Here is a 72089-nt window from a genome sequence, read left to right as displayed (position 1 = left end):
AAGTATAACACATTTAAGTGATAGTGTGGTGCAAGACACAAGGGTTTGAGACTGGTGCACATGATAGTAACCCGGTCAAATCCCCTCCAATTCAATTGGAGGTTCCCACCATAAGTGGAGAACAACAACTTGTCATAACCATAGTGCCTACTGTGAGTCAAACTGTGACTTCTGTCACAGGTGGTTCTGATACTATATCACCTTCTCACCCAACAAACCAACCATCAACCTCCCAACCTCACATAATCTCCCAGTGGCTCCAAGAAACTGCAGATCAACCTTCAACCATTGAAGATCTTATAGTTGATCAGCTTGGAGGCCTTGCATAAAAATCACAATAGCTGCTCACATCCAACATGTCAAACCAGGACTACCAAGCCATCATGCTCACCTACCAGGCTGATGTTGAAGAAAATCAAGCTAAAATTGTTGATGAAGCTGATCAGGATGCAAACTGTGATGCTTGGATGGATAAAGAATTCTCTATTGAAATGGATGCTGTGTTAGCCAAATTCAGGGAGGAGTATATCACTATTATGGGAAGTAATGCTAGATCCCTAACTCCTCAGGAAGTATATGATGCCATCAATGATGTGTACAAAGCTCAAATTAAGGCTTTCCATAACTTTGGAAAAGCACTTCAAATCTTATTGACTGGACATCAAGAAAAAGTAATGAAGATGGCGAGATAAAAGATGGATCAAATCAATCCTTCTCAAACTGAAATCAAAAACAAATTCATAAATTTTGCTGACCAAATGTCAAGATATGATCTCAGTGGAATGGAAACTCAAATTAAGAACCTCAAGACTTCATTTGTGGCTCTGAATGAACAAGTCCAAAATCACATCATTCACTCTAATGACACAAGACTGAATCTCGATCAAATGCATTCAAACAGATACACTCCTTCAGCCTTGCTCATGGATGAAATAAAGAAGGCTGTTCATGACACTTTTGGAGTTTCTACCTATTCTACATCTCAATCCTCATCCACACTACAAGTTTAAGAACTGTAACACCAAGTCTCTTCTCTCAAATCATCAAATGACTCACTAAGTGCACATGTTCAAGATCTTACATTCTTGGTGCAGAGTCAACATACAGATATCAAAACCCTGGTGGACTCTCACAAGTATCTTCAAATGTAGAATATTGTTGATTTGGGAGCCATCATGGGGAAACACAACATTACACTTCCCTCACTACCTGAAGAAATAAGACCTGAAATTCCAACTCCCCTATACATGCCTGTCACCAAGACTAAGGGGGAGATTGAGGCTAGGATACAATAATCTAGGGATGCTAAAGCTAAGTCTAAAGGGCCTATTCAGGTTGGTCAAATCTCTTCAAGTGCTCAAGTTGATGTTGGAAAAAGAGACTTCTAAAGGCTGCAGAAGTACCCAATTAAGACCAGGAATTCAGTGAACTTCTTGCAGTACTAAGAATGTCTCTTCAAAACAATTATATGACCTACAAGAAAGCTTTGGCCAAAAACATCAACTTCATCAGGGCAGTGGTTATGAGAATTGATAACTTCTTGAAAAAGAGAATTATTGTGATTATCAATGATGGTGGTGTGGACATGTGTCTTCAGGTGTCTCTTCCAAATCTTAAAATCCTAAGAGCATCTAAACTGGATATAATGATTGACAAAGTAAATCCAGTTATTCAAGAAGACACCCAACTTGGGGTGGTGTACATCTGTCCAACAACCAAACAATACAAACATCTCCTTATTCCTAAACACTGTGTCAGATCAAATATGAGGTTGATCATGACTTTGCAGTCTGATCTAAAGTACAAAAGGAGCAAGAAGCATGAGGATGAGTAGATGATACAAATCTTAGACAGATATCTTGTAAATGCTGACATCATGTTGCCAAATACTCAATACAACTTAAGAAATGACAAGGATGATGATGAGCAGAAGGATGATAAAAAACCTTCTGGTTCAAATCCTAATCAATCATCAAAAGTAACTAGCAGCAAGGATAAGAAGCAAAAGGAGAAGAAGGTTGATGAAAAGAAGAAAGGGGATGAGAGAAGAAGGAAGAAAAAGGAAGATGGCTCAAGACCACAATAACAAACCCTAAAAAGCCAAATTAACCAAGCTCAACTCTCTGTGCCAACAAACTCAAACATCAAACCACCTCAAACCTCTAAGCCCAAATTCCTATACAAACAAACTGCTAACACCTTTCTGAATATACCAATCACCACAAGCCAAACATTTTTCAAGAAAGTCACAAACCTACCTTCTGTCAAACCATCACTCAAACTCACTTCAAATCTGTTGGGAGGAAACCTAAGAAAGCCAAGCATACTGAAAAAGTACAAGTTATTGAGAGGGCCATCTGGAATTGTTTCAAGCAAAGTGATTTTCTACCTCTAAACTGGTGCAGCTCAGATGAAGACTACTTTCAACAACTAGCTGAGGAGATAGTCAGAGTTTGGGTTATAACACTAAGGGAAGTAAAAATCTACTATGAAGATGGGTCTTTCACATTTCTTAGCTACAGCTTAATGGACTCTCTCTCTCCCACAGAAATAAAAAGAGTGATAAGTTTACAGAAGGATAAGGATACTGCTATAAGAGCATGGAGATTTGTTTTGGCTGAGTGGTTGATTATAAGGGAGGAAATAAGAGCAAGGAATGAAGTTGAATATAAGGAGATAATAAGGAAGTATGATGAGGAGAATGAATTGTATATTAAAAGATCAGAAGAACTCAAGGCAAAAGAAATGCGCAGAATTTCTAAGAATGGAAAATTTCTAAATGTAAAAGCTGGAAAATTCACAAAATTTAGGATTGATTTGCTAAATGGTTATCCAAAGCCAAACAGATTCAAACTTGTGGAAGCTCTAGAAAGGACACCAATAATAAAAGAACTTGAAATTCTTGTTTACTTAAAGGACCTTATTAGAGAAGAAACAGAAGCAAAAACAGTCTTCACCTAATGAATAAATATTGTAATTGTGTCAATTTTTATGTATTAGTCTTATTTTCCATTGTAGCTTGGGGTTAGTCTTGTTAACAGGCATAAATTTGTGTTAAGCAATCTTCTCACAAATTGGGGGAGATTATTATGCAAGACATGCCTGTACAATCACAAGACTAAGTTAATATGACAACCCTAAGTAAGTTGTATGATAATCTATATTTGCATTATGTATTGTAATTATTAAGTCTGTAAAAATGTTCAAGGGCATACTGGAGTCTTTTTCTGTAAACGGTATCAATCCTAAGAATTCTATCTGGAAGAAGATCAAGAAGATCATGCCTCAGAAGAATTATGAAGAAGCTTGGAGTTGAATAAATATATTTTGGGAAAAATATTCTAAGTCAAGATCTTTACAAGTCACAGATTAAGTAGTATAGAAAAGTCATTCGAGAACTCCAGAATGACTTATCAACAAGTCAGGAAAAGCTACTAGAGAACTCAGAGATATCGACAAGCCAAATTGAAGACATGAAGATTGGAGATATCGACAGGTCATTTCTTCACTTGAGAACTCTGAGATATCGATAAGTCTATTTGTCACTAGAGAACTCAGAGTTATCGATAAGTCAAAGTGAAGACATGAAAATGTGAGATCTCAACAAGCCAAATTCTCTTATAGAGAACTCAGAGACTTTGATAAGTCACAACATCTATAGAGTGATTAAAGATCTCGATAAGCCAATATACTTATGAAGATGTCAATTTCTCTATATGTCAAACTGGAGATCTCGAGGTAAAACTCAAAGTACGAAGTGCAGACCAGTTCAATATCCAAGATTATCAATCAACAAACAATCTAATCAGTTGGATTGACAAGTCTACAAAAGCATCTTGAAGAGTACAAGATCAAAGACCAAGATTAACTGGCAAAGTAAAGTCACAGGCGTGCAAGATTAGCAAAGATACACTAAGCCATAAATAGAAAGATTTGATTATCTAAAAATAGGGATTAGTACATGTTGTTGCATGCTGTGTAATAACTAGTATTTACTGTTCTATAAAGTAAACACTAGATGCCTTGTTTAGATGTAACAATTCAGATTAGAAAGATCTTGTATTCTCTCAAGATATCAACTAAGCTCTTTATCAACAAAAAGCCTAGAAATTTTGTAGCAAAATATTCTTAATTTTTAATATAAAATTAAGTGAGTTTTGAAAGATCCGTGTCCACTGTTCTTACTTGCTTAATTTCAGTATTAACACATTTCACTACAAGATTTAATTTACTTTGTTCACCACCTTAAACAATTCAAGAAAAGCATAAAAACACCAAAACACATTCCCCCCCTCTGTGTGTGATTCATTATCTAACACTTCTAAAAAGAATGAATCTGATGATGCTTTGATATTTAAGCTAAATGTTGATGACTTGGGATATGAGGAGAAAGATGGTGAACAAAATAATGCTGCCCCATCTGTGTATGCTGGTTCTGATGATGAGAGGATGGTGGTCAACTCAAGTGATGAAGATTCCCTTAGTTACCCTATTTTCAATGAGAAGGTGGACATGATAAGGCCCACATTCAAATGGGGCCTTTTATTTAGAGATTAAATAATTGAAAGAAGGCCCATAAGTAATGTGAAGGGCTTTGGGAAGAAAGTGAAGTATGTTTGCCAACCACCCTGTCAGTGGAAGGTCTATGATTCTTCATACCAATGGACCCCTACTTTTCAGATAAAGACACTTTACAATAAACACACCTTCTTGCCTACCTTCAAACAAAAGCAAATCAATTCCAAGTGGATTGCAGATTACTATGAGACATAGATAAGGATGAATCCTAGTTGGCCTGTGGCTGCCTTCGAGAAAAAAATTGTCAATGACCTAAAATGAGATGTCAACAAGCAATGTGTTTATAAAGCAAAAAAGAGAGCTCTAATCAAGATTGCTGGTACACATAAGGAGCAGTATAGTATGGTTTGGGGGTATGCACATAAATTGAAGAAGGTGCTTCCACAATCAACAGTCAAGGTGCTTACTGAGAACCCAGATGCAGGTGCATAGAGGGGTAGATTTCTGAGATTTTATGTGTGCTTGCAACCACTAAAAAATGCTTTTATAAAGAATTGTAGGAAGCTTGTAGGTTTAGATGGCTGTCACTTAAAAGGACCTCATGGAGGTCAACTTCATTAGGACATATCAAAAGATTTAGGGCAAATGCATCTTTCATTCATTCACAAACATCACAAATACATTATAGCATCTTCAACACATTTGCTTTCATTACATACCTAATTACCTATAAACACAATCATAAATACCTAAAAAACACAACACAAACTACATCCAAGCCAACAAAAGCTAGGCCAACAGAGAATATCACTCTCATTTGCTCTCTTCCTTCCTACCAGAGCTGAACCAAATGTGGTAGATGGACAAAAACAAGAAAATACATAGTGCTTTCCATTTCCAAATTTTATTCTTTAGCTGCTTTATCTCCTCAGTATATTCCTTTCTCTGGGGGGGTAAATCTCAAAGTGGTCATTGCAGTAAAGTGCATGTATCAAAAAATTGATTCCAGTTATCAGAGACTCATTTGTACCACTTTAGTTGCAAGTAATGACAACTCCGTTAAATGAGCTTGAAAGGCATATGTCATAGCCTATTTGTATATTCGAGGATTTAACTCAACTCAAATAAGAATGTAATAAGTAAATAGTGGATCTATCTTCAAAGAGATCTCGCAAAGTAATATTTGTCAAAGGATTCAGAAACAAGGTTCATCTACAGACTTGAGGAATTAATTCACTGGAAGAAGTTCAAGAAATTGTTCAAGCCTCAGTGATATAAATCAAGATTGTGGATTTAATCAAGTGACAGAGATCTCGTCAGGGTATCAATTAATTACAGGGATTTAATCTGAAATCAAAGTCAAGACATGAAGAAATATCACGGAAGTTAGTCACTCATAAACCAGACAGTACATCGACTGTCAACAGTGAAGTGGTGGAATTGATTCATAATTGACTGTGATTATCAGAAGATTTTCAGAAGAATGGTTGCTGCTCAAGATTAGTATTAATTCTCTATTAATTAATTAAGTCATATAATTTAATTAAGAAAATAAATTATATCTGCAAAGATTAATTTATTGATTAATTGATTAATTAATTCAGAATTAATATTAAGAATTTTCAGAAGTTTAATTGGATTAAAAACAGTCTTAAATCAACAAGACAATTGAAAATGAACTATCATGACAATCTGGATTGTCATGCCGATTGTCATGCCAAGTCATTTCAATAGTCATACCGAAAGTTCTACTGGGAAGGAGATTGTCTTGCTAGTTCAACTGATTGTCATACCGAAAGTCATTGTAGTTCAATCAGATTGTCTTGCTAGTTCAATCCATTGTCCTACCGAAAGTCTTGCCAGCTATGGGATTGTCATTCCAGTTCATTCCATTTTGTTGATTGATTAAAAAGACAGAAGCAGCCATTCAACAAAAAAAACACACAGAACACAAGTAAAAAAACAAGAACACAGCAGCCGCAGCAAATATATCATCTCTTCTCTGCTAAATTCAAGATCACATTTCTAGTTTGTAAAGTTAAATCCAATCAACTGGAAATCGTTCTCTTGTTCTTGTGTAACTATCTAGCGGATCAAAATCCCTAGAACTTAATCTCAAATCGCGTTTAGCATTTGAATCTTTTTATTACAAAAATAGAAAAAGTTCATGTCGAATTTATTCTAGATTTGTGATAATTAATTTGAGATTAATTCCTTGTAATCGATACAGTTGTTGTAACACCTTTCAAGTTTAATAATATTCTTATTTAACTTGAATTTTGTTTCACATTTTTATTCCGCATTTAATTTAATTATTTGGTATTGTTTGTATTCAACCCCCCTTCTACAAACACATTGGGACCTAACAGAGCTTCTTGACTTAACGGAAGAATGAAAGTGGCATTGTTGACTTGGCCAGGCTGGACGAGGTGGATAGGGTTGCCACAGATCTAATATTTTAAAGTATAAAATGCATGTATATCAATTAGGGTTCATGCGGATAAAAATCACTCCCTTTCAAAATCTAGTGAGAAATAGTTTAATTCGTTTCATATATTGGCTCTTAACTTCATGACATCTTAAAGCTCTGTAGCCACGACAAAGTTCTCAGTGTTCTTCTGATGCATTGTGTACTTTAGACGCCTGCAAGATGTTAGTCCCTAACAATGCAACAAGAATTACAGAAGGGGGGTTGAATGAAATTTTTGAAACTTTTTCTTGGTTTAAAAGTGTTCAAACTTAAAATATATATGTGTGAATTGATTTGCAAAGTGCGGAATAATAACTTGGAATGAATCAAAGCACAAGTAATTAAAAACACAAGTCTTTAAAAACTTTCTGGTGGATTTGAATGTATCCACCAGAGATATATATTATATCAAGAGAACTCTGTGTAGCAAGATTTGCTCACAGTTGCTTACAAATGTGAACAACTAAGTTTACAGAGAAATGCTAAAAATACATCTTACAAATATTTCTCTCAGAATATTTTGCTTAGTGTTCTTGTTGTTCTTGAAAGGAATATGTCCTAAGTCCAATCATGTATTAGGATTTAGGAATAACTTTTATGTAATCTGTTTTGATTTCATTTATATTAATAAAAGACTTATTTTGTTTTTATTACGGGCTCTATCTATTTAAGTGTTTAAATAAGATATACCATAGTTTAGAGTAAAGCTTTTTATGGATTATGATGAGATCATAATAGTGAGACCTAAAAAGATGATAACTCTAAACTTAAATAGTTCCTGGTCATAGGATTACTAACTGGTAATTAATAATCCGCAAAGATCGGTACATACTATGCTTGCTTCATTATGAAGGATGTCTGTTCTCATAGACATTTGTGTGGTGACACTATAGCTAGTATGTAGGTGCTTATTATAGAATAAGTTCACTGAACATGACTCGCACAGCTGAACAACTGATGGAGTTCACTCACGTGTCAGCAGTTGTTCACATAGTGATAGTTGTACAAGTATCCTTAGACTTGAGGTCATCATAGTCATCTTGTGCACACTGAACTATGCTTTGGTTTAGTTCTTAGTCTCCAGGGACAATTATTAGGGCTCTTCTGGGTATAGGAATTTGTACACGAAGATAGTGTATGATCAATAAAGGATCTACCCCTTCCAGTGAAGGAAGCGAATGTTCAAGACTGATCCACTTATGCTAGTTCAGGAATCTCTGGCCAGAGTGAATGAAATTAGAAAGGAGTTTCTAATTTGCATAGAACTATGCATAGTAAATGGTAAGCAAGTGATTGAATTAGATAGGCTTGACACGAGATCCATGCCTTGTATTTTATCGGGACATTGTAGGGTAGAAGAAGTTTATTGTACGGTAACTATTCACTGACAGGTTCTTGGTATTCTAAGCAGTGAATTCATATTATCCGGATAGTCGTGATATGTTGAGAAGCATCACTCACGATGTAGAATAAATGTGATTAATTAATTAATCATATTTAATAAATTAGAGAATTTATATAAATAATGATAAAATAGTTTTATTATTATTTATTTCTACTACTGGCTTAATATTGAACCTATAGGGTCACACCATAAAAAGAGAATAATTTTATGGTGGAGGAATTAATTAATAATGGCTAATAATTATTTATTTATGAAATAAATAATTAATTGGCAAATTTAATAATTGATTAAATGAGATTTAATTGATTATAAATTAATTAAGAAAAATACTTAATATTATTAATTAAGGATTTAATTTTTGGAAATTAAATCAAGAGAGAGAATTATTTCTAAAGTGTTTAGAAAAAGGATTAATAATTAAAAGGTGTTTTAATTATTAATGAGAATAATAAATGGGATAATAATAATAATATTTATGGGAAAATTTCAGCTGAAAATTTTGCCTATAAATACACTATTATAGACCCTATTTTTATTCTAACCCAAGAAATCCAAAAGTTTTATAAAACCAAATTCTCTCCACCTCCTCCTCCTCCTAAAAGTCGTTTTCTTGGTGGATACCGGTAGAGTGCTTCACACTTGAGGAGCAACTGCTAAGGATCTCTGATCGTTGTCTCCGAATTATTTTTAAAAGTTAGATTCGATCCCTCGAATTTTTATTCACGATTTATATGCTTTTATTTGGATTTTGTGTGTGTAAAAGTGTTTTTTCACGCCCCGCTGCGTTTAAAAATCCAACAATGGTATCAGAGCATAGGTTGTATGCATATAGATCTGTGGTAAAAATTTCAGAATTTTATGTGCTTGTATGAATTAATTATGATTTTTACAAGTTATATTATGGATTAATTTTGCCTGATGAGAAATCGTTTCTCATAATAATTTTGAATGTTGATCTAGGTTCTTTAAGTGTTGTAGATCGTCTGGGTATTTTTTTCATAATTTTATGATGTATAGATTTTTTATTATGAATTTTTGAAGTTGTATCAATTAAATTTGTAATTAAATAAAGTTATATATATATATATGAATTGTTTGTATGTATATATCTGTTCTGCTGTATTCTGCATCTGTTGTCTGTCTACTGCTGTAAAGAGAAGGTCAGATGTCAGGCGGTGCGGATTCCAAGAAACCAGGCGGCGGCTGAGAAAAAAAAAATAGGGGTGTAACGCATTCCGGGAATGCGTTACACACCTGTAACACATTCAGGGAATGCGTTACACCTTTTAAATGGCTTAAAAGGCTGTAACGCATCACCGGAATGCGTTACAGGGCTTGTAACGCGTTCCTGTGATATGTTACAGCCCAACTGTTTACATTAAAATTGATTTTCTGGGAGTTTCGTAACTCCGTTTTGGGCGTGCAATATACCGTTGGATTCGTTTTTCCGAGACAGATCTAATGGAGTGATTAATTTTAGTTTATATAAAATTTTTTAACTGTTTATATTTCCATGAAGTGTTTTAAAGTTGTTTTTGACTGTTTTAATTGCTTTTAAATGCTTCATGTGATACATAGAGATGTATAATGCTTAGATTAATGTGCTAGATGATATAACATGCCTACCTTGATGTTTATTCATGTTTATATATGTGATATATACTTAGTTTATCATGCGATGATAGATTTAGGTGAACTTAAATGAACATAAGGCGTTTGTTAGACAACCTAGTATAGTGAAATTGTTTCATAACCTTAATAATAATATTATGAATACAATTATGAGATTCTTGTGTTTATGAAACACGTAATTGAATATGAATTTTCGATATGAGAGAAAGGATGATTCTGTCAACAACAGATTTCTATCTGTAAGAAAGGGTTATTAAGTGACGCCTCTTGACAATGCTCCACCCGATCTGAGAATCATCTGATTATTGATTATTGATTTGAAATATTTAATTTAAAAGGAAGAATCTCTTTATAATATGATTATGATGGTAACGTAATATAATCCCTCTAAAATTAAATAATATCAAGTAGTAATTGGCCAATGATACAACGGGCTTGTGTCGGTCATAGCCTTCCAACATGGTAGAAAGTAGTTCTTATTTTTGAATCATTGTCGTTTCGTGCCACAGCCGAGGGCTTTGATTTCGAAATAAGAAATACTTGTCTATTACATAGAGATGTGTACATTGAATAAGAATCTAAAGGTCGTTATGTGCCACAGCCGTTGGCCTTTGGGGACTGATTCAATTGTACGGAATGTTGGGTTAGACTTGACTTAGAATATTGAGTTTGTCGTGCCACAGCCGTGACTCAATTATTCAAGAGGCTAAAGTTTGATTAGGGAATAACATGAGATGTAATTGACAAGAGTTGTCTGCCTATTGAACATTACATGGCGGTTCGTGCTACAGCCGGGGTCGTGTAATGAAATGTAGGATCCCTATTCCCACTAGCATTATGAATGCTTAATTTTTCACGTAGGGGGTTGAATAAATTAGGAAAACTAGTGGGAGCCACTTATGAATAAAGACCCGATTCATATAGTGTTTTAAAATGAAATCGAATATTTGCTGAGTGTTGTTATGTGTTTATCATTTACAGATTTACTATATTATGTCTTCTGCACTATCACTCAGGAGCATACTAGATGCTCACAAGTTGACTGATCCTAATTTTGCTGTATGCTTTCACTGTAACAAGTTAGGGCACTGGAAGAGTAACTGCAAGGTTTACCTTGCAGAATTGAAGAAGAGGAAGGGTAGTAAGACTACCGCTTCTGATTCAGGCATGTTCATGATCGAAGTTAATATGTCACTAGGTCAAATTTCTACTTGGGTATTAGATACCGCCTGTGGTTCTCATATTTGCAATTCGTTGCGAGGACTAAAGGGAAGTAGGAATCTTGAAAAAGATGAGGTGATTCTACGTATGGGCAATGGAGCAAGGGTTGCGGCCATAGCTATAGGATCATTTAGTTTACATATGCCTACGGGCAAGACTATTATTTTGAATAATTGTTATTACGTTCCCTTTATTGTGAGGAATATTGTTTCTATCCCTATGTTGGGTTTGGATGGTTTTTCATTTATTATTAAGAATAATGAATGTTCTATCCTTAGAGATAATGTTCTTTATGGACGTGGAATTTTAAATAATGGTCTGTATGTATGTGACGTAGAGCATGATTTACTTCAGATTGAACAAACTAATAAAAGAAAACGAGATGATGAAAATCTGACCTATTTATGGCACTGTAGGCTAGTTCATATAAGTGAAAATAGACTTCGGACATTGCATAAGGAAGGGTTACTAGACCCCTTTGATTTTGAATCATATCCTACATGCGAGTCTTGTCTATTGGGTAAATGACCAAATCTCCATTTAGTGGACATGGAGAGAGGGCTACAGATTTGCTAGGATTGGTACACACAGATGTATGTGGACCAATGTCTACGCAAGCCATGGGAGGATTTTCGTACTTCATTACTTTCATAGATGATAGATCTAGATTCGGATATGTGTATTTGATGAAACACAAGTCTGAAGCCTTTGAAAAGTTCAAGGAATATAAACATGAAGTGGAGAAACAAACCAAACACAGTATTATAACTCTTCGATCAAATCGAGGTGGTGAATACTTGAATGGAGAGTTTCTAGATTATCTCAAAGAAAATGGTATAGTCTCCCAGTGGACTCCTCCATATACTCCACAGTTGAATGGGGTATCTGCAAGGAGAAATCGAAGTCTGTTAGACATGGTTCGATCCATGATGAGCTATGCAAATCTTCCAGTATTCCTATGGGGTTACGCATTGGAAACCTCAGCATATTTATTGAATAAGGTACCTTCCAAATCTGTTCCTCAAACTCCGTATGAGATATGGAAAGAAAGGAAACCGAGTCTTAAATACGTTAAGATTTGGGGATGTCCAGCTTATGTCAAGAAAGTTGACCCAGATAAGCTGGAATCTCGATCCGTAAAAAAAAGTTTTGTGGGATATCCCAAAGAGACTTTAGGGTATTACTTTTACACCGATCATCGGGTGTTTGTCTCCAGACATGCTACCTTCTTGGAAAAGCAGTTTATCCTTGAAGGAAACAGTGGGAGCAAAATTGAACTTGATGAAGTTCGTGAAGCACAAACTACTACGGTTCAAGTGGAAACACCTGTTCAGACTGAACAACCTTCTGTGGAACAGCCCATTCGTAGGTCAGAGAGAGTGTCTCACCAACCTGAGAGGTATTATGGCCTTGTCATTGAGAATGACAATGAGTTGTCAATCATTGATGAAGACGACCCTAAGACCTATAATGAGGCTATGAGTAGTGTTGACTCAGAGAAATGGCATAGTGCCATGAAATCCGAAATGGAATCTATGTATACCAACCAAGTATGGACTCTGGTTGAAGCGCCTGAAGGTGTTAAGCCTATTGGGTGCAAGTGGGTATATAAGAGAAAGATTGGAGCAGATGGCCAGGTGGAGACCTATAAGGCTAGGCTAGTGGCAAAAGGATTTAATCAAAGACAAGGGATTGACTTTGATGAAATCTATTCGCCTGTAGCCCTGTTAAAATCAATTCAGATTTTGCTTGCGATTGCTGCTTACTACGACTATGAGATCTGGCAAATGGACGTGAAAACGGCCTTCCTCAATGGGGAACTTGAGGAGGAAGTGTATATGACACAGCCGGAAGGTTTTCTTTCCGAGGGAAATGAACACCTAGTGTGTAAGCTGCTGCGAACCATATATGGTTTAAGGCAAGTTTCTCGTAGATGGAACACCCGTTTTGATGAGACAATCAAAGAGTTTGATTTTATCAAAAACATGGATGAACCATGTGTCTACAAGAAGGTTAGTGGGAGCGCGGTAACATTTCTTGTATTATATGTGGATGACATACTTCTTATAGGAAATGATATACCGATGCTGCAATCAGTCAAAGTATGGCTATCAAAGAACTTCACCATGAAGGACTTGGGAGAAGCATCCTACATTCTCGGTATGAAGATCTATAGAGATAGATCTAGAAGAATGATAGGTCTTACCCAGGGTACATACATCCAGAAAGTGCTTAAAAGGTTTAGCATGGAAAACTCCAAAAGAGGTCTCATACCGATGAGTCATGGAGTGTCCCTTTCTGAAAAAATGTCTCCTAAGACACCTGAGGAAAGAGAGCGTATGAGTAAGATTCCTTATGCTTCAGCAATAGGATCTATCATGTACGCGATGTTGTGTACAAGGCCTGATGTTGCTTATTCAATTACTGTGACGAGCAGATATCAGTCCAATCCAGGTGAAGACCACTGGAAAGCAGTGAAAAACATCCTTAAGTACTTGCGAAGGACTCGTGACATTTTTCTTGTTTTTGGCGGTGAATCTGAGTTGAAAATAGAGGGTTATACTGACTCTAGTTTTCAATCAGAGAGTGATAGCAAATCCATGTCAGGGTACGTGTTTACTCTAAACGGTGGTGCGATAAGTTGGAAAAGTTCCAAACAGTCGACAACGGCTGACTCCACAGCAGAAGCAGAATATATAGCTGCAAGTGAAGCTGCAAAAGAAGCTGTTTGGATGAGGAAATTTGTTTCTGAGTTGGGAGTTATTCCTAGCGTCGAAGAGCCTATTGTGTTGTATTGTGATAACAACGCAGCAATAGCACAAGCCAAGGAACCTAGGTCTCATAAAAATTCCAAACATGTCCTGCGGCGCTTTCATCTGATTAGGGAGATTGTTGAAAGAGGAGATGTCAACGTCGAGAGAGTTGACACACATAACAATATAGCAGACCCACTCACAAAGCCACTTTCTCAGAGTCACTTTGATCGTCATAAAGACAAGATGGGTATTAGATACCAGAGTGATTGGCTTTAGTACAAGTGGGAGATTGAAAGGAATATGTCCTAAGTCCAATCATGTATTATGATTTAGGAATAACTTTTATGTAATCTGTTTTGATTTCATTTATATTAATAAAAGACTTATTTTGTTTTTATTACGGGCTCTATCTATTTAAGTGTTTAAATAAGATATACCATAGTTTAGAGTAAAGCTTTTTATGGATTATGATGAGATCATAATAGTGAGACCTAAAAAGATGATAACTCTAAACTTAAATAGTTCCTGGTCATAGGATTACTAACTGGTAATTAATAATCCGCAAAGATCGGTACATACTATGCTTGCTTCATTATGAAGGATGTCTGTTCTCATAGACATTTGTGTGGTGACACTATAGCTAGTATGTAGGTGCTTATTATAGAATAAGTTCACTGAACATGACTCGCACAGCTGAACAACTGATGGAGTTCACTCACGTGTCAGCAGTTGTTCACATAGTGATAGTTGTACAAGTATCCTTAGACTTGAGGTCATCATAGTCATCTTGTGCACACTGAACTATGCTTTGGTTTAGTTCTTAGTCTCCAGGGACAATTATTAGGGCTCTTCTGGGTATAGGAATTTGTACACGAAGATAGTGTATGATCAATAAAGGATCTACCCCTTCCAGTGAAGGAAGCGAATGTTCAAGGCTGATCCACTTATGCTAGTTCAGGAATCTCTGGCCAGAGTGAATGAAATTAGAAAGGAGTTTCTAATTTGCATAGAACTATGCATAGTAAATGGTAAACAAGTGATTGAATTAGATAGGCTTGACACGAGATCCATGTCTTGTGTTTAATCGGGACATTGTAGGGTAGAATGAGTTTATTATACGGTAACTATTCACTGACAGGTTCTTGGTATTCTAAGCAGTGAATTCATATTATCCGGATAGTCGCGATATGTTGAGAAGCATCACTCACGATGTAGAATAAATGTGATTAATTAATTAATCATATTTAATAAATTAGAGAATTTATATAAATAATGATAAAATAGTTTTATTATTATTTATTTCTACTACCGGCTTAATATTGAACCTACAGGGTCACACCATAAAAAGAGAATGATTTTATGGTGGAGGAATTAATTAATAATGGCTAATAATTATTTATTTGTGAAATAAATAATTAATTGGCAAATTTAATAATTGATTAAATGAGATTTAATTGATTATAAATTAATTAAGAAAAGTTCTTAATATTATTAATTAAGGATTTAATTTTTGGAAATTAAATCAAGAGAGAGAATTATTTCTAAAGTATTTAGAAAAAGGATTAATAATTAAAAGGTGTTTTAATTATTAATGAGAATAATAAATGGGATAATAATAATAATATTTATGGGAAAATTTCAGCTGAAAATTTTGCCTATAAATACACTATTATAGACCCTATTTTTATTCTAACCCAAGAAACCCAAAAGTTTTAGAAAACCAAATTCTCTCCACCTCCTCCTCCTCCTAAAAGTCGTTTTCTTGGTGGATATCGGTGGAGTGCTTCACACTTGAGGAGCAACTGCTAAGGATCTCTGATCGTTGTCTCCGAATTATTTTTAAAGGTTAGATTCGATCCCTCGAATTTTTATTCACGATTTATATGCTTTTATTTGGATTTTGTGTGTGTAAAAGTGTTTTTCCACGCCCCGCTGCGTTTAAAAATCCAACAGTTCTATTGCTCTTTCTTGGTTTATATATCACCAATATTACAAAGTAATAAGACAAGATAATAAAACAAAACCTATCAAGTCTAATAATATGCTGCTTCATTACTCTATTCCAGCATCTTTGAATATCTTCATAATAGCATGGAAATGGCAATGCATCTTTGTTCTCTAAAACCCAGTTGAATAGGCTTCCACATTCCTTTTGCATACACTCGACGCATGTGACTGTGTTGTCACTGTCAACTGATATTTGAATTGATTATCCGTCGGGTACATGATCATCCATCGGGTTACTTTATTGATCATCCGTCGAGTGCCATTGTTGATTATCCGTCGGGTAGCTAACTGGCACTTTGACTTCATTTCATTTATGCAGAATTACAAGACATCATCTATGTACAATTAATCAACTTATTCTGCATATCTAATTAAAGTCAACATGACTTGAGTGCTACTATAGAAACTAAACAAGGTGTATGCAGAAATGTGCTACAGACTCATTATCACACAAGCTACTCACTCGATGGATAATTGATCATCATCCGTCGGGACTATATTGAGTCATCCGTCGGGACTATATTATTTATCCGTCGAGTACTACATTTTTCACTAAGTAAAATCTAATAAGGTGTTTTGTTAATGAAATCATGAAGCTCACAACATATCCACGACACAAGATCTTTATGTTTGGGTGATCCCTGGTATATACACCTTCAGGAGTCCAGTGATATAAAAACCTACTGTTGAACTTCAACTATGAATTATTAAGCAAAGCTAAACTGGTGTGCATCATGATTGTAAATAAAAACCTCAGCATTAAAATTAATGTCAAGCATATTTTATTTATAACATGTAACTCATTTCTATATTTATAAAATTCATGATCACGACGAGTTTATATTTTCTTTAATATTTGTGAAATTACTAATAATATCCCTTCATTAAAAAATGGTCATTTCACTTATATGAAGTGTCAGTAATATAAAATTTGATTTATAAATTATTAAAAAATGAAAACTTTTATTTTCAGTTTCTATATTGTGTTACTTTAATTAAATTGTACTTTTTTAATTTTATATTTAGAACACTACATAAAGTTTACATTTAAAAACTAAAAAAAATTATATAAAAAAAGAAGAAAAACTCATTAATTTTTTTAATAAAAATTACATGTACTAGTTTAAATTCCGTGCCATGCACAGGTTCCCGGGAATATTCAATTTTTTTTTATTTTGTCATATTATAATTTTAAAATATTTATATAAATATATAATAATTATACATTTATAATTAAATTTATAAGATAACATGTGGTCGTAGATAAGTAGACTATGTATAGTAGTTTAACAATTTAGTAATTTAGCGGATATATAACATCATTTATTTATTTTTTAATAATAAGATAAATTATGATCGTAGTTTCGTAGAATAAGTGAACTATGTCTAGTATTTTAACAATTTAGTAATTTAACGGATATATAACACTATTTATTTATTATTTTAGTAACCAAAATTAAGGAATAACCGTTGAACCAAATTATAACTCATTCTGATTATTATAGTATAGTATAGATTATTAAAAGAAATGAGGGGGTTGTTCATGTATGTATATAATTTTCTTTTATTTTATTTTTAAACTTAGTAGTGCAGTTCAAACTGGAAGAGGTTCACCGGTCTATATTTTGGCGGCACTAGCTCTACAAAAGAAGGTAATGGTTTGCATCAAAAAAAATTAATTAACAAAGGATGGTACTGATAATGCATGGACACTTCACTGAGGGCAGATAACATAAAATCAAAGCAACATTATGTTAATATTCATAAAGGATGTGGATGTGACTTGTGAGAGGTACATGACGTACATAAGGCTGGATGGTGATAGCACCAAGGTGGACTGAGAAAGCAGGTGGTTATATTCCATCCTTAAAGATCATGTAGAGCAACTGGTAGCACTTGATATTAATCGAGAACGTATAATGGATGTTTAAATGGGTTATATATGCTGGATTATTTATCTGCTGGGTTATATATGTATTATATGTGATTATATGGCTTGTTTTGTACATTAGACATGCTTAGTTGGACTCCAGCTGTTACTTTGTTAATTCAAAACATTTTTCGTTAAGTCAACCACATTGACTAACGGCGCTATCATTATTAGCAATTAAAGTGGTACAAATGAGTTCCCGATAAGTAAAATCATTTTTTTGATACATGCCCTTCACTGCAATAACCACTTTAAGATTTAACCCTTTCTCTGGCCAACCAACTCCAGTATAATTTCATCATCCTTCCTACCCATTCGATGTTTCAACCCGTTGATCACAGCCTTGCTTTTAACATCAAATTCAGGTTCTGACCACTTGAAGAAGTCACAAGATTGAGTAGCACAAGTCAGAAACTTACGACCCGGATTATAATCCGTCCATAAAGTATTCCGAACAACCCAATTCTTGCAGTAACACTTCTCATTCATTGTTCTGAGACAGAGTCTTGCAAATTCGGTTTTAGGTTTAGTTTGGTTAGAAAATGGAGAAGAGAAGAGGAAAGTATTGTATACGGCTGAGAGAGGTAATTGTACGTATATATAACCCAAATAGAGCCGTTTAGTTATATTTTGACGTTTTTACCCCAGCTCCGTTAACGTCATTAACGGCCTAAGTGTGGAGCCCTTCATCTGCTAAAATATTATTTGTTCAGTAAATCATTTGTTGAGACCAATAAATTAGCCACTAGAGTGCAAAAAGTGAAATGTTTCAGACACCCAAGTGCAATTTAAGTCCTTTTAAAAGCTCAGGCCCGAAAATGTAACAGTAACAAGAACATCTTCAATAAATTTTTCGTCTAGGCTTTTAAATTGAAAAATAAAAACTGATGCTTAAATTCTAATTAAGAGACTCTTAAAATCTGTTTAAAAACTTAAAAACCTCCTATCTCTTCTAAATTCTAAGAATCTCTACCTAGTTTTTAAGTAATATTTTATTATAAATTAGTACGATACGCTCTCTTTTTTCACTTTATTTTGTATTTTTAATACTTAAAGTTAATTTTAATAATATAAAACTGAACGAGGAGTGTATAAATATTATTGAAGATGAATATACTCTAAATTGCTAAAAATTAATAATTTAGATTATATTTAAGAGTGATCTAAAATTCTGCATTAAGGAGGTGCATGAATAATTTGCTATATAATTTGATGGACAGCAAGACAAACAACTTTTGAGGATAACAAGAGGCGGCCCCAAAACTCAGAAACTGCATTCATCTTTAGCAGCTTTTCACAAGTTCCCCTGTTGCTTCCGGGGAACCCCTGCACCCGATGAGATAAATTTTACTATTACTTTTGTGACCGAGTAAACATGATACTGAATAATTCGGGGCTGAAATTTAAAGGACACAAATTGATAATAATTATAGGACTCGATTTGATTATTTTTTTATGACATTTCCAGTTCTCGAATCCGAGCTTCAACCTAAGTTAGCCCCTCCATGCTCACTCAAGTGCTTGCTTTTGTGTAGTCATAACAATTGTTTGTGTACTCAAGTCTTTAACTAGTAAATCTCTTATTCTCTTTGTTGTCATGTTTTTACAAGAATTTTCCTTTCTCCCTCAACACCACAAAAAACACAACACATACACAGAAAGAGATTTAGATAGTTACCCTACAAATATGGGGCATGTCGATGTTTTGATCTTGGACTACATTTAGCGCCTGTCCCAAATGGAAAGGGAATCTCAAAGACTTGTTTCAAATAATCAACATAATTAATAAAAGCCACATATGTTTATGTTATGTTTGTATCACAATGTTAAACAGGAACACTTGGGTACCATATGGGGAGGTTTTGGATCACAAAGAAGGGGGACATTATTGAGGATGTTACTTCACAAACCATCCAAATCAAAAGGTTAAATATAGTGTTATAGATCTGAGGAACCAACCAAAGACAACAAACCATTCTCCTCAAGCTGGCAATGATAAAGACAACACACTTGAAACTGATTAATTAATCGTGTTAATGTTTAATACATTTTATCAACATGAATTTGTGATGTACTTTGTTAGAAATAATTTGAAGTAATACAAATTTGGTTGTAATTGTACAAGATATGGTAAACATGACAAACTTGATCCAATCAAGAATTTACAAATTGATTAAATGATGTATTTGACTAGATCTCATTCAAAGATGGTAGATTGTGAGCAGCAGAAAGGATTAAACTATCTACAAATTACAATAACACAATAGAAGATAAGAATCATTACTAATAAACAAAATGAAGTTGTTGATTTTTCTTGAGATTATATGCCAAGGAATCTTGCTTATGCCAATTTCCTTCTGACAAGGCCTTTGAACAAGTCAAAACTGTAGCAAATTTGTAAACATACTACATCACATTCATACAAAGAGCTGATGTTTAATCCACTTCTTTCGAGCAAGACTGGTAAGAAAAGTCAAGCTTGTAGATTCATCGAAGATGTTTGGAGTTGGCTTTCTAACACGATAGCCACTAGCCAGAATCATAACTGCTAGATGATAGTAATTAGTAGTTTTTAAGACAGGACAATAATAGAATGCTACAGATTTACTGGAAAAATATATATCATGGAAGAAGAAGAAGAAGAAGAAGCTATAGAAGGAACACTGAAATAGATAAATTTACATGTACACTACGTTAATGAACAAATATAACAATTAATCTGGACGCTATTCTCGTGCTGTAGTTTTTTATTGTTTCCCGGTAAATGTGTACAGAAGCAAATTGTGTTGAAATACCAATGATAGAGCTAAATATGTACAGCACTGATCACGAAGCACAAAGACGACAGTATGCAGCAGGAAGAACAGAGATGAGATGACAAGCTAAGGGTGGCGAGAGCACCAGTAAGGGGGTTATTGAACATGTCAAACTGTTAATGATATTAAGAGCTTAATACCCTATTTAAGCAGACAAGAAAAATGCATTAATCAATCATGGATCATATGGAAACTTTAGAAACCAGATGGTTGGCCAGAATTTTGAGGAGGTCAGGCAGTTACGCTGCCTAGGGTTAATTATAGTGGTTTACATCAGTCTAGATAGAAAAAAATGCATCGCCAACTCGTGTAAGAAGGACACTTGTCCATGAGGTTGGTTAAAACTTGAGTGACCAAAGAGTTGCATTACAAGCAGTAGTGATTGTTAAAGGATACACAAGCTTCTTTGAAAGAACGTTTATAGCTCTATGTAAATTAAATATGTGGGTATTCACTTGGCATAAAAAATAAATAAAATGTGTTTAGATAATGAAGGTCTATTCATCCTCCTTTTAACAATGAGAGCGAGTAATAAATAATTGTTAATATTTAACCAGTTAAGTTTAATTTATTACTAATGAATCACGTACTAGAAGGTACGATGTTACTTGTTACTGCACATCAGTAGTGATACAGCACTAAACAGCTGCCACACAGGCCAAGACATATACAGGGGAAATTAGAAGAGCAACAGAGAAGCATAAAACAAAATTTACAGAAGAAAGGCTGAGGATGGAAGAAAGGTGGGTGAATTAATCTCTACATATTGCACCGCACAAGGCATAATGAGGGTATCTTCCCTACTATTCTTCCTACCTGGTCGGTCCATATAAGGCGATCATTGTTAATGTCGAATAGACAGCATTGATATATTACCAACAGACCAGAACAGCAATTTTGCAAATCATGTCTCTAAAAGAAATTAAGTTACCTGTTGCCATCTTGGTGAAGTTTATAGGTTTATTTATAATCACCAGCAGGCAACACTGTTACGTACCCTGATGATATCAGACCTTGAAACACATAGAATCGGTTAGATTCTTATCACCCTACTCCATGTTCTAACTCCTAAGTATCAAATCGGTTAGATTCTTATAACCCTACTTCATGTTCCAACACATGTATATGTCAAGGAACCAGTTACTCTAAAACCTTTAGAGCGGCCCTTTCCAGGATCTTATATTCTAACAGAAATTGAAAGGAAACATGGTTAAACTGTGTGCACTTCCATTTGCCGTCAGAGTAATCTCATCAAGGAAAAAACACTCACAACTTACAGAACTCAAATTCTGATTATGCTCAACTTTATGATACATATATGTTTGTAAAAAGATAAAGCATCAACTGAAAAATTAACCATGAAGCCACAAGTTCAGATTGCACTTCCTACTTGGAAGTAACATTTCTCTGTGTCAGCAAAAGAACGTAATACTCACAATGCTACTGTTTTCTAAGTATATTTGCAAATAATCTACGATTTAGTGTAACTAACTTCCTGAACAGTAACTACGCCCTGGACCTAATCGTCTTTAACTTCTTTTCCTCAGTAATGACAATCTGTCTATTGCATTCATCACCCAAAATATTATTATTATGAACCTACACTAAAAATCTGAAAACTAATTCTTAGCATTTATCTCTTATTATTATTATTATTATTAATTCCTGTAAGCTGCCTGATTAGTTTTTCACAACAACTTAAATATATGTAGTATTGTAATACTCTTGGGACAAGAAAAAATATTCATTTATAAGACCCTAAGCTCTTTTTGCAAATTGCAACATGTTTTGGATTTTCCGGTTAAGAAGACCCTAGCTCTAATCTGATGAGTATGAGTAACATCACATTAACCTGAACATTCTTTGCCTTTGGTAGACTTTTCACCAAGTAGGAGATTATCTTTAGTTGTTTTCGGATCACTTAGAGTGGAGAGACGCTGATCCACTAAACAGTTAAGTTACCTAACTTCCAACTACTTGCTAGCAGTGGAGCTTGAGGTCTTGGATGCAACTGGTAACTGATCAGCCAGCTTCAATGGACAATGTGATGAAGGCGACTTATCTGTTTGGGTGACATGCTTAGCATTCACATCCACCCTTTCTGTTAAAGACCCCACATACAAATGGTAACTTTTCTTTTGTTGAGGATCCAAACAGCAAGTAGTAGGATTATGGAAAGGAGCCTAAGCTGCTAAATTCTACCAACGTTGTCGTAGGGCATGATGACCCTCTCCCAACAGCTGAAGATAGCTAGGGTCATATTTTGGTTCAATTAACCTCTCAGAAAGTTTGATGCAGTTGATCCTAACTCCTCCTTTGCTAACATTTACAAAACCTCAACACCGGACCTCTTATTAATTGAAGATTCCATCCGGTTGCTTGTATCGATCTCATTCTATTCTTATCAAAGCATCTGGTCACCGGCTCCTGATAGAAACTCGCAACCAGTGCTACAGACTGTAAATCTAAATCAAGTTGCATAATGTATTACTTGCATATTCACACCTTAATGAATTGCATTTAAATTACTAGATTTGTGACATCGAAATCACCACACTCTGTAAATTTTTGGTTGAAGATCATTAATATCCAATGTTGATATGTGTTTTACATATTTAGTCAACTCAGACATACCGTATTCAAACTTCTGCCAATAGTAATTAAGTTGAAGCGCAACTCGAGTTTAAAATCAAGTCGAATTTGAAGTTGATTGCGCCTAGACTCGATGAACACCCAAGCTTCAAAGAGCAGTGTCAACTCAACAACCATGCTACATTGCTACCAACTGATACTCCTCATAAAATTTGAATTTCTCAACTTTTTTCTATTGGCTCATTTGGGTGGAGAAATTCGACCATCACCCACCAAATTCATGTGCAAGTCCCTGCAACCATTCATCAAACACTCAGTCTCAGCTCACACCCATCCAGCACAATACAATTTTTTTTTCTGGTCAAGTACATAGCCTTTCTTGTGCCCGAGCTTGACTCAAAGTCGTAAAGTTCAGGCAGACTACTTTAATGATCACCTTCTTTAATTCTACCTAATTATATACATACAATTAGTAGAAAACAGAAACAATCTCAAACGAAAATACAAGCTACAAAAGTATATATTTACATCACTGTTCTTATATTGTACATAGGTTACACATACCTCGAACGAATCATCATCAAGGTGGTTCCAATAACTAAATTTACAATACAGCTACACTTCAACTAAGATAAAAACCAAACAAAAACAAAAGAGCCAATAAAACTTAAGCCAGCCAAAAGGATCTCCAAACACAAAGATGAAACCAAAATCAACCAACTTACGATGAACTCCATACCCCAATACTTTCAGCAATAAGCAACTTATCAACACTAATTTTTTCTCCAAACCTGAAGGAAAACTTGAGCAATCCTTGTGAATTTACGCAACCTTTCTGAACCGGATAATTGACTATAGCACTGCCTCCTAATGGATATGCATACTCATAAAGCTCCTTCATAGACAAGTGCACTTCACCGATATATCTGTCTCCAAGCTTTCTTTTGCAGTACAACTTTATAACAAGCATACTACTGTGATGTTCCACTACACACTCACTTATGGTATAGTTCATTGTAAAGTTCCATGCAGGATTTGTCTTACTATGCCTATCCACCGGAGTTCTCTTCTCCGAATTAGGCTGATTTCCAATCGAAACTCTTGCGTAGACTTTCATCTTGCATATTCTTCGAACATTTTCGAGATCGATTGCTGAGATTATATTTATCTCAAACTTTCTGCACTCCATAATGTATGTGCCTGAATTAGACGGCACAGCTTGAATTTACTTATAAATACCAAGTATGAAGATGTTAAGTGTGAGAAAATTATACTAAAAAAAACGTTGACCATAACAATAGTTATCTTCCTGCAAGGAAGCTTTCTGGTAGTTTCTCCATTGGATAACTTGTATTAAAATTGACAAGTGCTAGTATAGGACTTTTCAAAAATACAAGTTGTAATACAATAAAAAAAAAATGTAACTGTTGAGAAAGTTAAATAATGATCATATCTGTGTTGGAATCAAATGCATGCATGTAGAATTTAAAGTAGTACAAATTGGGTGGAGGCCCAAAATGAGGAATGCAAGAAGAGTGCGACTTGTATGATTATGTAAATGACGATGCAGATGACGAATGCTTGGAGACAGAAATTAATCAGTTCATTAACCCAGCCCAACCCAACCATCTCGAAATGAATATTTGGATACAAAAATTAATGAATTCTTTATCCCAACCGCCAACCATCATGTAATTAAAAATATGTTTTCTGAAAAGGATACGAACAAGAATGTTACTGCTATAAATTTAGAATAATGGGTCAGTACATTAAAGACAAAAGAAGTTGACTGACAAATAGGAGTAAACTAGGGTTCATGGATGCATCTAAAACATCCAATTAAGACTTCAATAATTTTTTACAAGCTACCACTTGACTCATCTCTCCGGACCAACAAAACTGAAAAGACTAAGCAAGAGATCGGATTTGTTGGATTTTTTTCTTTTTGTTGTATATACGAATATACGCCCCGTTATCCAAATTGTCTAAACACATAGTTGACATGTATCTTGGAGAAAAATTAATATGCTTGGAGATCATAAATATTCCATTTACAACAATTATGTGTTTGATTTTTTGTTTCCCAGAACTTTATTCTAAAATATTTTTATATTATACTTTAAACCATTGACCTATATATATATATATATATATTGTAACTGTATTTCTGGTAGTATGTCTTCTTGCAACTTTAGCCTTTCAATTTCATGAAAAAAGAAGAAAGATATGTAGTTTGACAATATTTACGATAGCATAGCTTTACATGGGATCTCAATTGATGAGCATGTGTTATTTGGGATTTGTCTACATGTACTTGTTAATGTACTTGTGTGATGTTTAATTGGATAACACCCAAACATATAATATGAAATTTACTTAAACAACTAGGAATATAAAATATAAAATATGAAATTTACTTTATATTTCATGTACATAAAATATAAATTATTAGATAACAAGGAATAAAGATGACAAATACCTGATTATTATATAATTATTAATTAAAATTTTATTTTAAAAGATTTTTCTTATTTTAATCACTTAAAATTTTATTTTTCTATTTAAATTTGGTTTTTGTTCTTTTTTTAATTGGAACTAATTTCTAATTTTATTTGCGGGATGAAAACAGATATCGGGTAATATTAATTTTTTCTTGAATTTCTGTTGAATTTAAGTTAATAAATATCCATCTTATGTAAGACATATATAATTATAAATAATATAAAACTTTTGTTTTGAGATAAATTATGAGTAATTTCTTTTCTCTAAACTTTAAATACTGGATTGTTTTGAAAATTATATTCAAATTACTTAACTTCTAGATTAATTTAAGCACTTTGAAATTCAAAGTTTATGTTTTCTTTTAAAATACCCACGGTAAAAAGAAATATAAGAGTTCTCAAATCGTTGCTCAAACTGTTCCCAATTTGTCAATTAATGATTGGTCATTCTCTTGTAAATTAACTAAACCGTGCTTGTAGTAGGACGAACTCTACCAATTAAAACATATCAAGTATAATCCAAAACTAATTTGTTATTTATTTTGAGACCCCTGATGCTCTTCCCATGAAAGCACTAACTACTCATAGATATGGGATAATATGAATCTAAACCATAAATAAATATATGCATGTAAGAGCAGACTAGACACAAAATTGTGCCTGAGTATTTAGATTTTTCAATTGATCATTCCGAAAAATAAAAATTGAACGCACCCAAAAAGAATTTCTGGCCTATAAATAACATAAGATGAACCACCCTTGAAACTATACAAAACTTTCTCTGTCTCGACCAAAACTCTTTCTGGCCTATCTTTTTTTTTTTTTGCTAAATAAAAGCCCATTACTTCTATCATACAAACAAGAGCATCTTTGAACAGATGCAGTCAAAAGTCAAAGAGAAGCTAAGGCAACTGTGTGTTACAAGACCCTACACTTTCTAAATATTCACTCTTTAATCGGGACTAAATCACAAGAATACGGAGAAGAAGAAAGAATAATGATGAATGAAAACTGAAATATTAAGCTAGAAACAAGAGTTGCAGCTTCATGTAATCCACTTGTCCTATTCATGCACCACGTGAAACACATATATCTTGATAAAGAGCCGCAAATATTTGTTCCCCGAGAATGACGTGTTTGACATCTGACTGATATCATAACTGAAGAGAACCTGACTATTCCAGTGCCTTATAATGCTGAACAAGAAAACCTTTACCTCATTTATACAATTTTGTATCTAGCTTCCATGGTAGTTGCAGCGGTAAGCAGCAACTAAGAAAAATCAACAAAGCTTCTGGAAAATATATAACTTGGCGACTGCACAAGCGAGAGGATCAACTGCAGAGTGAGCAACATTCTTGCAAATGCTATAAATTAGTGATCTTGTATAAGAACATTATGAGTCAATTTAAGGGTTGAATTTTGGGCTTCCCAGAGACACCGACACTCTGGCAAAGGGTTTGAATATAGAGAATTCCTTCTATTACTCTTTCGGGGTCTAGGTACCATTATACCCTTGCGGTCACTTTCTGCTAGCATTAACTTCATTTCATCCTTGAAAGTGCTCCAACTGCAATCAGATAGTAGATTCTTAATTGTATAAATGATCACGCCAGCAGTCTCCAAATTGATTGGAACATGAATGAACAATACTTGTGATCTTCTCAAACATCAAAGTGTTTCTTAAACAGATCAATATAACTTTAATTTCAAACTAGTATCATAACTTTTTCTACAGAATATTTTCTTTATAACTGTCTCTGGATGTTACATGTGCAAAAAGTTCCGCAAAACTTGAAAAGTACACAAGCGTCATGGAACTGATCCCGGCACAAGGTAAAGCAAAGTTTCTTTCATCTAGTGTGTCAAATTTAGAAAGTAGCAAGCAGCAACAATAGAGCTTATTCTTCAACCCTTTTATTTGAAATGATATAGGAGTATTATACAACCTAATACATATTGCATTGCCCTAGAGCAAATATGTCGAAAAAAGTTGATGACTGCATACATTTTTACCATATATATTTTTCCACCGTTTTAAATGCTTCTAGCAGAGATTTAGATGACTCCTATGTGATTAATTAAATTTCATGTTCTATCTATATAGTTCTGCAGTGCACACACATATTTAAAATTTATCTGACACGTCTTTAAACAAGTGGTAGACACATCCAGAAAAGGAGAAAACTAATATTGAGTTCAGAATTGAGAAGTGAAAATATTTTGACACTAACTTTATGTGCAAGGACTATAATCCGAAAATTATGTACAATTTACACTCAGGTCAGCTACTTCATTCCTTAAAACAATACTATGGATTGTTTGCCCATCACCTTCTGGTCATTCCTGTGAACGATATAAACCCACCATCTCCCTAGATAATATAATTCCCCAATAAATCAAGTAAAAGTGATCAGAATTTAGTCCTATAGGATAGAAGGTCGGTACGTAGTCTGGGGATTGTTAATCCCAAAAACATACATAGCCTTGGTGCTTTCTTAAGGTTGAGTTTACAAGGCCAAGCCCTCTATATTTTCCTCAGAACACTAGGCTCTTGGCAATTGTATATCATTATATCTTATCCTAAGTGTTATAATATATATTAATTACCAGGCAATTATATATCATAAACAAGAAAACCACAAATATGCCTTAGCCAAAAAGCACCAAAAGACTTAAATACCTGATGCTAGTATTATGCAGTAAAACTGCAAGCTTGGTTTTATCTGGCTTAATGGTCTTAGCATGACCATTATACAAAAATCGCCGATGACCCATCAAAAAATGTGGAAAATTTCCACCTTGAGTGGTAACAAATACTTCACTAAACATGCAGACCATGTAGTCCAGAGCTGCCAACCTCGAAGCATATCCCTAAGCAAATCAAAGAGAGAGACTACGGTGTCAGTTAAAAACATAATAATAATAATAATAATAATAATAATAATAATAATAATAATAATAATAATAATAATAATAATAATAATAATAATAATAAAATTACTGTATCACAAGCTGGTAATTAAATTTTGTAATTACAATGAGATTACTCAATAATGCCCAGATCCAATCAACATTGAATCGGGTTGACTGAAATTTCACAGAGGACAACGGTTGACTTGGAAAAAATGGTACCATCTCCATTTACACACGGAACAGTGATGCAGTTGCTGACCAATTCTAAGTAATACTAAATCACATAACATTACAGTAAGTAGTCAAGCCAACTAAAGCATGATGGTTCATGGTGGGAGAAAGCATACATGCAAATATGGATTTTTTGGTTCTATCTATTTCCTCCCAAGAAAGTGTGATGTATTCAAGCTACATGGCATGCTATGAAGAATACTATCTTGCTGATTTGAAGGCACAAGCAATCAATCATAGATTCTTATTTTATTGCTGCTACAACAGCTGATTTTTTTTTTAATTGTATGGTCAATAACACTACACACATTGCTTTCTAATCAAGAACTAACGATACGTAAAACCATCAATGTAAATTATCAAAAAAAATCCATCACTGTACATGAATAATTTTTTTTACCTGAAACGAAGCAAGCTCATCTGGTTTTGCAAGTGATTCTTTGGTCTCTAAAAGAGGAAACATCTTCCTCAGAGGTGCTAAGTTTCTTTCAGCCTGGTAAAGTTTCCCAGATGCCAAATAAATTGGGGTGTTGTTTGTAAATCCCATACCCCTTAGCATCATTCCGACCTATGCTGACAAAGAAAAGATATACAATGGAGATTTATTATCTTCTTAACAATAGATTGTGCTAGAATTTAGAATGTACTTATATGTATTCAAATACCTGAATCAAGCGATGAAACTAACACTAACAAGATGACTCACATAGAAGGCAACAAATTTATCTGTAAAGACTAATATCCAAAATATGCTTCACCCGGATTTTTCTTTTTTTGGATAATGATAATTAATCTCTTGTTTTTCAGTTACCCGAAGGAGAGACTGAAATATATCCTGCTATAGTGCTATGAATGTTCTTTTCGATGCACATGATTTATAGATAGTGTACACACAACTTCATACTAAAAAACTTTTCAGGACAATAATGAAGAAAAGAACATGAAAGATGGATGATGAATTTTTATATGAATAGTTGAAACCAATCCACTGATGTTAAAGTTAAGGTTATACATTGTTAGGCAACTTATAGTTTCAAGTATGATTCACTAATTCCAATGTTTCCCGAACCTTGGTGCGGCTTATTAATTGATAAAAATTACTGTCCTCTATTTTCTTCTCATTAGCAACTTCTATAATACTGGGCCTTGTTCCACATTAATCTAGTCAGAGAGTTTTCTTTTTGAAGTGCCAGTATAAGCAATTACAGATCGAAATTTACCTAAAAATGGAGGTGCACCGGCGTTGTTTAACAAGATATTACAATTTTTATTTCTTATTTACATATAAATTACTATTACAATAATATTTGAGGAGCTTATTTATCAATTCCCTATATATAGAGCAAGTACCCCCAACATCAGAAAAGGTGAGAACGAAGAAACATAGCTCAGAAGTAATCTAGTAGATTGCATCGGCAATACACATATTTGCCATTACATTTGTGAAACAGTTGGAAATAGATACACATAGGAACAAAGTATGAAGCTTAAACATGTGATATGACAACTTTTTCATAAAGAAATGAGTAGGGCTGAGCAAAACCGAACCGAAACCGAAAAACCGAACCGTGCTAATTCGGTTCGGTTCGGTCCTAAATTTTTCAGAAATTCGGTATATTCGGTCTGGACGGAATAGACCGAAATAAAATTCGGTTCGGTTCGGTTCTTTTCACAAATATTTCGGTCCGGACCGAATAGACCGGATAGACCAAATTATAAATACTATAATTTTGTATTATATATATTTTACATATATCTTAAAAATTATAATCAAAATTTTTAATTTGTAATTATATTTATGGAGTATTAGAACTCTACATATCACATTACTTTAATTATATTTTAAAATTTATAATTTGTAATTTAATTTTTAATGCAATTTTATTTTTGAAAAAAATTTCGGTCTATTCTGTCCAAAACCGGACCGAACCGAATCGGTTCCGTCCGGTCCATAATATAACTTCGGTCCGGTCCGGTTGTCCGGTCCATAATATAACTTCGGTCCGGTCCGGTTCAAGAAAAAATGACTATTCGGTTTTTCGGTCTATTCGGTTCGGTCCGGTTTTGGACCGAACCGACCGAATGCTCAGCCCTAGAAAAGAGGCAAAGGGATGAGAAAAAAATTAGGGAAATGATGCCAAAAAACTAACCTCCAAAGGGGTCATAGGACACTTTCCATTAATTCGATTCAGACCAGGTTCAATCACACGATCTTTACGTTTGAACTTATCTCCCCAACCCTTTTCACGTATTGAGTCCATCTTTAATCTTTCGGCTACTCCTCCATCGTACACACAACATGAGAAGGCCACCATGTCCTAAAGTAGAAATGTAAAATTAAAGATATTACACCAAGTTAAAATTACATCAAACATGCAATAAAGCCCATTATAAATACATCAGATGTTGAATTCTACCTCCTCGAAACGAAGGTGAACTGAAACGAAATTACCATCAGAGATGGAGCTATTTTCTGTCATTCGACTGACCAATTGTTTTGCGAGTTCTAAGATTGGAACTGAGAATCTCAATGCTTCATAGTTCGCCAAGCATCTTAGAGTTTGAATTTGCGGCGGAAGATTCATTGCCAGTCTGTTCGCGAATGGAGCAATACGGATAACCCTATATAATCAAGTAAATGTTTGAACAAAATTTAGTTCTAAACCTGTTCTAAAATAAGAAATATGATCAAAGAATATTTTAGACATCAGGTCAACAGGTCCACAAGAGTAAAATTGTTGAGTTACTAGTTAATTTACAATGGGTTAGATAAACCAAAACTCTTCCATTTGAAATCATATTGAAGCAGTAAAACTCTTAACCCAACTGTCCAGCATGCAAGTGTTTCTTTCTTAAATTTTTACCCATGCACCAGTATGCTGATTATACCAAAAGATGGATAATATTTGGGAACTCCATTATCAATTTTACACGGATCTTCCAAAATTGATTTTAAATGCTCTAATTCAGTTGCGTTTTCTCCTTGACTCAAAGGACACAAACATCGTGTCCTCCAGTAGCTAGCATAAACCAACACTTAAATTTTCGTTATTGGAAACATCTTTTGTTTACAGAAAACATCTGTTGTTTATATTAGAGGTTCATACAGCACACTGTCTGTCTTTGATAGCAATCTTTAAAACAAAACTTAAGTGCCCGATTGAGGTTTGCATTTCATATGCACACTCAGCATGCACATCCCCTTAGAGCAAGTCCAAAAGATGCCTTATATGATGTCCTAAGTTATAATTTAGAGCATTTGACAAGAAAAATTATTATAAACACTCTCTTTCTCTCTCTACTATATATTGTCCTTAAATGATGAAAGGAAACTAACAAATTATTAAATATACAGCGGGGATAAGGCACATTGTTGGAGCTGAAGTAAGTTAAATATGTCCTAAATTACTAGGACATAATTCTTTATATTTTATTTAAGGTTGAACTAGGACATTATAGGACTTGCTCTTATGTTATATTAAGTACTTACTACTAGACAAGTCAGCAACTCGCTTTCAGTTTAATCAAATATGAATTTAATGGAAGTGTTCTGCCATACACTAGTACATGAAACAGATTGTGAGTAATCATGAATCACGTACCTGTGCATTTCTAGGACAGGCTGCACTTCCTCCAAGTAATAATTAGCAGAAGCCCAAGCTGGAACTTTTAGGAATGTTATATTGCTGATGTTATCATACTTTTCCATCAACTCCTCTGGGAGCTCTCTTATAACTTTCACATGTCCTTTAAGGGTGTTTACAAAATGTTCCTCATCATAGATATCCGAAAATCCACTGTAAAGCATCAAACCAGCAAACCATAAAGTGTTATATTAATATATGAGGAAAAGGATGGCTATATAATGGATACTCATTGTGGTTAAAGAAACTATGTCTATGAATTTTAGATTGACATGTTACATTTCAATTCTATGGTACTTCAGTAAGAACAGAACTGAGCACTGATATTGCAGGGACCACTAATGTCAAATCTGAGTTCAAACATGTAAAACCTTATTATCACATTATGCCTAGGTGTCCAAGCAATTGACTGATGATAGGCTTCCTCTGACAATATCTATGTTCCTTTTAGTTGCTACATGGCTCCTATTGCCCGTTCGAGTAACCGTTCCTCTCGTGTCTAAAATCTTTCCCTACATTTTTTCAAATTCTAGTAATAAAATAAGTAGAAACTTCTTTCATAGCCATTTCTTGTGTTTCAAATATTTTCCTTCTTATTTTTGAATTCTAGTAATGATTAATAAGATATGTAGAAACTTGTTTAACTAGCCATAGACAGAGGAGAGGACCCATGGTTGAATGGACCTAAAGAAGATCAATTTCTTTTAACTTTCTAAAGAGGCGGGCTTTTATGCTTAAGCCAATTGTGTTACAAAATTTTGTAGAAGCACTGCATTATGCTTTTACCTTTTGGATTCAGAAATGATAGTTTTGACAGTTGGATAGGGACAAATCATTTACCAAATTTTGTTTGCTATCAATTAAGTTCATAGGAAAGAAACAAGGGTAGAAATTTCCTAGAGAAAAAAGTACAGATTACAGAACAGGGTACTTAGGTTACTTACCTCGGATCCCTCCAAACATTGTGAAGTTCGAATCTGGGAATAATTAATGTAGCACCCAGTAGTCCAGCAACAGCCACTGCATTGCAAATCTGTGGAAAGAGTTGCAATTTAGAATAGTCTTCAATTTTAGGTAAAAATGTCAAGTTGGTTATCTACATTATTTTACATGTAAGTATGCAACTACAGGATTAATAAGACATTAAAACGACACAGGATCTTCCACACAGTGACACAAAATGAGGATAAACCAAATCTTTTATTATCCTAACAATTTAGGCTTTTTGAAATCTTAGACCCTGAAGTTTACACAAATGCACACATAAACTTCAGTGTTCATTACATTGAACCTCGATGTATAACAATATTGTAGCAGACAAACCTTCTTCTAAGAATATTGGCTGGAATGAAAATTGTTTGGTGTTTAACAATACTATTATCGTATATGGTGGTAAAATATCTATCATTATAAGATGCTTAATCCATTACAAGTCATATTGATTGCTACTGTTTATAATCTACATCAGCAAAGAGTTGGGGATTAAGCAGAGTACACTGTGCAGGATTACCATATCAATGAACTAGTGAATCAAAATAACTAATCTAAACTAAAGTGAACAATTTTTTTGTGAAGTAATTGAATTTTTGGTTATATGTTAGCCAACATACCGATGATCGCTGTTGATTAAGGCCACCGTTGGCATCGACAATCAAGTAGCGATCTAGCTCAAGCATTCCTGGAAAGTATAACATATGAACGTAACACATTAGAAGAAAAAGATATTACCTCACAATAAACATTCTCTAGTACTACTGATATACAGAATCAGATAACCTAACATTATAAGGCTACAATTTCACTCTTACATTACAGGGCTTACAGCCAACATCACATAGTTACATAGTATCTCTTCATGGAACTGCAGGAAAAAAAAAGGAAATAATAAACAGAAATAAGGCATGTACCAAGCTGGCGACGAGCAGTTGTATTCAGACAGCGTTTCTGCTCCTTTAGCTTCCGTTTGTATTTCCACACGGCAGACAACTACATTGTAAAAAAATTATGAATAAAAGTAAATAAAAAAACCTCAAAAATCTTTATAACTAGTTACGTAATTCTACGTGTTTCGTGGCCAAGATTGAAAGGCACCCTCTACAATAGGAAAACCCTGTTTCACTCATTCTGATAAAAGTCAAAAGGTTTGCTTGCCGTTTTCCTTAAAAACTCAGACCCGGGAGAATCTAATTTACACAGAAATTCACTGATACTCTGGGACACTCTGGATACCCACTATTCTAATAGAAGCATTCCAGGTTCTCCTTAATGATCTTAAGATCATGTTGCTTAACACTTGAATTTGACTTTCTAAAGTCAACTTAATTACTATCTAACTCCAACTTGTAATTTTTATTATTTTTTGCCAATTTAGTAATCTACAATTACAGCCTAATAATATCAATATACCAATTATAGTAACTTGTTTTACAAAACCTAATGGGATACACATGTTTAATTCAAAATTACTGTAAAAGCACAAACCCAACTAAACCATCAAAATCAAGTTTTATTATCTCATAAAGAAAGCATTAGGAAATTTTTTTGGTCATAAATAGCTAAAATAAGTTAGAAAATGAGATGACTTAAGTTACATTACATGGGTCCTAAATTAATTACCCCAAATAATATTAGGTACACTAGCAAAACACACCAAATGAAAAGCCCAAATAATCCAAGTCCAAAGATTCAATAACACTATACACAATTTTAGCAATGCCCTTTTACATTACTTTACATTTCTGTTCAAATAAAAAAACAATTTAAGCAAAAAAACAACAAAATTATAAGTAATTTTTTTGAATTTTTTTTAAAGAAAGAGAAAAGCAACCCCCATTAATGATCAAGCAAAACACCACCAATAAAAAAATGCAACTTTCCCAAAAACAAAAAAAAAAATTATCTAAACAAACCAATACAACATTTAATACATGAACACAAACAGAGAGTGTAATAAAAAAAAGACCTGAATAGCAGAAGAATTATCATCCTGAATCTCATTAAACAGTTTATCAAAGATCTGATGACTCTTGTAAACTGAACCAGGCAAAGTGGGTGTCCTAAAAAACGCAGAGATGGGACCCACACAAGTGATCAAACCAGAGATATACAGCAAAGGAAACAACAACAAGTAGCGTACTAGGTTTCTCCTGCCACGTAAAAGCTGCTCGGCGAAACTACCACGGCGGCGGAGCTTACGACGGCAATGAAAAGAAGAAGAAGAAGAAGTGTCGGTAGTGATGGAGTTGGCATTGCAGTTGGGTTTGGGTGTCATTATAGTTGGCTTGTTGTTAAGAGCCATGAGAGAGAGTGTTTGTGTTTGTGTTTTTATTTTTGTGTGGGAGACATAAATAAGACAGGAAGCTTGTGGAGTCTTTGGGGCTTTGCAAATATCATGTGTACATATATGTGTGTGTATGTACATGTGATGTGAGATAGATGCTACTACTATCTGTAGTATGTAGATGTTCTGTAATTCTGTACTAAAGGTTGTGGGGTAAACCTGGATCATTTCTTTCGATTAGATTTTGTAGGATTTTTTCGTGCCCAACTTCGGGTTTTGTCCGTATTTTAAATTCATTTTTGTTATCTTCATTTTTTGGTAACTATTATTTAGTCTTTTATTTTCGTTATTTTGGTCGATTCTTGCCCATAACTCGAAATAGGTGACATAACGACCGTTCATGGTTGGTTGTAATCGTAAAAGAATTAATTCAAGTCAATCTTTGTCTGGGACTTTTTTTGGTATTACTATTTCAGACAGTTATAACAGGTTTTTGCTGAAATCTATCGGAAAGGTGTTTGCTAAATTCTAAAAACTGATGTCTGGAAAAGCGCTTTTGGACTAAAAACTGCTGTTAGCAAAAGTATGTCCCTCATACTTTTGAAAAAAGTTGTTTTCAGTTTTTGCAGTAAGTAGCTATCAGTTTCACCATCAAACCTTCTAAAAAATATTTTTTTTATATTACATCTCAAAGTATACATAAATTTAAAAAAATTATCAAACATTCATCTAATTTTCCTGACAACACTTCTTCCACCAGCATCTTTTCTCACGGTACATCAGTTTTCAACAGCACTCCCAAGCGGAGCCTAAATAGAGTTAAATAATATATGACACAAACATGGGATTCTAACTTCATTAAGTACTTCATTCAATAGCCTTTTCGTTCTTAACCTTAGCATGTAACGGTGATGACACTAATCAGATAACACGAAACTGATAAACGCCAACTTTCGTTGTACGAATACCATACTACCAGACATCCACAAAAGAGATAGAAGCTCAATAGACACCAATTATATTGAGACCCTATATGTCTATAGAATTTGATAACATAACGGTTTAATGCACAAGTTATCTATCGTGATTACATAGGGCAAGTAAGATGGTTAAAATTACCTACGAATCATGCATAACAAATACACATGAACCTATGCTAGCATGGCAAATTCTAAATCCTTAAATTCACCGTCGCTTCATTAAGAATTAACACGCTATCTTATAAGTTCGCAACGCTCATAAGACGAATAAGAACAATCAATACTAGGTTATCATACAATCACCACACACTAAGGCATCGAAACAAATCAACTAAAGAAATCCATAAATAAATCCGCTAGAACCCCACGATAACGATTAACCCATAATCGGACTCATCATCAACGTGGGTTCCGATGAAAACATGGTATAATAAACGTAGTATTTATACTAAATAAATAACAAAACAAAGTACGACACAAGAGTATAGGTTCAAGAATAAGAAAACTAGCATCCAACGTTACAACTTAAATAAAGAATCACAAGTTAAAACTAGATCTTCTTCACCTTGATTGAATTTGTGCTCTTCGGTCTTCTTACGCCTTTTCCTCTTGCTCCGGTACGTCTCCTTGTGAAAAACGTCTTTTATTTATGTATATATAGCAGCCCATGCAAAGTAGAAGTCCTCCAATCAGAAGTCAAGCGTGCGGCCGCGCGCTTGATTAGCACGGCCGCGCTGTGTCTCTGAAGTTTTGGCACGGCCGCGCGCTATGACAGCGTGGGTGCGCTGGCCTCCTGGATAAAATTCTGTTTTCTTTCTTTTCTTGCTGCAATTAGTTGGTTTCCTGAGCTTTATTCCTTAGACACCATCCTAACACCATATTAGCATCAAATAATGCTAATTCACAAGAATCCCGGATTAATGCCTGAAATGCAAAAAAACTAGAAAACACATTAAAACACCAATAACTTGAGTACAAATACACCAATTCAAAGTTTAATGGAGCGTTATAAAGTGCCATAAATACCACTCAACACACCCCCAAACTTGAATCGATGTTTGTCCTCAAGAATAAACAGACTCAAAGAACAAGAAATAAAAATGCATGAATGCAACTAAATGAATGCAACGATCCCCATAGAATAACTAAACCAACCAACAAGCAACATCTCAACAAATGCAGTTATTCGCATAAAGATCAATCAAACCTTACAAATCAACTTATAAACCAGAGACGTGCGTGTGTGCAATTGCTTACAGATATACCATCGCAACTAGATCAATAATCATGACTCACTACTCATCAAAGCAATCGCAAGGTTATAAATAAAATAAAATCTAGACTCAAAATAACTTATAACACTTCAATTCTTATTTTGGAGTTTTATATGGATTCATGCTTTTATTCACAACACATAAATAACACAAATATGCTTATTTAACTGTGCAATGAGTGGGGTCCACAAAAGACTTATAAAATAGTACCCATGTAAAGAGCGTTAGGTTAGCGGATCCCAGACTGAAAAAGCCTTAGGTCACTAGGCACAAAATCCCCTAAGAACTTAATAACTCGAGTACTAAAGAGCCCACTCGTGATCAATTATACATGACACTTATTTTTTTCTTTATTTTTTTCTTTTTTTCACAAATTTATGAACGAGTGAGTTTCGCTCCATCTCGCTCAATCCTAGACTACTCATATAAATATGAGCCGGCTACTAACCATTTGACACCTAGCCACATCAACTAGCAATGAAATCTAATTTCTCCAATTTTTTAAAAATCCATGTTATTCTATCATTAAGAGAATATCCTCAATTCTAAATATAAACAAGCGATTAAACCTCGACAACAAACAAACCATGATCATGATCTAGCACTCAAGCAACCTATAAGACTTAGTGAGATACAATTGTCTCTAGTATGCAAATTCGACAATACTTAACATCACTAAATACGACATCACTACACTAGCATCAATATCACAAGTAAATCGAAAAAATCATCCAAAGGATCATGTTATAATGCAAATACATGAACCATATGAATAAACCATCATAAAAACTACAAAAATAAATAAAAAACTACATGGCAAAATATGCAACTATATGCACTAAACTATCATGAATATGCAACTATATGCGACTCACACAAAACACATTCCTTCAACTACTACCCCCAAACTTAAAATTTTCACTGTCCTCAGTGAAGGTAATAGTAAGGAAGCAGGTATACCTACTCAGAATCAGGATCCTCACCCCCAACGGGTGGACTGTCAGGCGTGTCTGGAGGTGGATACACAGAGTCCTCACCAAATACTGGTCACTGGATGTCAACACATGTGGCTCTGAATGCAGTCCCTAGTGCCTGGATGAGATCACGTGCAAACCGACTATGGATGTCATGCATCACATTCATCCTCCTCGCTAGATGCCTATATTGTGTTGTACTCAAACCAGCTCCAACATCTGCTCCTGCGGCGATGGACCAGCCTCCTCACCTAGCTGAGATCTCCAAGCAGTCCTGCTCGACTGAGCTACCCCAACAGCTGGCCTCCCACCAGGAAGATGGTCAAAAGAATAACCAAGTCCCTTCAAATCAGGCTTGCCACCATCCCACTCTTGCATCATCGCCAAAGTGGTGTTGTCAATCGGAGCACTCAGAATCTGGAGCTGCTCGTGTGCTGGCCAATGAACACCAACTGCCACACACAGCTTCATCACAACAGACGTATAGGGTATAGAACCCGTAGTAATCCCTCGCAAAAATCTCAGAATACCCTGGTAGATAACCATCCGAAGGTCTACATAGTCACCCTGAAGAATCCCCCACAACAGTCGTGCACGCTCCACAGTCACATCATGAACATGAGAAGATGGCATGATGTTAGCACAGATAAACGTATTTCATACACGAGCAAACCTGTTTATGCTCGAAGCAGGGAACGTGGAATAATCAGTCGTGCCCCTCTTGAACTTCCAATGAGTCTCAGACACACACAGAGTAGTAACTATCTAATCTAAATCAAAGTCCTCCGGAGTTTTATCGTTTCAGGTATCTTGACCGGGCTTCCTCACGGGCTGCTCAATCACCCTCCTTATCGCATCCGCACTGTACTCCACCGTCATCCCCCCAACCACAATGAAACCGTTCTTCTCCGCCTTAGCATTAGCATATGTAACATCCCAAAATCCGGGGTCGGGGATCCGGGTTGTCACGAGTTCCATTTCCCTTAATAACACCCAATCTTAATAAACAATCAACTACTCCGTACTGTGACCCCACAATAAACACACACACCACAAGTTATAGTCTCAGAGATGAATATCCAAAAATAATATAAGTCATTTTATTCCACAATTATAAGCCATTACACCTCAAAAGGTTTTCTGAATAATTTACATATTCTTTGCCATTATTACAATTCATATAGATACATAAGTCTGGTACATCAGAAGTTGAAAGCCTAGCCTATTGGTAATTTCTACCTCAGCTACAGCAGCATCAACGCTTCCAGAAAACTGCGGAACGTTTCCTAACCGCTTGCGAATTGGAAGTTTGGTCATGTTCATCTTTTTTATCTGTTGTTGTGTGATGAAAGAAGAAAGCAAGGGTGAGCAACAAGTCCACCAAAATAATATGTATAATAATTAACAATATATGAGCATTCTCATAGTACTCATGAAAGTCTTGGTCAAGAAGAAATGAGCCAAGCTGATATCTTAACGCGACCAAGTCGTAAAATATTCAGTATATATATACATATATACTTTTCACAATCTTTGAAATCCTCTGACATGTATAATATACACAGAGTTCCCGTTTATAACTGTATAAAATATCGTTGCAAGGTGATCTCATATATCTAACCTTGTCTCAACGTTTTTCCGAAAATCTTTGACATGCACAAGATAATCATTTACTAGATATAAGTTTAAAAGATGAAGTTACAAGATACTCCAATATACTTATATCTTTCCGAATACTACTTGAACCACCACCGTTCAAGGTATAATCACTTTCAAAAGTTCATCACCCAGATGAGACTACAAGATAAGACTTGAATAGATTCAATCTTTGAAATATTATTGAATGAAATGAAGTTACGAGATACTTCATTAAGTCCCGATATATATCCATATATATCTCTCATACATTTCCTGAAAACCTCTGTCATGTAAGGTATGGACAGAGTTGCAATATCCAATGAATTTGGAAAGAAAAGAATTTTGGCATAAACCCGATATCTTGCTGATCAGGCAAAGATACCAATAAGTAACCTTTTCTACTGTAGATGGATGAATTCCTCGCCGGTCATCACCCAGGCCGCATTAGGACCTCGCGCTAGACCGTTACCCGGCCACTCACGCGTGGATGGACTGTCACCCAGCCTCTTACACCTTCATAGACCGTACCCCGGCCTGTCGCTTATGCCGACTCAATTAGATGGACTTACTTCCCGAACATTGGGCAAATAATCAAATTGTTTTCTCAAAACAACAACCTCGTTGCGAATATAAAATACACCACAGAGCCGAATCCCTAAGATTTTGAGCGAGTATTTAAATCCCTTTCGAAGGGAAGATCTTAAATATAAAAATGAGTTTTGGGGATCCGCTCTAACTTTTAAAATTCATTTTGAAGACTCGAAAACATTTTTAAGAATGTTTGGAGTAATGCTGATTTAATGAAATAAATCAGTCCCAATATATTAGAAAATCTCTGAATATTATTATTTAAATAATATTCCCATAAGGATATTCCTTATAAAAATAATTGAAGTAAAAGTTTTAAAACTTATACTTGAAATGAATAATAAATAACCAAAGATATACTTATACGAAAGTATGATCTTTATTTGAATAATCGAAAATAGGTTTGATTATCGAAATATTATTCTTTAATACAATAAAGAATATTATTTAATAAATGAGCGAAGTCATAAGTCCTCAAATGAATATTCAAAATAATATTCATTAATTAAAATAAACGGAGTCATAAGTCCTCGAATGAATATTCAACTAATATTCATTAATTAAAATAAACGGAGTCATAAGTCCTCGAATGAATATTCAACTAATATTCATTAAATAAAATAAAGTTATCGAATAAAACTTATTCGATTAATAGTTTTGAAAACTATATCAATATATATATATATATATTATACTCGGGAACATCGACTCTCGGTTTAGAAAAATGTTCACCTTTGGGTCCCCTATACTAAGGGTATACGCAACTACTGCTTATCTCTAGCATATGTATTATGCAACTTATAAGCAATTGAATCAACAATTAGATATCAAGATTACGAAACATGCATGCATATAAATATCATATCACATGCTCCAATATATCGCAAGACTTTGCTAATAACAATTATGCATTTATCACAAGATAATGCATATACATATACATCACAACAACAGTATAACGGGTAGAAAACTTGCCTGAGTGTTCCGGGGTAGACTTAAGCTTAGAGTGGGTCCGATAACCTATGAACAACATAAGTCGGAATTAAACCCCGGTCGCTTAAGAAACTAGACTTTAACCAATTGAACCCTAACGTTCACTTATGGTAACTTATACGCTTAACGAATCACATAAGTCATTCGAGTACCCTCGGCTCCATCATTTTTAATAAATTAACCATTAAGAGTGTTAAGGCGATTCTTTCGCGAGCACCTTACCAACTGCCTAATCCACTTTACATAAATGTTTCATACTCCAATTAGTCATTTAAGGGCCTTAACCAAGGTTTCAAAGTAAGGCGAGGGGAAATGGTTCGTTCGCGAAACGCCGTTACTTAAAACGGTCATTTCTCCTAAACCGTACATCGGATTCAAGCGTACCACATATCAAAATGAAGCTTGTAATATGAACTATCTAAACATGGCAATGGTCAAAACCTAACAGTGAGTTAAAGGGTTCTGATGTTAAGAACAAAAACAGTCTACGGTAAATCGGGCATTACGACGGCTATGTTTACGCGATTACCCAAATTTATACCACTCCAAATCAACCCACAATCAACCACAATCAACATCACAACCAAACTCCATTCGTACTTCACCATAACAGCCCCAACAACTCAATATTATCAACTTATACTACTTCCCAATCATGAACTAAAAGCTTACTTAAGTTCTTTAACTAATTATCAAGATTTGCAACTCCAAACACATCATAACACCAACCCATCTCTAAATACACAATAACCAAGCATCTTATGAACCATACAAAACAAAAAACTCTAAATATACAAAAGTAGGGCTAGGGTATGAGGTTATACCTTCCTTGGTGAGTAAAAGTAACTAAGGAGCTTGGAATCACCCTTGAATGTCCTTACCAAAGCTTAATCTAAACAAAAACTTAAGAACAAAATTTTAAGTTCTTGAAAAACACTATTCACCCTCTTCTTCCATGATTTTTAGGAAGAGATTGTGAATGAAATTGAAGCTTAGATTCATGGGATAGCTATATCTATGTATAAGGAACCTTGGATAATTACCTCATGATTTAACAATGCTTGGATCTTGGATTTTGATTTTTTTCTCCTTGAAAATGAAGAAAAGCCGAGAGCTTCTTGTTGGATAATGAAGGTCAACTTTGTGTTTTGTATTTTTGATTTGTTTTGCTTGGTTGACATCCTTTTGTTTGTTTAATTAACTTTTTACCATGGTAAAGAATGAATGGTTCACAATCAACCAACTAATCCCTCCTTTTGTGTCATGCTTAAGTCATCCCCTTATGTCATCATCCCAAACTTGTCCTCTTCTTGTTGGTGAGATGACATCACCCTCCACTAACTCTTTGATTAACTCCTAATCACTTGGCTAATGACCGTTGATCTGTTATACGGTTCGCTTAACTTTCGTTCTCGTTTATTGTTTGAGGGATCATACCCGTGATCTTATTACTTGGGTTCCCTTAACCTTTCTCAATTCATTAAATTCCTTTTTATGATCCTCTCTTATAATCTTTGAATTTAAATCCTTTTTATCATGTTACCTTATACTCAATTCTTTCTGTATCTGGTGGATTTTCGGGAAAAATCAAAGTGTTCGAATTTGGATTCTGACGATCTTTATATACACTTATATACCACATAGAGTACTAATAATATCTCAGAAGATCAATAAAAGAACCCCTACATAGTGTGGTATGAAAAGTTTTCTTATTCAGCATAATCAGCAAAACACTATTCATAAGAGTTTCAAAAATTCCAAAAATTGGGGTTATTACAGTCTCCCCTCCTTAAAAGGATTCCGTCCCGGAATCAGATAGGAAATGAATAGGGATACTTTCTTAGCATTGCACTTTCTAACTCTCAAGTAAATTTTCCCACATTGTGGTTCTTCCATCAAACTCTGAATAGTTTGATAACCCTTCTCCTAAGCACTTGTTCCTTTTTCAATCTATAACCCTTCCTGGTTGCTCCATATAGGTTACGTCTGGTTGGATGTCTATGCGCTCATATGCCCCTATTTGTCTGGCATCCGAATTACACTTCCTTAACATTGATATGTGGAACACGTTATGAACTTGCTACATGTTCGGGGGTAGGGCTAGCTCATATGCTAACTTCCCAATATGTCTTAATATATCCAAGGGTCCAACAAATTGTAGACTTAGCTTTCCTTTCTTTCCAAACCTCATCAATCCTTTCCAAGGGATACCTATAACATTACTAGGTCCCCTATTTCATACTCTTTGTCCTTTCGAGTCAAATTAACATACCTCTTATGTCCATCTTGGGTTACTACCAGCCGTCCTCTGATTAGATCTATTATATCCCTGGTCTTTTGGACTACTGCGGGTCCGAGCATCTTGTGCTCTACAACTTCATCCTAACATAAGGGAGATCGACATTGTCTTCCCTCAAGGATCTCATAAGGCGATATCTCAATACTGACATATGATTCATTGTCGTAAGAAAACTCAATCCGTGTTAAGTGACCATTTCAAATTCTTTCAAGTCTATTGCACAGACTCTCATCATAGCTTCTAGCATTATAGCTTTTGCTTCTCAATACCCATTCTTTTCCAGTTCGTAGTCATTACTATCTTCCGTACATAATACTATACTGGTTATACTTTTGCTCGTTAGCGTTCTATAACCTTTTAATAACTACGTCAACCTTAGTATCACGAATGTGTTAGATTCGGAATACCACTGTACTGATACTACTCCTTTCTAGCTGCTTCTATCTTTGAAAGCTTGATCCATCATATAGAAGTAAAAGAATTCATTGAGAGATCACTATGATCATGAACACTTGTTACATTGCACAGTTAGTACAGAAGGTGGCCAGCCTTTAGTACTTGACAAGCAATTAAACAATAGATGGTATCCTACTAGGCTTCTATCACACAGATAGATAGTCATTCGGCAATACCTCCCCTTCTGGAAGGGTTGTTCTTCTCAGCTTACATGAAATGAAAAGGAGAGAAAAGAACGAATTGAAGAGAATTGTATATATATTAATATATACTGCCACAAAATATCTGACTTGGAATCTACCTCTGAACTATAGAGGTTTGTCATAGGAGAACAAAACATATATGTATATATATCAACATCAAGTACTATAGCATCGCATTACACGTCCCTAAATATCTACCATTCCATCCATCGCTCTATGGACCCCTGCTCTTGCTCGAGCTTATACACAATCACCTTTGAAACTCCCTCGACATCGAAAATCGAATCTGGGATTTTATTCTAGACATCATCGTTACTAGAATTCTATGCTTGCACTGCAACCTTCCTCGTATAGTAATACGACTCTCTATTGATAAGAAGGAATAAGTATTCAATAGGTAGATAATCGACTTAATTAGTCTATCAATGATAGCTTATACATCACCACAACCCGATTAGTGGTACTTAATCTCAACATCCATTCCAATACAACTCTCACGGTTGTAATTAATCGGCTCATTACCCGCAGAATCATTCCTGCACTACTAGGGTCCACCGTTGACCTACTGTAGTCATTCATTTTCCATGAAATCTTAATATCTAACCATACGAAGTCCATACCTGTCGTATCAAATTCTTCTAAGGAGTTAACATAATTACCATTCATAATTCATGAAGAACACTCCAGATCCTGAAGTACTTTCATGACATGAAGCAGATAAAATTGCAGAAGAGTTTCAATCAAAGCAACGATAGCAGGTTAATACCATTCTTAATCATATGCCTTCAATAGAAGACTTAACTCAAAGGTTCGTTTAGTCCCTTTTGAAACATGGTCCTGGATTATTCTCAAGATAGGATCTTCTAAGATAGATAGCCCGCTCACGGTGATTACATGAATTAAATCTTTACCAAACTACTATTATGGTTGGGTATTGCACAGTCATCAGAAGGAATGTATATCTTCCAAACCATAATACAACCTTCACGGCTTGTATTCCTCTGGCACGAGCGCCTATAATTATCCTCTTACATTTAAAGTGTCGGCCACCTCTTTGGCCTTTCCTGATAGTAAAATTTCCTTACAATCAATGTCTTTTTAACCACCTCCAACTAAATTTTCCACCTCACTTCAATCACTGCTTATGTGAAAATGCTTCTCTTAAGTCCTGGTGAGAAAAAAAAATCACCATTTTTCCATAAGTCATTGCCTTAGTCTTTAGATGTGAACATTGCCATGACTGACTCTCGATCATACTTAGGACGTCTCTTATCTTGGGTCATTCTTGTTTTCACCAATCTCGACCCTCATTGGATCGATCTACACTTTCTTATGGTTCAACACGTGCCCCACCTGGCATTATTATAATTACGTCATGTTTCCTTCATCAAAATTTCTATTCTTGAGAACTTTGAATATTACCTTTCTTCTTGTAAAACCTCTAAGGTTATCCTTAAATCCTTCATCAGGTACACCCTAGGCACATGGCATATCAAGATACCACTTACTAATACCAGAATCATTGTCTATATACTTTTAAAAAATTTCTCCACTGATCCTTAAAGGTTCTTGTTACCTTAATCCTTTCCAATTCATACTGTCAAAACTCATGCTGTCCCTATTAAGGGTGAAATGCCAACCTTTATGCATTCCCTTAGGATTCATTTCAAGTTATCGGGGTTTTATCCTTAATTCCACCTTTAAAAGATACTGACACTCTTCCATGGATAAATCAAGTCAAATATACTTGATAGATTACCTTATTCAATCATTCTCACTTCGATAGTCTATACTTAATTTCACAATAGCATCCTTATTCAAACTGAGGTCAATCCACATGGCCTCCAAAAGATAACAACGGTTATCCGCTTTTCTTGCCTAATTTGGTAACGATAACAAGGATGTTCTGGAAGATATTGGTCGTGTTCAACGTGAACTTCTTCTTAATAATCCCTTATTTACTTTTGTTGTTTATCTCAACAGTCATCTCAATGTTGGGATATCTTTCATACCTGGCGTCCTTCTTTCTGGGTATCAAGCCACCGGTCTTACACTTCACATTCTTGAAGGTCACTTCCTTCATCCAATTTTCCTAATTTTTTACTTTCTTGACTCCTCAGTCCATCCGCGTTTCCTTATTAATCAATCGATCTATCTCAAAGTTTCATCGAATACTGTCAATTTCAAGGGAATTAACTATACGTATCGCTTACGCCTTCAAACCTTGAATTTATCTCATGATCAGTCACCATCGCGCTGATGATGACACACTTCTCTATATTTATTGCAAGGGTTTCTTAGGTTTTCCCATACCTAACTCCCTTATCACTTCTCAACTCTATTTCCTTTATATCCCTTTATACTCCTACCCTTTTCAGTCTTTTATTTTCGTTTCCATTACAACCATTACATGAACCAACACAACATAAGCATTGATTTCAAACATCCCATCATTCTAGATTCGTGTCCTCAGAATGAATCTTAACATCTTTTACAACTTAAATTCATAATTCATCATACTTGTCCGCTTTTGTTCTGGCTCTAAAGTTTTTATACTACCTTCATAACATTGGGAGTTACTTTCCCGAAAACAATTGACTGAACTTTAATCAGTTTATTCTAACATCTGGCTCTGTACCTTTCTTGGTCTTTCACCAGCGGGTGGCCTCTCTCTTAGGAGGGTAAGTGACAAAAATAGTCTTTTGTGATTCGTCAATCATTTAGAATCTCAAATGATTCCTATATTTCCTTTAGCCAGGCTCTTGCCTCGACTGGGTTCGCTTGTTCCTTGGAACTCTGAGAGCTTAGTAACTTAAAGGTCCTGAAAGAATTTCCCACTGCACTATCTCCTCAGGGTGGTGGTTGGGGATAATAGTCTAAGTTCTCTTTAGACAGGTCCATGAATTGCCGTATAGGAGTACTGTCTCAGGTCTCCTTTCCTTACTCGACTTTCTGTTTCCTTAGTATGAAATGTTTCATCCTTCTCCCATACTTGGGGTTATCTTATACGTTAAAATCCTTGTTTTCCACTTCATTATGTTATGGGCTCCTTCTTTCTTAATGGCAACCTCCCTGACTATCATATTCGGGGTTTGCCCTAAATCTTATTCCTCGAGCTATGGATTTCATCTAAGATCCAGTCCTTATGCTCTTAAACGTTTGGAACCCAAATTCTGTAGGAATACCTCATTATTCCCTTATCATCTTTCTCGGTATTAATCTTTTATCTAATTGTTGGCTCTCTGTCTTCATTCATCACTTTTTCTGGCACAATATGTTCTTTTCCGATAATTCGGACTGTATTGCAATCTCAAACAGCTTTTCGGTACCGGCTCCGGTTACCTTCACTTCTATTTCCATTTTCTCAAAATCTCTTATAAACTCTCCAAAAACATTTTCATCTTGAGTCTCTCCTTTATACTAAGGGCATTAGCCACCATTTTGGCTTTCCCTGGATGATAAAGAATCTTATAATCGTAATCCTTGATTAGCTCTAACCACCTCCTCTGGCGCATATTGAGCTCTTTCTGCGTGAAAATGCACTAGAGCACTTATGGCTTGTGTAAATCTCGCACTTCTCTCCATACAAGTAGTGCCTCCAATCTTTAGGGCAAAACTATTGCCACGAGCCCAAGCTCATCGGCGGGGATATCGAATTTTATATTCCCTTAATTGTCTTGACGCGGACGCGATTATCTTGCTGTGCTGTATAAGAAGCACCCTAATTCCTTATGCGAAGCGTCACTACAAATCACAAAATCTCCTTTTTCCAACCGGCAAGGCCAACATAGGGGGCGTCACCAACCTTTGCTTCAGTTCTTAAAACCTGTTCTCGCATTTCTCTGTCTATTCGAACTTCTTAGTCTTATGAGTAAGCCGCGTTAAAGGGGCTACTATCTTTACAAACTTGAACGAACCTCCGGCAGTGACCGACCAATCCTACCTCTGGTAGTCGCTCTAACCATGGTTATCAATTCCACAGTGGTCCTTTATTCATTCTTGTCAGGATCCTCCACGGGATCCTCCTCAGCAACAATCCCTTCTAAGACAACATCCTCAACCGCTACATCCTCAATATGAACATCATCTGGTCCTGCGTTAGGACGCTCTATCAGATCCACAATCCGATCTCCAATTAGTAATAAAACATCATCGCGCTGTCGCTTCTCAACCTCAGGGTTCGGAGTCCCGCTACCATATACGATAATGAACTACGCTTCTATCACGATATTTATAAGGGTTCCCATAAGGGTTTTGTTAGATATATTTGATAATGTCATGGCTAATATGATTTATGTTTAGATTTCAGATCTTACTTAACAGGACAAGTCAGTACTTAACCATTAATCAGTACTTATATTGGAAGTCAGGAGTTAAGGATATCAGTACTTATATTATCAGGAGATAATCATCAGAAGTTAGATATCAGAACTTAAGTGCTGAAGGACGTTCAGATAAGGACAGTAGCTGATTAAAGGAAAGAAGATCGAGATAAACATAAGAAGAGATATGCATGAAGAAGGATTTCCGTGAAGAATGGAATACTTGGAAGAAAAGATATCTGATTGATATATTTTAGGAAGTAGAATTATATTCCATATCAATTAGCGATTATCTTGTAACTGTATAGTATATAAACACAGACATAGGGTTTACACTATAAGTGTTATATTCAAGAAGATTATTCATTGTAACCCTAGCAGCTCTCGTGATATTTGTTCATCACTGAGAGGTAACAGTTCCATACTGTAACAGAGTTTATTGTTTCAATAAAGTTTGTTTTCTGTTACTTAATATATTAAAGTTCGATTTGATTGTATTATACACTGTATTCACCCCCCTCTACAGTGTGTGTGACCTAACAAGTGGTATCAGAGCTAATCTGTTAACACACATACAGTTAAAGATCCAAACACAATCATATCTGACACAGAAACTCCAACTAAGCCTACAAAAACTGAAGAACCTCCAAAGACACAAATCCAAAGTCGGTATGAGACTATCAGAGTTCCCATACTGAGACCATCTGAATATCCCATATGGAAGGTAAGGATGACCATGTTCCTGGAAGCAACAGATCCAGAATACCTTGATAGAATCAAGGAAGGGCCTCACAAACCAACCAAGCTCGCGGTTATAGTTGCAGGTGAAGCAGCAAAGACCGTACCAAAGGAGAAGAGTGATTATACTGCTGAAGATATAACATCAATTGCTAAGGATGCTAAGGTACGACACTTACTGTATAGTGCCATTGATAATGTAATGTCAAACAGGGTAATCAACTGCAAGACTGCTAAGGAGATATGGGATGCTCTGGAAACAAGGTGTCAGGGAACTGACACAATTAAGAAGAACAGGAAGACAATACTCACTCAAGAGTATGAACATTTTGACTCAAAGACTAATGAGTCATTGAATGATTTATATGATAGATTTGTCAAACTTTTGAATGATTTGTCATTGGTTGATAAAGAGTATGATCTTGAAGATTCAAACCTTAAATTCCTGTTAGCTCTTCCTGAATGCTGGGATTTGAAGGCAACGACAATAAGAGACAACTACAATCTTGATGAAACAACTCTTGATGAAATCTATGGAATGCTCAAGACTCATGAACTTGAGATGGAACAAAGAAGCAAGAGGAAAGGAGGAAAGTCAAGGACAGTTGCTCTTAAGGCTGAAGAAGAATCCCCCAAAGCAGCTTCCTCAAGGAAAGACAAGGGTAAAGCTCTTTTCATAAAGTCTGAAACTGAGTCATCAAGTTCTGAAAGTGATGATGACTCAGATTCTGAAAGCTTGCCTGAGACTGATGCTGATGAGGAGATGATGAAGCTGTGTGCTCTTATGGTGAAAGGAATCACAAAGATTGCATACAGGAAGTTCAGGAAGGGAAAGAAGTTTTCTAGGAAAGGCATAAGTTCTGATAAGAAGAATTTCAGAAGGTCTGAAGGCAGAGGAGGAAAGTCTGACAAAGGAGATTATACCAATGTTAAATGCTATAACTGTGGTGAGAAAGGCCACATATCTCCTGATTGCAAGAAGGTAAAGGGTGACAAAGGCAAGGCTCTTGTCACAAAGCAGAAAAGCTGGACAGACACCTCAGACTCTGAAAGTGAGGAGAACTATGCATTGATGGCAAATGCTGATAAAGAAAGTGTTGAGAGCAGTTCTGAAGCTGCTGAAACAAAGGTACCTCAGACTACTTATGCTTTTTATACTGATGATATTAATGAGTTGAGAAGATATCTTAAAACCATGTTTGTTAGTTATAGAGATCAAACTTTAACATGTGAAATATTAACTTCTGAAAATCTTGCTTTTAAGAAAAGAAATAATTTCTTAGAAAAAGAGTTAGTCATGTTCCATCAAACTCAGAAGGATAGAGATGATGCTTTTTATGTTAGGGATGAAGTGCTAAAAATGAATGAATCTCTAAAAACTGAGTTAGAAAAGGAAAGAGAGATTATCAGGACTTGGACTAACTCTGGCAAAACAACTCAAAATTTGATAAGTAGTGGAAACTGGAAAGAGGGCTTAGGTTATGGAGAGGATAAGAATGATAAAGGAACTGAAGAAATTAAGCCTGTTGTTAAGCAAAAGCTAAAGTTAAAACCTGTTAAGTTTGTAACTGTAAAGTCTGAAAATGAGAAATCAGAAGTTAAAGAGGAATTAACTTCTGACAAACTAAAACAGGAAAAGACAGCTGAAGTAAACATAGGCCTAATGAACAAAGAAGCAGCTTAAGCATAAGCTGAAAGATGTTAAGAATGCAAACAAGGTAAAATCACCTAAGAAAAATAGGAATGGAAAGGAAGGTGTGATAAAAGCAATGATTATAAACCTGTTCCTGATGCTCCTAGGAAAACATGTCATAACTGTGGAAGTTCTAACCATATGGCTTCTTTTTGCAGGAAGAATAAGAATATTAACTCCTTACCTTCAAAATCAGGAGTTAAGAGTCAGTCTGTTAGATACAAACCACAAAATCCTTGTTTTCATTGTGGTAGTTTATGGCATTCCATTTATACTTGTAAGGAATATCATAGTTTGTACTATGATTATTATCAAATAAAACCTTCTTTGAAGAAATTTCCATTGTTCCTTCTAGTGTAAATTCTGATTCAAAGTCTGATAGTGTAAGTTCTGATAAGAAAAATGTTAACATAAAATCTGATGCTAAATCCACTGCAAATGTTAACAAACTTAATAAGACCAAAGGATCCAAGTAAGTCTGGGTCCTTAAAACTAATCATTAGTGGTCTTTGTGATTACAGGGCAACAGGAAAAATATTCTAGTTCTGGACAGTGGATGCTCAGGACATATGACTGGAAATAAAGCCCTGCTATCAGACTTTGTGGAGAAAGCTGGCCCAAGTGTTTCTTATGGAGATGGCAACATTGGAAAAACATTGGGATATGGCAATATCAATCTTGGGAATGTCATAATTAAAGAAGTAGCTCTGGTCTCAGGATTTAAACACAATCTGCTGAGTATAAGTCAAATCTGTGACAGAGGTTATCATGTTGATTTCTTTGAAGAACACTGTGAAATTGTGAGTAAATCTAAAGGCAAAGTTGTTCTGAAAGGATACAGGCGTGGTAACATTTATGAAGCTAAGCTTTCAACAAGTACTGATGGTTCTATAATTTGTCTGATGAGTAGAGCATCAATTGAAGAAAGCTGGAATTGGCACAAGAGACTCTCTCATTTAAATTTCAACAATATAAATGAACTAGTCAAGAAAGATCTTGTGAGAGGACTGCCAAAGTCAGTATTTGCTCCTGATGGCCTTTGTGATTCCTGTCAGAAAGCCAAATAAAGAAAATCTTCATTTAAGAGCAAGACCGAATTATCAATTCTTGAGCCTTATCATCTACTACATGTTGATCTATTTGGTCCAGTGAATGTCATGTCTATTGCAAAGAAGAAATATGCGTTGGTCATAGTGGATGAGTTCACCAGATACACATGGGTGTATTTCTTGCACACAAAAAGTGAAACTACATCTATCTTGATTGATCATGTCAAACATCTGGATAAATTGGTGAAAGATTCTGTGAAAATCTTAAGGAGTGATAATGGCACCGAGTTCATGAATTTGATAATGGAAGAGTTCTGCAAAAACTATGGAATAAAGCAGGAATTTTCTGCTCCTGGAACTCCACAGCAAAATGGAGTTGTTGAAAGGAAGAATAGAACTCTCATTGAAGCTGCACGTACAATGCTTGAAGAAGCAAAGCTTCCAACCTATTTCTGGGCTGAAGCTGTGCAGACTGCTTGTTTTACTCAAAATGCAACACTCATTAACAAGCATGGAAAAACACCATATGAGATGGTGAAGAAAAAGAAGCCAAATCTGAAGTACTTTCATGTATTTGGATGCAAGTGTTTTGTTCTCAAGGCTCATCCTGAACAGCTATCCAAGTTTGATCTAAAAGCTGATGAAGGAATCTTTGTTGGATATCCACTTTCCACAAAAGCCTTCAGAGTCTATAATTTGAGAACAAAAGTGGTCATGGAATCTATCAATGTCTCTTTTGATGACAAGAAGATTACTGGTCTTGAAGATTTCATTGACCATGATCAGCTGAGATTTGAAAATGAAGACTCAAATACTGATACTGAAAATCCTGACAGTCTAAGTCCTAATACTGTAAACTCTGATGGATTAAACTCTGATGTTATTGAAACTGTGGTGACTACGTCAAAGGAAGATGCACCTATGCAAGGGGAGCATACTCAAGATCTTACCACATCTCAAGAAACATCAGAACATACATCTGGCTCTTCAAGTTCTGATTCGTCAAGTTCTGATAAGCCAAGTTCTGCTAGTGCTGAAAATCTAAATTCTGAAGAATCCAACTCAGAGAGCATAGTTTCAGGGGGAGCATCAGAAAATGAAATTGAAGACAACATGGATCATGGGGGAGCATCCAGTTCTAGAGAAAACCTTCCATCTGCAAGGAAGTGGACAAAATCACATATACCTGATTTGATAATTGGAAATCCTGATGCAGGTGTTAGAACTAGAACAGGTACTTCAAATGAATGTCTTTACAATTCTTTTCTCTCTTAGACTGAGCCAAAGAAAGTGGAAGAAGCTCTTCAAGATGCTGATTAGGTGCAAGCAATGCAGGAAGAGTTGAATGAATTTGAAAGAAATAAAGTCTGGACCCTAGTGACAAGACCAAATAATAGATTTGTTGTTGGTACAAAGTGGGTATTCAGAAACAAAACTGATAGTGATGGCATAATTACAAGGAATAAGGCAAGGCTGGTTGCAAAAGGATATTCTCAACAGGAGGGAATTGATTATGATGAAACATTTGCACCAGTTGCTAGGTTAGAAGCCATAAGGATATTTTTGGCTTATGCTGCTCACAAAAAGTTTACTGTCTTTCAAATGGATGTGAAAAGTGCTTTTCTCAATGGAGAATTGGAGGAGGAAGTATATGTTGAACAACCTCCAGGATTTGTAGATTCTAAACATCCAGATTATGTCTACAGGCTTGATAAAGCACTTTATGGACTTAAGCAAGCTCCTAGAGCATGGTATGAGACTTTAGCTCAGTTTCTTCTGGAAAGTGGATTCAACAGAGGAACAATAGACAAAACACTGTTCTACCTCAACCATGGAAAGGACTTACTTCTGGTCCAGATTTATGTTGATGATATCATTTTTGGGTCTACAAATGACAGACTTTGCAAGAAGTTTGCCAAACTGATGCAGTCAAGATATCAGATGAGTATGATGGGGGAACTTAGATATTTTCTCGGCCTTCAAGTCAAGCAGAATGAAGAAGGCACTTTTATTTGTCAAACTAAGTACACCAGAAACTTGCTGAAGAAATTTGGAATGCAAGATTGTTCAAGTGCATCCACTCCCATGGCCACTGCAACAAAACTGGACAAGGATACCGGTAAATCAGTAGATATTACTGATTACAGAGGTATGATTGGCTCTCTACTCTATCTAACTGCTAGTAGACCTGATATCATGTATGCTACCTGTCTTTGTGCAAGATTTCAAGCAGATCCAAGAGAACCTCACTTAACAGCTGTGAAAAGAATTTTTAAGTATCTTAAAGGAACAGCTGATCTGGGATTGTGGTATCCTAGAGAATCAAATTTTAAACTAATAAGGTTACTCAGATGCAGATTTTGCAGGTTGCAAAATTGACAGGAAAAGCACAAGTGGAAGCTGCCAATTCCTTGGAGGCAGATTGGTTTCTTGGTTCAGCAAGAAACAAAAGTCAATTTTCACATCAATTGCAGAAGCAGAGTATATTGCTGTAGGAAGCTGTTGTGCACAGATTCTTTGGATGAAGAATCAGTTACTGGATTATGGGTTAACATATTTCAAAATCCCTATTTACTGTGATAATCAAAGTGCTATTGCTATGACAGGTAATCCAGTTCAACACTCTATGACAAAGCACATCAGCATCAGGTACCACTTCATAAGGGAACATGTGGATGAAGGTACATTGGAATTGCACTTTGTTCCAACAGATCAACAACTAGCAGATATCTTCACAAAACCACTGTGTGAAGCCACTTTTACAAGATTGGTAAATGAACTTGGAATGGTTTCAGGTTTTTTTTCTAAATCTGCCTAGTTTTGTTCTGATGCATCAGACTTTATGATCAGTATTTACAGAATGTAATCTCTTTGTGTATTCTGTGATTAATTGAAATATGTGTTTAAGTACTGATTGTTGTCTGATATATGTTTCTAAACTCTGATACGTGATATGTATGTTTAAGTAAATATTCAATCCTATGAGGATAACTGTGCTAGATACTGACCTAGTAGTCTTCAATAAACAAATGATCCCATGTACGAAGTAATTATTTCTGTGGAAATTTTATGACACAAGCAAAATCTGATAATTGAGCTTAGTTGAGTTTACTTTGTTTATCTTATTACTAAGTCACAAATTAGAATAATGTTACTCATCTGTTAAGTTCTGATACTAGTAAAACTGCTGAATGTACTAAGTGCTGATAAACCTCACTTATCAAAAGAAAAACCAAAAGGATCAAAGAATAAAATCATGTACTCCTTTGAGATCTAGAGTAAAAATGTGGAAGGGACGACCCAAGTACATTGCTGGTATTAAGTAAATATGTATTAGAAAAGCAAAATATTTTCTTGGTGACTTTTCACACTCTATGATTACTGGAGAAATACTCTGATAATAGCATAAATTCTGATAAGCAGTCGTGACTCACTTACACTGAGAAGCCACTGTAAAATAGAATTTAAAAAGGTGCATAAAATTAGCACAAAACAGTTGAGGTGGACTCAAGCATGAACTCATTCATCAGTAGGTTTCAGGATAATGACAGCTCTTTAGCAAAATTTTAGTTATGCCTTATTTCTAAGATGTACTGAAGTGAATCAGACTTTACTCTTTGTCTGCTATTTAGCTTGATGCACACACTAATCACTCCATCTGAATGATGAAAATTACTGTGGTGGTCTATGTTGTTTTAGATAAACAGTCATTGTGTCACCTTGCACTAATTCTGAGGACAAGTTTTGGTTACATATTCTGAAGATTAAGTTCTGAAGAGTATAACTCAGAACTTGTATGAGGATTTACTCAGATAAGCATTCCTTTTTCGAGTTAAGAAATTATGTTCTGATGACTGTTAAGTTCTGATATAAGTCTAAGTTCTGATATTACAGTCTAAATTCTTTACTTGACTTATCTGTGGTTAAAATTTGATAACAGTCTCGGTTCAAACTAGAATATATTGAAGTGGAAGATTAATAGTCACTATGGTTAGGGTTAATGGTATTCGTACTTGAACAGTCTACTTTTACTTGTTACTTGTGCGCATTAAACCATGTTTTCTCTTTCCAATACATGTTATTCTTTTTCCAAGTCTGGGGAGACGAAGTAGAATTAATTCTACATGTCAGCATTAAATTCCTTTGCGTCTCCTGGCATTCACTTGCCTATATAAGCAACCACTTCACATCAGCCTTCTCATCAAATTCTTTCTCACAAACTTACCTTCATACTTTTTCTTTCAAAAACACAATGGTCAGATACAACATGTTTTTGAATTACCAAACATTTAATATGGAGCTAAGCTGTGCTGATTGGCAGCAGGAATGGCACGTCACGACCATTCCTGAGGAGATATGGGATTCTGTCCCACAGGAGGTACTAACCCACCTCATGTTCTTCTATATGGATTACCATCGCCATCTGGAGCGATTGGAGGAGGAAAGGCTGGAAGCTCTCCGCCAGCAAGAGCGAATCATCCGACTCGCCATTCTGTTTGTCGAGAGTAGGAAGAAGAAATGATTTATTTTCTTCTTCCTATTTTTCTTTATCATCAGCCTTGCCCTGCTTCTTGAGCTAGGACTAAGGCTGTTGATGTTAGGTTTAGTAGCTTAGGGAAATCTTGTATAAGTACTGATGTAATTTCAATTTCATGAATGTATTCTCTTGATATATTAATGAAATTTGTTTTTGTTTCAAGATTTTATCTCTAAGTCATTTTATAATACATTGATAAATCCTGATAATTATTCATATTCTGATGACCATATAAATTCTGTTTTAATTTAAGTTCTGATTTTTCTTTATCAGCACTTACTCATCTGATTTATCTTGGTCATCTTCACTTGATTTATTTTCAGAATATTAATGATGCAGTGAAAAATAATTAAATCAGTGGGAACGGTTTCAATTTTGAATTAAAACTGTTTCACCTTGATTAATGGAATATCTGGGTAAGTGGAACGGTTTTTCCTTGAAAACAGGCAAGTGGGCAAGTAATGATTACTGTTTTCTCGCGCCCAGTAACTATCTGTTATTACTGCATGTCTGACAGGTGTCCAACGGTAACATTTTTTTTCAGAGTATAAGTACGACAGAGAGAGGATTTCTTTAATCTTTTATTTCCTTCATACTTTTTCTCTCTACTTGCTTTTACTCTCTCTTTCTCTCTTCTTCTCACGTTGGTTTTTCATACAGACATTTTATCAAACACCTAACAGGCACTTTTAAATCTCAATTTTTCACATGGCACCTAAGGATTTAATCATTGATGGAGCTAAGTTTGTTCCAAACAACTATGCTGCAATTCTTGATCATGCTGAAGCTCCATCTGAATTGCATTTTGTGCAAGATCTTCTTGCATACAGTGAGATTGGGTATGCATTAACCCAGCCTTCAGTCTTCTCGAGCCAACAAGTTCTGACGTTTTGGCAGACTGGGTACTTTGATGATGGTGGTAGACATGGCACTCCTAGTATTATTTTTGAAGTGGGTGATTCTTCTTATGTAGTCACTCCTGGTACAATACGCAAGGCTCTACATCTCCCAGAAGGTTTTACCTTTTCAAATTCCAGAAGAATCAGCTCTTCAGGAGTTAATGGCAAATTTGGGGTATGAAAAGAGTTTGGCAAAACTTGGGCAGTTGAAACGGGCTCATACCAGAAGAGAATGGAGCTTCTTCTTCGACTGCATCACTAAAGATTTTGGGAACAAATGTTCGAATTTTGATGCTATCCCAATTCTGAGTCAGCACATCGGGTATGCTATTATAAATCAAACTCATTTTGATTTTGCAACTGGTATAATTGGTTTTATTGGGGATAGGATGACAGAGGATAGGAATGTTGTCTATTTTGCTAGATTCTGTCAACTTATTTATACTTTTTGTACTGATGAACCTCAATTAGTCAGTTCCTCAACCCCACCTTTTAAAGTTGCAAAACGCTACTTTAATGACCTGGTAAATGCTGACACTAAGAAATCAATGGTTAGACCATTACAGATTCCTCAGTCTGTAAAACAGATCCTAGTAAATGCTGATCCTGATACTTATAGATCTGTTTACTCTGATGTCCAACCAACAACAAACACTCAAAAACCATCATCCTCAGCACCTACCGCTCATTCTACTCAACCTACCCTCAGGAAATATCTCAAATCCTATCTCTCCACTTCACAGACTGTTTAACCCTCATCCTCAGCAACTACTGTGAAGCCTTCATCCTCCAAGTTAAAGAGGACAAAGACTGTTCCTCAAACACCTCAAAAGAGAAGACGGATTGCCTTGAGAGATGAATCTGATACTGAGGACCAGGTTCCTTCTTCAGAACCTGTTGTAGGTGAAGCTGAGAAAGAGACTTCTCAGAAGGATTCTAGAATTGGGGGATCTAGGCTTCTCAAAAGGCTTAGAAGAATGACAGTTCCTGAAACTCCCAAGGAATCCAAATCAACAAAGAGATACAAGAAACAGAGGGCAAAAAGGCCAGTTTCAGATGATGAAGAGGAAGCAGCTAAGGAAGGGGATCAGGAATCTCTGATCTCACAAGACAAGGAATTTGCTACAGTCATTTCTTCTCCATCAACTCCATCTAAGGAAGCTGTTTCTGAAAAGGCTAACACACCATCTGTGTCTCCTGTTGATCCAGGCACAAGTGCTGATATTGATGTTCAAACCTTGGTTGTGCCTGAAGTAATTCTCTTAGAAGCTCCAACAACAACTAATCCTTCAACAACACCTTTTACTGATGCTGTTCAAACTCCAGAGTTATCTACAACACCTTCTCTGCATCATGATGCTGATGATCAGACTTTAGGTGAGCATCAGGATATGGCTGTTGATCAGAAGTTAGAACCAGATCAGCAATTAGAGGATGTTGAAGCCTCCATTGCTACACACACTATTGTCTTATCAGAAGATACTGATTCTTTAAGTTCTGATGCTGCAAATGCTGGAGATACTGGTGATGCTGCTCCAACTGCAGATGCTGATGCAGCAGGTCCTTCAGGACATGCTCCTCAACAAACTATTCTTAAGTCTGAACATATTAAGAAGTTTGTTACCCGAGAAGCACCAGTACCTTGGAGTGAAACTCCTGCAGGACAGGAGTGGACTAAGGAATGGAACTCAGTTTCATGTGTTCCAAATGATATTCATCTTTCTGAGCACTTGACTAAAGCTGATGCAATGTTAAATTCTGATGATTTCAAAACCCAGCTTAGGGTCACTGCATTGAGTACTAAACATCTACAAGGTCTTCACTCCACTACTCATGCAGAGCTACACAAGATTCAGGAAAACTTTATCAAACAAGAACAAGTTTGGAAAATTGATAAGAAAAAGTTCTTCCAACCTACCATTGACAGGATTGCTTATATTGAGAAGACTCAAGATCATCAACAAGCTCAGATTGATGATATTCTGAAAAATCAAGCTTCTCAGCAATCACAACTGACTGAAATCCAATCCTCAGTGGAATTGCTTATCTCTCTTCTACTACCCGCGGATGCCAAAAAGGGGGAGAAAGTAATTAAGTCCAAATGCAAGACTAACAAGACACTGACAGGAAAGGATGATGAAAAAGATGATCAAGGAAACCCTGGAATGGGTAGAGGTCATAGTCAAGGTAGAGGATTCACATCAAGATAAGCTAGTCACAAGACAAGTTCTGATACTGGGAAAAGAATAAGTTCTGCTACTGGTAAAAGGATAAGTTCTGATGAACTTTTAGATCTTGATGAGGAAATGTCAAGACAGTTATTTCTTCAGGAAAATCCAGGAATGGACTTGGAGAGTTTAATGGAAGAAGAAGCCAGACTTAAATCAGAGAAAGTTGCATCTAAATCTGAAGCTTCTGGTAAAAAGCCTATTACAAAACTCAAAGGCATTGTGATCAAAGAAAGGACACATACTGAAGCAACATTGGCTAAATCACAACCGCAGATAGATCCAAGATCCAAGGGTAAAGAAAAGGTTGGTGAACCTATCAAGGTTTATGTACCTCCTGAGAATGGAGAAATTACTGATGAAAAGGATGATCTTGCTCTGACTTCAAGAAAAGTTCTTAAAACAACCTCTGACATGGCTCAAGTTGTTCAGAGTCAAGAAGCTGTAAGTTCTGATATTTTGAAGAAGCAAGTAACCTCTGACGCAGCTCAAGTTAACTTGATATCAGAAGTTAGACCAAAGACACTCCTACCAGGATTCACTAAAGCAAAACAGACTCAATCTTTAAAGACTGCTGCAAGTGGTTTTGAAGCAAGAGTAGTTACTGGAAAGGAAGCAAGAGATAAAACTGGATTGAGAAGTGCTGATGAAAGAAGAATACAGAACACTACCAATGATCCAACTTCCTTGAGTGAACCAGGTATTGGAGCAACTCCTGAGAGATTGAATCAACTGGAATCTGTACAAATGGTTTACCATACCTACTTGAAAGAATACATCTTGTTGTATTTCATGATAGATGGTATGGTTTATCATATAAGACAAAATGCCATTTCGTTGAAGTATTTTGAAGAATTGGAGCATGTACTATTCTTACTTCAAGTGGATGACAGATTGACAGGGACTGCTACAAACTATTTGAAGGATCAGATTCAGAGATAGAAAAGGCTTTATTCTGTTAAGTTTGACAGCATATATGTTCCAAAGTACAGAGATCACAAGGGTGATATAGTTGAAATGAAGCCCAATTCTGCTCAAATTGTAACTACCTTTCTAGGGTACAGGGCTGTGGAATTCAATCTTGAGTCTGATAAAGCTTATTTGATCAGACTGGATCAGGATATAAGAAAAGCAAAGATCAATGATCTCAGAGCTGCAATCTTTCAAATTGGTGAAGCTACTGCAGAGCTTAAAGATGCCAAAAGGAGAATGATTGATGAACTTAGATATGCTGAAAGATGTTTGTTGAAGAACTATCTCAGAACAACTCCTGACATCAGAGAGATCAGATAATGAAGCCAAGTCAAAGATCTACAACTGCTTAAATTCTGATATTTGAACAGACTGAAGTTGTTATCAGAAGTTAAATATTGGTAAAGCTTTAAGGACTGTAAGTTGTAGTTATCTAGTCTAATTCTCATGCATTTGTACTTAATGTTTTTGACATCATCAAATATCTGTTAAACTTGTATATTATGCTAATTTACAAGTGGGGGAGATTGTTAGATATATTTGATAATGTCATGGCTAATATGATTTATGTTTAGATTTCAGATCTTACTTAACAGGACAAGTCAGTACTTAACCATTAATCAGTACTTATACTGGAAGTCAGGACTTAAGGATATCAGTACTTATATTATCAGGAGATAATCATCAGAAGTTAGATATCAGAACTTAAGTGCTGAAGGACGTTCAGATAAGGACAGTAGATGATTAAAAGAAAGAAGATCGAGATAAACATAAGAAGAGATATGCATGAAGAAGGAGTTCCGTGAAGAATGGAATACTTGGAAGAAAAGATATCTGATTGATATTTTAGGAAGTAGAATTATATTCCATATCAATTAGCGATTATCTTGTAACTGTGTAGTATATAAACACAGACATAGGGTTTACACTATAAGTGTTATATTCAAGAAGATTATTTATTGTAACCCTAGCAGCTCTCGTGATATTTGTTCATCACTGAGAGGTAACAGTTCCATACTGTAACAGAGTTTATTGTTTCAATAAAGTTTGTTTTCTGTTACTTAATATATTAAAGTTCGATTTGATTGTATTATACACTGTATTCACCCCCCTCTACAGTGTGTGTGACCTAACAGGTTTTAACTGTCAGTACTACGTTAGGTAGTCCGACTATGAACTTGGCAAGAGTTCTTATTTTCTTAGTGAACTTATTATCTTAACGTCACATCATCTCTGAGGTTTATAACGCTTAGCTCTGATACCATTTCTGTAACACCCCCAAATCCGGGGTCGGGGATCCGGGTTGTCACGAGTTCCATTTCCCTTAATAACACCCAATCTTAATAAACAATCAACTACTCCGTACTGTGACCCCACAATAAACACACACACCACAAGTTATAGTCTCAGAGATGAATATCCAAAAATAACACAAGTCATTTTATTCCACAATTATAAGCCATTACACCTCAAAAGGTTTTCTGAATAATTTATATATTCTTTGCCATTATTACAATTCATATAGATACATAAGTCTGGTACATCAGAAGTTGAAAGCCTAGCCTATTGGTAATTTCTACCTCAGCTACAGCAGCATCAACGCTTCCAGAAAACTGCGGAACGTTTCCTAACCGCTTGCGAATTGGAAGTTTGGTCATGTTCATCTTTTTTATCTGTTGTTGTGTGATGAAAGAAGAAAGCAAGGGTGAGCAACAAGTCCACCAAAATAATATGTATAATAATTAACAATATATGAGCATTCTCATAGTACTCATGAAAGTCTTGGTCAAGAAGAAATGAACCAAGCTGATATCTTAACGCGACCAAGTCGCAAAATATTCAGTATATATATACATATATACTTTTCACAATCTTTGAAATCCTTTGACATGTATAATATACACAGAGTTCCTGTTTATAACTGTATAAAATATCGTTGCAAGGTGATCTCATATATCTAACCTTGTCTCAACGTTTTTCCGAAAATCTTTGACATGCACAAGATAATCATTTACTAGATATAAGTTTAAAAGATGAAGTTACAAGATACTCCAATATACTTATATCTTTCCGAATACTACTTGAACCACCACCGTTCAAGGTATAATCACTTTCAAAAGTTCATCACCCAGATGAGACTACAAGATAAGACTTGAATAGATTCAATCTTTGAAATATTATTGAATGAAATGAAGTTACGAGATACTTCATTAAGTTCCGATATATATCCATATATATCTCTCATACATTTACTGAAAACCTCTGTCATGTAAGGTATGAACAGAGTTGCAATATCCAATGAATTTGGAAAGAAAAGAATTTTGGCATAAACCCGATATCTTGCTGATCAGGCAAAGATACCAATAAGTAACCTTTTCTACTGTAGATGGATGAATTCCTCGCCGGTCATCACCCAGGCCGCATTAGGACCTCGCGCTAGACCGTTACCCGGCCACACACGCGTGGATGGACTGTCACCCAGCCTCTTACACCTTCATAGACCGTACCCCGGCCTGTCGCTTATGCCGACTCAATTAGATGGACTTACTTCCCGAACATTGGGCAAGTAATCAAATTGTTTTCTCAAAACAACAACCTCGTTGCGAATATAAAATACACCACAGAGCCGAATCCCTAAGATTTTGAGCGAGTATTTAAATCCCTTTCGAAGGGAAGATCTTAAATATAAAAATGAGTTTTGGGGATCCGCTCTAACTTTTAAAATTCATTTTGAAGACTCGAAAATATTTTTAAGAATGTTTGGAGTAATGCTGATTTAATGAAATAAATCAGTCCCAATATATTAGAAAATATCTGAATATTATTATTTAAATAATATTCCCATAAGGATATTTCTTATAAAAATAATTGAAGTAAAAGTTTTAAAACTTATACTTGAAATGAATAATAAATAACCAAAGATATACTTATACGAAAGTATGATCTTTATTTGAATAATCGAAAATAGGTTTGATTATCGAAATATTATTCTTTAATACAATAAAGAATATTATTTAATAAATAAGCGGAGTCATAAGTCCTCAAATGAATATTCAAAATAATATTCATTAATTAAAATAAACGGAGTCATAAGTCCTCGAATGAATATTCAACTAATATTCATTAATTAAAATAAACGGAGTCATAAGTCCTCGAATGAATATTCAACTAATATTCATTAAATAAAATAAAGTTATCGAATAAAACTTATTCAATTAATAGTTTTGAAAACTATATCAATATATATATATATATATATATATATATATATTATACTCGGGAACATCGACTCCCGGTTTTGAAAAATGTTCACCTTTGGGTCCCCTATACTAAGGGTATACGCAACTACTGCTTATCTCTAGCATATGTATTATGCAACTTATAAGCAATTGAATCAACAATTAGATATCAAGATTACGAAAATGCATGCATATAAATATCATATCACATGCTCCAATATATCGCAAGACTTTGCTAATAACAATTATGCATTTGTCTCTTGGGTGCCATTGGGATTGAATAAGAGAGAATAAAAGATAAGTATTTGAGTGAGAATTGTGTTTGAGAATTTGAGAAGTGGTGGAGAAGTTTGTGTATAAGTGTATGTATATAGAGGAGGTGAGAAGAGAATTAGATTTGGAATAGAAGTGGGAATTGATTATGGGAATAGTGGGAATAATGGGTTTGATTTGGGGAGGAAAATTTGGGATGTGGAAGAGTAAAATTCGGGTAGAAATTGATTTTTTTAAAAGAAGTCCCCGATTTTCTCTTCACAACTGCCTTTTATATTTTTTTCTGAATCGGGACCTCAGCGCGGCCGTGCGCTAGACCAGCACGGGCACGCTCACCTTCTGCCAAATCGGCGCGGCCGCGCGCTAGATTAGTGTGGGCGCGCTTGGTTTCTGGAATTCCAGCGCGGGCGCGCTCAGCTTCTGAAGTTGGCCCTGAAATTTTTTGCTTTTCTGCTTTTTTATGTTTTTCTCTTTTCTTCTTGCTTCTTCTACCTACTAATGTACAACAAACTTGGGTTGCCTCCCAAGAAACGCTTGTTTTACGTCGTTAGCTCGACGTAGAAATGGAGATCAAACAAACAATAAAACGACACTAACCACCTCACGGTTTGCCGTGTCACCATAGTAATGCTTCAACCTCTGACCATTTACCTTGAATGCTTGGCCCGGATCATTCTCAAAAATATCCACCGCTCCATGTGGAAACACATTTTTGACAACAAACGGCCCTAACCACCTTGACTTCAACTTTCCAGGAAAAAGACGGAGATGAGAGTTAAACAAAAGAACTTGTTGCCCTGACACAAATGATTTGAGCACTAGACCCCTATCGTGCCACCTCTTGACTTTCTCCTTATACATTTTATTATTTTCATATGCTTGAAGTCGAAACTCATCGAGTTCATTCAATTAAAGCATTCTTTTTTTTCCAGCTGCATCTAAGTCCAGATTCAACTTCTTCTAAGCCCAATACGCTTTATATTATAGCTGCACCGGTAAATGACACCCCTTACCATAAACCAACTGAAACGGCGACAGTCCCAGTGGAGTCTTGTATGTTGTTCTATACGCCCAAACAACTTTATCTAGCTTCAAAGACCAATATTTTCTCGATGGACACACAACCTTCTCTAAAATGCGCTTGATCTCTCTGTTAGATACCTCAGCTTGACCATTCGTCTGAGGATGATAAGCCGTAGCAATGCGATGATTCACATTATACCTTTGCATCATAGTAGTGAACTTGTGATTGCAAAAATGCGACCCCTCATCACTGATTATGACTCTTGGAGTTCCAAATCTTGTGAATATCTGCTTGTGAAGAAAACTAAGCACTACTTTCACATCATTTTTTGGCAATGCCTTAACTTCAATCCATTTTGACATATAATCAACTGCCAACAAGATATACTAATTGTTACAAGATGAGACAAATGGCCCCATGAAGTCAATTCCCCAAATATCGAAGACTTCAACCTCGAGAAGCACATTAAGAGGCATCTCATCCCTCTTGGACATATTACCCACACGTTGACATCGATCATATTTCAAAATGAACTGATGAGCATCTTTAAACAAAGTCATCCAAAAGAAACCTGCTTGAAGAATACGAGCTGCTGTCTTTTCTCCACCATAATGTCCTCCACAAGCCGTTGAGTGGCAATCTCGCAAGATCCCCCTGTTTCGCTATAAGGAATATATCTCCTGATGATTTGGTCAGGTCATTGTCAAAAAAAATGGCGTATCCCACATATACCACTTCACTTCATGCAGAAACTTCTTCCTTTGAGCGTATGACAAGTCGGGAGGCATGATATTACTCACAAGGTAGTTCACAATGTCTGCAAACCACGGTTCTTCCTCTTGCACTCCAAACAGTTGTTCATCGGGAATGACTCATTTATTAATATCTTATCCAGTGAAGTTGCAATTGGATCCTCTAAACGCGAGAAATGATCAGCGACTTGATTTTCAGTCCCTTTTCTGTCCTTGATCTCTAACTCAAATTCCTGGAGTAAAAGAACCCATTTGATCAACCTAGGCTTCGAGTCCTTCATTGAGATGAGATATCGAATTGCAATGTGATCAGTGAAAACTGTCACCTTCGTCCCAAGCAGATAAGATCGAAATTTCTCAAAACCATAGACGATAGCCAAAAGTTCCTTCTCCATAGTCGTGTAGTTCAGTTGAGCACCATTAAGAGTTTTACTAGCATAGTAGACTACATGAAATACGTTGTTCTTTCTCTGCCCAAGAACTGCTTCAAATGCATAGTCACTTGCATCGCACATCATCTCAAAAGGTTCACTCCAATCGGGTGCAGTTATGACAAGTGTCATGATTAAACTCTTCTTTAAGAACTCAAAAGAAGCCACACACTCGTCATCAAACTTAAACGGGACATCCTTCTCCAGAAGATTGCGCAAAGGTTTAGAAATTTTTGAGATGTCCTTGATGAACCGCCTGTGGAAGCCTGCATGACCAAGAAAACTGCAAACTCCCTTAACATAAATTGGTGGGGGAAGATTTTTGATGACCCCCACTTTGGATTTGTCCATCTCAAGACCCTTACTGGAGACCTTGTGCCCAAGAATAATACCCTATCGCACTATAAAATGACATTTCTCTCAATTGAGAACCAAATTGGTCTCAACACACCTCTTGAGAACGTCGCCTAGATTGTGCAAGCACTCATCAAATGAATCACCAAACACAGAGAAATCACATCAGAGAAGATAGCCATCATGCATCTCTGAAATATGGTCGGTGCTCCACATAGCCCAAAAGAAACTCTCCGGAATGTAAAAGTACCAAAAGGACATGTGAATGTAGTCTTTTCTTGATCTTCTGGAGCGATACAAATCTGATATATCCCGAATAGCCATCCATAATATAATAGTAATCATGCCTTGCAAATCTATCAAACATCTGATCAATGAAAGGAAGAGGAAAGTGATCCTTCCTTGCAGCCTTATTTAGCTTTCTGTAATCCATGCAAACTCTCCACCCCGTGACTGTTCGTGTAGGAATAAGCTCATTCTTCTCATTAGAGACCACAGTGATACCTCCTTTCTTTGGCACACACAGAATTGGGCTCACCCATGAACTGTTATAAATAGGATAGATGATCCCTGCGTCCAGCCACTTAAGGATTTCCTTCTTCACAACTTCTTTCATGATCATATTTAGCCTTCTATGTTGTCCCACAGTAGGCTTGCTTCCTAGCTCTAGAAGAATTTTATGCATGCAATACGAAGGGTTGATTCCCTTAATATCTGCAATAGTCCAACCAATTGCCGATTTGAATTCTCTAAGAATTCTCAAAAGCTTCTCCTCGTCGCTACCTGAAAGGTCAGATGAAATAATAACAGGCAAAGTAGATGTATCACCTAAAAATGCATACCTCAAATGTTCAGGTAAAGGCTCAAGCTCAAGAGTAGGATCTTCCTCAATAGATGGCTTGAGGTGCTTAGGAGCTTTGTTCAGCTCCTCCACTCCATAAGATTCAAAAGGCATATCCATCTTTAGCTTCCAGGGGGAAGCATTCAAATATTGCAAGTGCTCTTCACCTTCATCATCTTCACTATCGGAATTCCCCAACATGGCTTTTTCTAAGGCATCGGACCTTATCAATTGATCGAGTTCAAAATTGACTATAGAATCGACAATCTCCACCTTAAAACACTCCTACGGAACTTCATGGCATTGAACACATTAAAAGTTACATCCTGATCCATCACTCGCATGGTGAGCTCACCTTTATGCACATATATCAAGGTCCGGCTAGTAGCCAAGAAAGGTCTTCCCAAGATTATGGGAATCTTCTTATCCTCCTCGATATCAAGAATTACAAAATCAGCAGGGAAGATGAGTTTATCCACCTTGACCAAGATATCCTCCACAATACCTCGCGGATATGTAATAGAATGATCGACCAACTGCAAGTCATATAAGTAGGCTTTGGATCAGGCAAGTACAACTTCTTGAAGATTGACAAAGGCATCAGATTGATGCTAGCTCCCAAGTCACATAGGCACTTGTCAAATGAAACATTTCCAATGGTGCATGGAATAGTGAAGCTTCCAGGATCTTTAAGCTTCGGAGGCAACTTCTGTTGCAGCACAGCACTGCATTCCTCCGTGTGAGCAATGGTCTCTAAGTCATCAAGCTTCACCTTTCTAGAGAGAATACCTTTCATAAACTTCGTATAACTAGGCATTTGTTCAAGAGCTTCAGTGAAAGGTACGTTGATGTGAAATTTCTTAAACACCTCCAGAAACTTCTCAAACTGCTTATTCGGCTTTTTCTTCTACAGCCTCTTAGGAAAAGGAAATGGAGGATAGATATGTTTCTCCCCTGTATTACCCTCAGAGGAGTGTACTTAACAGTAGTCTTCCTTGGTTCCACTTCTACTTCCTTCTGCACTTCTTCTTCAGCCTCGACTTCAGATTCCGGAGTCTTAGCTTTTTTAGGAATTGTAACCTTATCAGATCTCAATGTAATTGCCTTAACATGATTCTTAGCTTCCTTCTTTCCTGGCACTTCAGTATCGCTTGGAATCGTTCCAGGTTGATGATTCAGTAATGCATTAGCAATTTGCCCAATCTGGTTCTCCAAGGTCTTGATAGACACAACTTGGCTCTTGCACATGAGCCTCAACTCCTCTAATTCAGATTTTTCATTAGCTTGCGGTAGCTGCTGAAGTTGAAGTTGTTTCCTAGGGGTATATTGCAGTTGCTGAAAACTAGGAGGGTTATACTGTTTTGATGTGTATGGCTGATAAGATTGTTGTACCGTATTCTGATTGTTACTCCAGCTGAAGTTAGGATGATTGCGGTTATTTGGATGATAAGTGGCTGGAGCTTGTTGTTGTGATCTCTGAAAGTTGCTCACAAATTGAGCTGATTCGCTAGAAATAGCGCACTGCTCAGTTTCATGCGCCCCCGCACAAAGCTCAGAAACACTACTGATTTGATTAACTCCATAATTAGCCAAAGTATCCACCTTCATCGTCAAAGCCTTAAGTTGGGCAGCTATAACAGTTGCTGCATCCAACTCCAAAATTCCAGCTACTTTATCCTGAGTTAGCCTCTGAGAAGGATTCTGGTATTCATTAGCAGCCATCAGTTTGATCAATTTATAAGCTTCATTGTAGCTCTTAGCCCACAAGGCTCCTCCTGATGCTGCATCGAGCATGGGTCTAGAAGTAGCACCCAATCCATTGTAGAAACAGTTTATAATCATCCAATCAGGCATGCCATGGTGTGGGCACTTCCTTAATATCGCTTTATATCTATCCCAAGCCTCACAAAGAGCTTCTCCAGTTTGCTGTATAAACTGAGTAAGAGCATTCCTGATTGCAGCAGTCTTCGCCGTAGGAAAGAATTTAGTGAGAAAATTTTGAGCAAGATCCTCCCATATGGTGATAGACCCTGGTGGTAGAGAATGTAACCAGCACTTTGCCTTATACCTCAGAGAAAATGGGAAGAGTCGCAGCTTGATAGCATCTTCAGTCACCCCATTGAACTTGAAATTTTGCAGATCTCGATGAAATCCCTGATGTGCATATTAGGGTCTTCTGTAGGAGAACCCCCAAACTGTACTGAGTTATGTATCATCTGAATCGTGCTCGACTTGATCTCAAAGGTGTTAGATCAGATGGCTGGTCTGATGATGCTTGATTGAATATCATTGAACTTAGGCTGAGAATAGTCCATCAGAGCCTTAGGATTTTATGCTTGATCTCCCATCACTACTAAATCTGGTTCCTCGACTTTCTCTTCTTCTTCTTCTTCTTCTTCTTTTTCTTCTTCTTTTACTTTCTCCTCGTCCTAAAAAACTTTCCTTCGAATCACTACAAGCTTCTTCCTCGGCTCGATCCAGAGTTCTCTTACGATCCCGCGAACGCGTATGCATACACGCTCGCTAGAGTACCTGAAACACGACAAGGAAAACAGTAGGTAAGTAACAATGTCCGAGTCAATGAACTTTAACGATCACTAATGATAAACACATAAACTAAAAGTTAACACCGAGTCCCCGGCAGCGGCGCCAAAAACTTGTTAGTCGCTAAACACACACTAATAATATACGCAAGAATATGCGATCGTAAGTAATTTAGAATTATTTCTAGTTCGTTCCCACAGAGACTGGTTTAGGTTAACTTTGTGATTTATGCACTTATGCAACAATGATATGGCTATTATTCAATGTTAAGACAAATAACAAATTGGGTTTTAATTATACTATGATTAACTATTGAGAATTATACTAGAGAACATTAACTAAAGAGATTAAATAGAGTTGAATAATATATGACACAAACATGGGATTCTAACTTCATTAAGTACTTCATTCAATAGCCTTTTCATTCTTAACCATAGCATGTAATGGTGATGACACTAATCAGATAACATGAAACTGATAAACGCCAACTTTTGTTTTACGAATACCATACTACCAGACATTCACAAAAGAGATAGAAGCTGAATAGACACCAATTATAGTGAGACCCTATATATCTATAGAATTTGACAACATAACAGTTTAATGCACAAGTTATCTATCGTGATTATATAGGGTAAATAAGATGGTTAAAATTACCTGTGAATCATGCATAACAAATACACATGAACCTATGCTAGCATGAAAAGTTCTAAATCCTTAAATTCATTATCACTTTTTTAAGAATTAACACGCTATCTTATAAGTTCGCGACGCTCATAAGACGAATACGCACAACCAATACTAGGTTATCATACAATCACCACACACTAAGGCATCAAAACAAATCAACTAAAGAAATCCATAAATAA

General features: G+C 35.7%; 2 protein-coding genes and 1 non-coding gene across 3 annotated transcripts; 1 reads left to right on the top strand and 2 right to left on the bottom strand.

Moving 5' to 3' along the window:
- Positions 1–23587: 23587 nt before the first annotated feature.
- LOC141714497 (protein SRC2-like) lies at positions 23588–24536 on the bottom strand. The gene is made up of 3 exons (XM_074518014.1): positions 24087–24536; positions 23912–23973; positions 23588–23639 (listed from the first exon to the last, which is right to left on the bottom strand). Exons 1-3 carry the CDS (start codon positions 24534–24536, stop codon positions 23588–23590), a joined length of 564 nt encoding a protein of 187 aa, XP_074374115.1.
- A 1944-nt stretch (positions 24537–26480) lies between these two features.
- Positions 26481–36047, bottom strand: LOC141712663 (O-fucosyltransferase 10-like). The gene is made up of 10 exons (XM_074515686.1): positions 35602–36047; positions 34547–34625; positions 34250–34317; positions 33584–33672; positions 32598–32792; positions 31413–31617; positions 31146–31313; positions 29396–29563; positions 28532–28722; positions 26481–27418 (listed from the first exon to the last, which is right to left on the bottom strand). Exons 1-10 carry the CDS (start codon positions 35935–35937, stop codon positions 27223–27225), a joined length of 1695 nt encoding a protein of 564 aa, XP_074371787.1. The 5' UTR covers positions 35938–36047; the 3' UTR covers positions 26481–27222.
- A 34481-nt stretch (positions 36048–70528) lies between these two features.
- On the top strand, positions 70529–70635 carry LOC141716476 (small nucleolar RNA R71). The gene has a single exon (XR_012573185.1). It is a non-coding gene; the product is annotated as a small nucleolar RNA R71 (small nucleolar RNA).
- The last annotated feature ends 1454 nt before the right edge of the window (positions 70636–72089 follow it).

This window comes from Apium graveolens, chromosome 3 (genome assembly GCF_009905375.1).
Source record: "Apium graveolens cultivar Ventura chromosome 3, ASM990537v1, whole genome shotgun sequence".
In the NCBI taxonomy this organism is placed as follows: domain Eukaryota; kingdom Viridiplantae; phylum Streptophyta; class Magnoliopsida; order Apiales; family Apiaceae; genus Apium; species Apium graveolens.
The sequence above is the reverse complement of the archived record's forward strand: the minus strand, read 5'-3'. Positions and strand labels throughout refer to the sequence as shown.

What these genes read in the sequence shown, in the direction of transcription:
- LOC141714497 (XM_074518014.1), bottom strand. Translation starts at nt 24,536, where the DNA reads ATGGAGTGCAGAAAGTTTGAGATAAATATAATCTCAGCAATCGATCTC. An exon ending in TTATTGCTGAAAGTATTGGG is followed by an intron (nt 23,974 to 24,086) that starts GTATGGAGTTCA and finishes TTTTTATCTTAG; the next exon opens with TTGAAGTGTAGCTGTATTGT. An exon ending in TTGATGATGATTCGTTCGAG is followed by an intron (nt 23,640 to 23,911) that starts GTATGTGTAACC and finishes GAATGGTTGCAG; the next exon opens with GGACTTGCACATGAATTTGG.
- LOC141712663 (XM_074515686.1), bottom strand. Translation starts at nt 35,937, where the DNA reads ATGGCTCTTAACAACAAGCCAACTATAATGACACCCAAACCCAACTGC. An exon ending in ATAATTCTTCTGCTATTCAG is followed by an intron (nt 34,626 to 35,601) that starts GTCTTTTTTTTA and finishes TTTACAATGTAG; the next exon opens with TTGTCTGCCGTGTGGAAATA. An exon ending in AACTGCTCGTCGCCAGCTTG is followed by an intron (nt 34,318 to 34,546) that starts GTACATGCCTTA and finishes TATACTTTCCAG; the next exon opens with GAATGCTTGAGCTAGATCGC.